This window comes from Oppia nitens, unplaced genomic scaffold, assembly GCF_028296485.1.
Source record: "Oppia nitens isolate AA-2021 unplaced genomic scaffold, nextdenovo-longstitch-racon4-pilon3 scaffold29_pilon_pilon_pilon, whole genome shotgun sequence".
Lineage (NCBI taxonomy): Eukaryota > Metazoa > Arthropoda > Arachnida > Sarcoptiformes > Oppiidae > Oppia > Oppia nitens.
Genome location: NW_026533209.1, coordinates 803,164 through 866,276, shown reverse-complemented (window position 1 = coordinate 866,276; position 63,113 = coordinate 803,164). Strand labels below are relative to the sequence as shown.

Below are 63,113 nucleotides of genomic sequence, written 5' to 3'. Positions count from 1 at the left end.
AAACATGATTTTAATATTGTTAATCTAAAATTAGAGTTTACATTATAACTACCCCTTTTAGCCCCTGTAATGTAGTTTTTATTGCAAGAATATATATTAGTAACGCAAACTTTACAAAAATATAGATAAATTATTTGTATGTCATATTATAAATTGACAAATTTCATAAAATAAATTGAAATTATAAAATTATATTAAATATAATAAAAAATTATATTTTTATCAATAAATAGATGGCATATTAAAATATTTATAAAACAGTTTAATAACGTGTTATAAAACTTGTGTTGTTTTTATTTGCTATTTTTTGTCAATTATTTACAACAATATTATTTCTCAAATATTGTTTGTATACAATCATAACTTAAATTATCATTAATTATTTTTTTTTATCAAATTTACTCTAGATTTGCTACCAATAACTAAGAAAATCGATGGACTATCAATTCAATGTAATGTAAGTAAATTATATATAATTTTACCAAAAAATAAAAATAATTTTTTTAATACAGTATTTTATTTGTTTAATTTTCAGAAATTGCGTAATTGTTAAGGAGGTTAATCATAAACAAGGTATGTAATCAATGATTCAATACTAAAATTTTTTAATTAGTTATTTTTTTAGCAAATCAGGTCAAAAACTCTATATAATTTTTTATACATATTTATTATTATATAAACTCAGGAGCACTGAAATTGAGACTTAAATTAAATCAAATTAAATACAAAAATAAATATTAATAATTTAATTTATTCAAAGCGGTTCGGCATACTGTTGATGAGGGAATCCAGGTATTTTGGGACTTTATTATCCCAAATATCTTGGATTATCCTCTTCCAGTTGTCGATGGAGCGGTCAGCTCTTCTTTCCAACTCATCCTTAATMAATCTCCAGAGATTTTCAATGGGATTGAGGTCGGGTGAGTTGGCTGGCCAGGGTAAGACCTCATACCCGTTTCTCTCTAGCCACTCTTTGGTGCTCCTGGCCGTATGAGGGGTGGCATTATCTTGCTGGAGGACAAACCCTTCTTCATAAAGAGACCAAATAGAGCCCATATGCTCATGGAGGACATCCTGGTATCCCTAAGCGTTGAGATGTCCTCTTATGAAAGATAAAGTTGTCATCCCTCTCGCKCTACTACCTCCCCAAACCATTATTGATGGTCCATGTTTTGGGGTTGGTTTTGAGGGTCGGGTTCTCCCTTGGAAGCTACTCTCATCAGTGAAAGCGACCCGTGACCAATCCCTGTTTCGGTTTTGTCGACACCATTGTACCCGATTAGCTTTTTGTTGTGGGGTTAGGTTTGTGGTCAACTTCGGGTGCCATTTGGTGATCCCGGATTTCTTTAGTGACCGACAAATAGTCCTTGTCCATCTGATAATTTGAGGACTTCCTCTCTTTGCTGCTTCGGCTGCGATGGTAGTGGAACTTCAGAGGTCGTGATTAATGGCCAAATGTTTGATCCTCCAGCGATCACTGGAGTTCAGTTTCGGCACTGCACCCGATCCTGGCTTCCTTTCGAACCCTTTACCCCCTTGATATTGTTGATTACCCTATAAACGGTTGATTTGGCTATCCCGGTCTTGTTGATGATTTCTTTGACACTGTCGATGGTGTTGATCCAGTGCCAGAGGATGGTTTGACGCGCGTTGATTTCCGGACCTACCATTTTTTTAAACACGCGTATATCAAATGTTTGTTTACATTTGATATATCGAGTGATATATCATTTTAAAGGATTTTATTTACTCTATTATTTGGACGTAATATTTGGTAAATATAATATATAAAAAATTATGAGTATTTAAACTTTTTTTAAAATGTCTCAATTTCAGTGCTCATGAGTTTATATTATATAAATACAATAGTTGTCATATAAAAATTGTACATAAATATATTTATTATTATATTTTTGTCTTATATTAATTTAATAAAAATTACATTTTAAAAATACAATAATCATTTATTTATTGCATTATAATAATCATGTTAATTTACTATTATCAAATTTTATCATTATATTTATTTATTTTATATATTACGTTTATTAAAATAAATATATTAATATATAATTTTAAAATGACAAATGTTGACTATATTTAACTTTAAAGCACCAAAAAATGTCAATTTAAATAATGACAAATTGTTGTAATTTCATGCTGGGGATACGAGCAATTAATCAATTTTTTAATAACTAAATTAATTAAATAAATATATTTAATAAAAAATAATTAATACTTACTTATTTATAATTAGATGGTTTGAAAATAATTATATATGGTAGATATGTACCATTTAATTGATAATATTCACCAACAATTGAATCATGATTTAGTTTTAAGTGCATTAAAATTAAATTAAAAGATACTGAAGTATGTTTGCATATTTTGCAACAATACTCTTTCATTATGTAAAACTACAGACCTATCCATGTTAATAATAAAAATTCAATAAATGATTTTTTAAAATAAATATTTAAAATAAGTTTTTTTAAACTTTTGTCCCAATTATAATAATAATAAATAACATACATTTTAAAAATATATTTAAATATAAATGTTTTAATTGTATTTAAAGTTAATTTATTAATATTTTGAACAAAATATCTAACATGTTTTTAGAAATATATTTAAATATAAAATTTTATAAATATTTATCTCTTAATAAAGTACTTTAGTTTTAATTGATTACAAAAAATCATATTTAATTAACAAAAAAGATCTTTACTTGTGAAAATTAAATAAAAATGAAATATGATTTAATTGATTGCTAGGGTTTTAATCCGTATATTAATTTATATTAAAAATCACTGATAAATACAATTATTATTTGTAGATTAGTAATAATAATAATTATTATTAATAAAACTTTTACTGAAATCATATATATAGTATTTTTGCAAAAAATACTATTGAAATTGAATCGAAATAAAATTGTTTGTTTTTATCATTTTTATTATTTTTAAAAAAGTTTTTCATGTAATATCTTGTCTAATGTTTTTTAAACAAAATAAATACTGTATGTTTGTCGAGACATATGAACCATATTTTTACTGTAAAAATCAATTTAATAGTTTAATAGAAAAAAAATAAATTGTATTAATTGATATATCAGTAAATAATAATAAACACGAAAAATAGTCATTTAAAATCAACTATATTATAATTATATCCATTTTTTATCATAAGCACATATAACATATAGTAAAAAATGTTTGCATTTAATTATAATTTACAGTAAGTTTTTTTTAAAATTTTTTACATTAAATTAAAAGAGCAATAATAACAATAACTTATATGTAAATAGTATTAACAAAGCATACATTCATTGCTCAATAATTCAATGTTTATTTGGCTAACATATTGCATATAAACATTACAATAAAGTATAACATTAAAATTGTTATATTATATTCAAAACTAAAACAATAGTAAACTTAGCACAAGCACATAGATTTATCATAGATTACACTTAATATATACATACAAATAAAATAGTGTGTATAATAACTATATAACATTATCGATACTTTGTAAAAATTGTAAAAAAATAATATTAAATTCATATACATACACTATTTTATTTGAATTTCTATTGTTTTGGTTTTGAAAAAAATCGTTTTTAATATATACATAAATAGTTACTCTAATCATATAGACAATATTTGGTACTTTTTATACCTATATGTTATAATATAATATTATCAATTAAATGGTACATATCTACCATATATAATTATTTTCAAACCATCTAATTATAAATAAGTAAGTATTAATTTTTTTTATTAAATATATTTATTTAATTAATTTAGTTATTAAAAAATTGATTAATTGCTCGTATCCCCAGCATGAAATTACAACAACAAATGATTATAAATAAATTGAAAAATCTCGCCAAATGAAATGTCAATATTTAAAATGACATTTCATTTAATAAAATACTTTTGTCATTTAAATAACTGATATCTGTTTAGTTAAACACATACGTGTTTTCTCAGTGAAATGTATGCACATATTATTGCCTTACATTCTAATACACAATGATATACATTGAAAACATATGCCCATACATGACACATATTATTGCTTTACATTCTACTACACATTGATATACATAGAACACATATACCCATACATTTCAGTAGATACCGAAATGTATGGCACATATTAATGCTGTACACTCTAATACATACTGAAATACATTAACAATATTCATACAATTGATTTTATCACATATAACTATAAATATCTCTAAATAATTGTAGTTTAATTTTATTGTCAACACATTTAACTATATTTTATGATACCATTCCCAGTATTAGCATAACTAATGTGAAAGTTATACTAAATATAAAATATGATACGACATTATAAACCTCAGTACAAATATGCTAAAAGTATTTACTATTATAACAATAACTACATTTATTGTTGAAACACATTTACCGACTGTAAAACTAAAATATTGTTACTTTTATCTCAATTAACATAATTGTAAATTATAAACATACCATACAATGAAAATACATTTATCATGAATTTTATATATAAAATTGAGGTCATCTCTGGCATACAATCTTTGAGTGACTCATATATAAGTCCAGTCACTGGACACCCAAAATCAGAGCTTACAGAGGTTTTACTCAATACATTGTGACCACAACTTTCAAAATATTTATCCGATTAAATTACTGTACTTTTATTTTAAACACTTTTTGAAACGATAAATAAAATATTTGTTTAAATCATTTAAACGACTGCATCATTCAATTCATTTTATAAATTAATATAAAAAGTTTTTATTAAAATTTCACCCATCAATCCAAACCCTAACCTCTGTGCTCTCACATATATTATTAATATTAAATATTATTTGTATACTACAGTATATAATATTAAATTTTATACTATAGTATTAGTATTAAGCAATTAAACAATACTTAAGTAATACATTAAAGTCTATAGTTTAGATTAAATTCAGTATATTTTTGTGGTATTTTCAATGTATTGACAGTCCCTCGCAATCAATGTTTACAAACAAACAAAACTTATGATTGAAATGTTTTTATACTTAATTCAAATGACAAACAAATTATTAATGAATTGAATGTCAATTGTATTACAAATTAAAACAATTTATTGAATGAATGTATTGAATGAATGATGACATCAATGGTTGTGACAGTCGATGATATTGTGGATCAATTAATGGCTGAAAACAAACGACTTCTCAATGAGTTATTGTTTGCCAATAAATGTCTCAAAATTTTGGATGAATTGAAAACTGAATTGAATTTGATTTACAAGAAGTTTGAGACACAACTGAACACTGAAGACAAGTTCAATCATTTAAGACATCAATTGAATTATATTTGTGATCAAAGAAGAGATAAAGGATTGCATTTAAATGATGTCAACTTAGATGAAGATAATGAACAAAGATGTAAATCAAAGACAACAATGAATCACATAATTAGTGATGATATGAGTGATACACAAGATTTTGACAATGATTTGGATGAAGACACGGATGAAGATGAAAGACGAGTCAATTCCAATACATATATTAATATAGAGAACAATGAAGTGATGGATAATGGGATCCAATTGAATGATAATATCAGACGTGAAGAAAGTATAGTTGAAATAAATAATACAGAAATTATAGAAAATAAGGCCAAAGATAATCACATATTAAGTAAAGACAAAAATATTGTGAGACATCAGTCAAACAATAAGACATTTAATCTTTCATTGCTTTGTAATAAAAAGGATAATATTATTGAATACAATTGTCTGGACTGTGACAACAAATTTTTGACACGAAATGCTTTAACTGATCACATGTTTTACAGTCATAAAAAACGATTGGTATTTCAAGATAATTGTATTAATCAACAAAACACTGATTTGCAGACAAAGAATGATTTGAAGAAAAACAATTGTCAACTGAAAGAGCTAACAGAAAGAAAAGACAAAAATGAAGATAATTTGAAATCCATTACAAATGACAAGACAGTCAATAGTTCTTCGATAAGTAATATCCAAAAAGATCCGAATCTTGTGTTTCAGTGTATAGACTGTCAGCAGATGTTTACAACACCTAATCTTCTGGCAGATCATGTGTTTTCAGATCACAAGAAAGTTCTGTTATTACAAGTTATTCCCAGTTGTGATCAACAAATATCTATGAAAACGACTGACACAAGTCAACCAATAAGAAGAAATATAAATATAAACTCAATTAATGACAAAAACAATGACCAGTTAGACAAACAACGGGTAATTCGGTCTAAACCGGGAGGATATAAGTGTCTGAATAGTGATTGTCAGCAAACAATGCGAACACTAAAGCAGTATCGTAAACATCTGTCCATTTGTATGATCACTTGTCCTCAATGCCACAAGAAGTACAAAAGTCAAAAATCCTATGACTATCACCAATTGGCAGCACACGGATCCGGTTCCGAAACGATGTACAAATGTGATTACATAGGTTGCAACTATCAGTCGGTTTCACCGAGATCGGTTAAAACGCATAAAAACAGATACCATACTGACAGGACATTTGTTTGTAATATTGACGGCTGCGGTAAGTCATTCAAAACGAACGGTGCTCTCAAATATCATCGGGAGTCACATTCAAAACTTGAGATCTATGTATGCGATGCCGACGGCTGTTCCAAAGCGTTCAAACATAATTCACACTATAAACGTCATTTGGCCGAACACCGATCGGAACCGACACTCAAGTGTCCTGAAAAGGATTGTCGGCGATTTTTTTATACGGATAGAGATATATATAGACATCGTATCGATGATCATAAACGTAAAGTTAAAAAAAATTTGATTAGACCATACAAACGGTGCGATTGGCCCGGTTGTGACTATTATGGTATAGAACTGATACGGCACTCGCGTGTCCACACGGGTGAGAAAAATTTTCATTGTGATTGGCCTGAATGTGGTAAACGATTTTCCGAGAAACAAAAACTCAATCATCACATGAATATTCATAACAATGTTAAACCATATGCTTGTCGTTGGCCGGGATGTGAGTACCGGTGCGCTCATCATTCAAATATTAATAAACATATGAAACAAGTTCACCATCAATAGAGGATAATAATAATAATTATGATTTAATTTTTTTAATTAAAAAATAATAATTAAAAACTAATATTTTTATACTGTAAAAAATATCTCTTAACATTTGTTATTTATTATTGTATTAGTTGTATTAATGCTATCATTAATGATAAATAAATCTAATATGTAATAATTATGATTGAATTTTTTTTATTAATTTTTAAATATAGATATTATTAATATTATATAAGTTTAATATTACTGTATAATAGACTAAACAGTAAATACAATATATTTTTTGTGGTATTTCAATGCATTGACAGTCCCTTACAATCAATGTTTACTAACAAACAAAACATATGATTGAAGTGTTAGTTAACTGACAAACAAATTATTAGTCAATTGAATGTCAATTGTATTACAAATTAAAACAATTTATTGAATGAATATATTGAATGAATGATGACATCAATGGTTGTGACAATTGATGACATTTTGGATCAGTTGTGGAATGAAAACAAACGACTTGTCGATGAATTGTTGTTTGCAAACAAATTGAAGATATTTTTGATGAAATTATTTGACAAATATAAAGAAATCATTGATGGAGAAGACAAACATGAGTTTAAATTATTAGAAGAAGTGCTGAATTGTAGGATCAAATTGAAGTCAGAAGAGGGCAATAACACACATATAGTGGTGACTAAAAGAAATACAAGAAAACAAACAGTAAGTCCACCAATACTTGACGACAATAAGAGAAAAGATGACAACAAAGTGACCAAAAAATATAAGACAAATGATTTGAAAGTAAAGAAAACAAAGAATGTCCAGAATATTGTCGCCAAAGAACTGAAACCATGGTTTAGATCTAATAGATATCACTGTCTGAATAGCGATTGTCAGAAGACATTCACTACAATTCGCAACTATAAGAAACATCAGAAGACATGTATAGTAAAGTGTGGATTGTGTCACAAGAAGTACAGATGTCAACAATCATATGTTTACCATCAGATGAGAGCACATGATATCAAATCAGAGTTTATGTTCAAATGTGATTACGATGGCTGTGACTATCGGTCGCCCAAAGAGTATATGTTACGCAAACATATGGTTAAACACTCGATTGACAGGCCGTTTGTCTGCAATATCGACGGCTGCGGTAAGTCATTCAAAACCAGTCACACTCTTGATATCCATCGACAGATCCATTCGGAACAGCTTTACATATGCAATGTCGACGGCTGTGAGAAACGATTCAAACATAAATCAGCGCACAGTCGTCATTTGGCCGAACATAAGTCGGAACCGACGCTTTGTTGTCCAGAAAAAAATTGTTGGCAACTGTTTTACTCGGATATTGCCATTAAGAGACATCGCATTGATGTCCATAAGCGCAAGTTTGGCATTAGTCGGGAAAAACGATACAAACGATGCGATTGGCCCGGTTGTGACTACTATGGACCGTCAGTGATGCGCCACAAGATTGTCCACACGGGTCAGAAAAATTATCAATGTTTTTGGCCACAGTGTGACAAACGCTTTGCCGAAAAGTGTAAACTTGATGAACATATGAATATCCACAATAATGTTAAACCGTTTGAGTGTCGGTGGCCAGGGTGTGACTACCGAAGCGCCAGTCATTCAAACATTTGGAAACATCAGAAACAAGTGCACCAAAAATAGTGAATAATAATAATAATAATAATAATTGATATGAATTACTGTTTTTTATTTAAAATATTTATTTTACAATTATTGTGTGAATATAATTTTATTAAAATTTTTTTATAACATGTATTATTTTTTTAAATTTAACATCAATTACATTGATTATAAATTTATGTATAAATCATTAATTAATAAATATGATAATATTAATTATTTAACTATTGATTTTTAATGTAAAAGCTATTTTTATCTCTATCTATGTTTTTAATAATTTAAAAGTATTAAAAGTATTTAAAATTAATTATTGTTTTCAATTAAAGCTTTTAATAATTGTACTCTTTTTTTGTAAGATTTTAAATAATTTATTATTTTCAATGCATTAACAGTCCCTCGCAATCAATGTTTACATAACAAACAAAACATATGATTAAAGTGTTATAAATATTAAGATAAATATTGAATTGAATTTGAATTATGTTTACAATCATTGAGTGATTGTATGAATACATTGAATGATGACATCAATAGTTGTGACAATTGATGACATTTTGGATCAATTGTGGAGTGAAAACAAACGACTTCTCAAAGAGTTATTGTTTGCCAACAAATGTCTGAATATTTTGGATGAATTGAAAACTGAATTGAATTTGATTTACAAGAAGTTTGAGAAACAACTCATCACTGAAGACAAGTTCAAACATTTGAGACATCAATTGAATTATATTTGCGATCAAAGACGAGATAAAGGATTGCATTTAAATGATGTCAACTTAGATGAAGATAATGAACAAAGTTATGAATCAAAGACAACAATGAATGACATAATCAGTGATGATATGAGTGATACACAAGATTTTGACAATGATTTGGATGAAGACGTAGATGAAGATGAAAGACAAGACAATTCCAATACATATATTAATATAGAGAACAATGAAGTGATGAATAATAGGATCCAATTTAATGATAATATCAGATGTGAAGAAAATAAAAATATAGTTCAAATAAATCAATCAAATAATACAGAAATTATAGAAAATGAGACCAAAGATGACCACATATTAACTGAAGACAGAGATAAAGATAGTATGAAACATCAGTCAAACAATAAGACAATTAATCTTTCATTGATTTGTAATAAAAAGGATAATATTATTGAATACAAGTGTCTGGACTGTGACAACAAATTTTTGACACGAAATGGTTTAATGGATCACATGTTTTACAGTCATAAGAAACAATTGGTATTTCAAGATAATTGTATTAATCAACAAAACGCTGATTTGCTGACTAAAAATGATTTCAAGAAAAACAAGTGTCAACTGAAAGGCCTAACAGATAGTGAAAAGAAAAACAATGAAATACTAATAAAAACAAAGAGAAAACAACCGAAAAGTCGAAAAAGAAAATCAATTAATGACAAAAACAATGACCAGTTAGACAAACAAAGAGTAATACGGTCTAAACCGGGAGGATATAAGTGTCTGAATAGTGATTGTCAGATGACATTCAAAACGAGTCGGAAGTATAAAAAACATCAGATGACTTGTGTAGTCACTTGTCCTCAATGCGACAAAAAGTACAAATGCCAGAAATCATATGTCTTTCACCAAATGAAAGAACACGGATCAGGTGTGGAATTGCCGTACAAATGTGATTACAATGATTGTAACTATCAGACGGCTTCATTGTATTCATTTAGGTTTCATAAGTTAAGTAAACACACGACAAACAAACAATTTGTTTGTCCGATCGCTGACTGTTCCAAAGCATTCAAATTTAAGACACAATATAACCGTCATTTGGCCGAACATCGATCGGAACCGACACTCAAATGTCGCGAAAAGGATTGTCGGCAACTGTTTTATACGGATAAAGAAATTTATAGACATCGTATCGTTGATCATAAACGTAAAATTAGGAAAAAGCCTAAACCATACAAACAGTGCGATTGGCCGGGTTGTGACTATTATGGACAAGCACTGGCACGCCATAAGTTAGTCCATACGGGTGAGAAAAATTTTCCGTGTCATTGGCCTGAATGTGGTAAACGGTTTACCGGCAAACAAAAACTCATTGAACACATGAATATTCACAACAATGTTAAACCATATGCTTGTCGTTGGCCGGGATGTGAGTACCGGTGCGCTAGTAATTCAAATATTAATAAACATATGAAACAAATCCATCATCAATAGTGGATAATAATTATAATTATAATAATTTTAATTTGATTTATTAATAAAATAAATAATTTAAATCGTTTTTTGAAATTGATATTTACTAAATATATCTAAACATTTATTATTTTATTAGTTGTATTCATACTAGTGGTGTAAGTTGAGCTCAAAATCTCATCTTATCCCGTCTTGTCCTGTCCTGTACTGTTCCTATCTTATAAATAAATTAAATATCAAATAAATCTTCCCGTCCCGTCCTGCAAGATCCTGTTAAATCTTGTCATTGTATATACAGTATTATATAACATATAGCATACATTCAGATCCTATATTCAGATACTTATATTAAAATATTAATATATCATTTATTTTTATAATACAAGATATATAATCGACAATAAATAAATATATATATATATAATATTTAAATTTGAGTGTTTTTTCTATACATAAATAATTGTTGCCATATTTTAGTCCTGACCTGTAGTGTTTAAATTATTTTAATAATATCATATTTTTAATGTATTGACAGTCCCTAGCATTCAATGTTTACATAACAAAACAAAACATATGATTAAAGTGTTAGWTAACTGACAAACAAATTATTAGTCAATTGAATAGCAATTGTATTACAAATTAAAACAATTTATTGAATGAATGTATTGAATGAATGATGACATCAATGGTTGTGACAATTGATGACATTTTGGATCAATTGTGGAGTGAAAACAAACGACTACTCAAAGAGTTATTGTTTGCCAACAAATGTCTGAATATTTTGGATAAATTGAAATCAGAATTGAATTTGATTTACAAGAAGTTTGAGACACAACTGAACACTGAAGACAAGTTCAACCAATTGAGACATCAATTGAATTATATTTGCGATCAAAGACGAGATAAAAATTTTAATCAATTAACTGATTTGTGGCCACAAAATGGGATCCAATTGATAGATAAAGTTTATGAAGAAGACAGTCATGTCGTGGATATTAAAACAGAAGACATTAGTGACAGTAGAGAGCAATTATTTAGTCCGTCGATAGGTTTATGTAATTCAGATGATATTAAAACAGAAGATAACCAAACATTTGGTGATAATTATCATAAAGTTGTTGAAAAAGTAGTATATGAAAGCCTGACATCGACAACAACAACAACAACGACTGCTAAAAGACATAAATGTCCCGAAAATGGTTGTCAAAAGTCATTCAAATATTTCAAATCACTTGTCAAACACCAGTCACGATGCAAAGGCAATGTGACCACCGATGTCGGTAACAATGGCCACCAATTTTCTACCAACGAGWCTTCCACAWCAACAACAACAATAAGTGATGATAAGTTGTTGACACAAAACAGCATTGATGTAACCGCTTTGGATGAGAAACCTATTGCCTGTCTTTACACTGACTGTCTGTTTAGGTGTCAGACAGATGCAGATCTTCGGCAACATTTGGCTGTTWGTCACTTAGCCGATGACGAAGACAAGCCGTTTGTCTGCGATCACATTGGATGCCATCGAGCKTTCAAATCAGAGCCGTCACTACTAAGACACAAATGTAGTCACAAAAACGTTGCAAAGATTGTCTGCAAGTTTGATGATTGTRRYCAACGATTTAAGACACAATTAGCTCTGAAAGTTCATTCGGCAAAACACAAGCAAAATTCGGGTAAAAAATCTCGTACGCAAAAGGCTAACCAAAGTGGTCGACATAATCGGATAGCGGCTGACAATTCCGCACCGAAAGCTAAGAAACAATCGGTTGGCGGACCGAAGAAACGAATCCGTAAATTTGACAAAATCTGCGACTTTGCCGACTGCGACAAAGCCTATCAACTGTACTGCGATCTGAAGAATCATCAGATGGCCATTCACGGCAAAAAGTTTAACAATTCAATCAAATGCGATTACGACGGTTGCGATTTTGAATGTTTCGGTACCAGTCGTCTCAAACAGCACGAGAGGAAGCATTCAGTTGAACGACAATTCATTTGTACACACGATGACTGTCGTCGGGCACTCAAAACAAAACAAGCATTGGATATGCATTTGAGAACACATATCGATACCGGTGTTGTCGTTTGCGATGTCTGTCACCGACCGTTCAAAGATCCCCGATCATTGAAACGACATATTGCTCAACACAAAAGTGAACCTACACTCCGGTGTCCAGTCAAACGGTGTACCGAAAAGTTCTATACGAACAGCGAGATTGTCAAACACCGTATCGATGTCCATAATTACAAACGTGTCTACAATCGGGTACAGGTCGGGTGCGATTGGCCCGGTTGCGAGTGGATTGGCATACATTTCAAACTGCATCGGAGCACCCATACGGGTGTAAAACCGTTTGCCTGTCATTGGCCACAGTGTAACAAACGGTTTCGTTTGGCGACATTTCTCAAAGATCATCTGAACATTCATAATAACTTGAAGCCGCACGCTTGCCGGTGGCCAGGTTGTGAGTACCGATCAGCAAACAATGCTAATATGATTAAACATATGAAACAAGTGCACCAAAAAGCGGTYCAACCATAAAAAACAAAAAATATTTATAARTAMTTATCGGTATATTTTGTGTTTTTTAAGTGATTTTTTTAATTATTTTTAGTTTACCGGTAATATTTTTTATAATAGTACTTTATATTGTTAAGTATAAAAGTGCTTGTATTATGTATTGCCAATATTTAAAAACTTCATAATTTAATTATAAAAGTAGATATTACCGGTAAATTATATTATTATTTTAAACTTAATAATAACAATTTTTGTAAATTGTATTTTATAATAATGTTGAAATTATAAGCATATGAGCTTTGGATAATAATAAAAATATCAATTTATTTTCCATTTATATATATATATTATTTTCGATTTATTTATATTTTCGAAATTAATTAAATTATTATGAAAAAATTATTATTTAATAACAATAACATTTTGATGACAATATTTTTCATAAATATCAATAAAATTTCTGTTTCTATTATTTTTTAATTTATTTTTAATTATTTTATTTTACTTTTATATAGCAATACTACCAAATTTCTATTTATAAAATCTTATTTAAAATATTTTGTTAATAAAAATGTGTGTTTAATTAATAAAAATACTATTGTGAACTTTTATTATCTATAGAATATAATTTATGATATACTGTTTGATACAGTAGTATAAATTTATATAAATTATCAACTTTAATTATATAATAAATTAACACTTTTTTTAATTGAACGACTCTCCCTGTTTTTATATTATAGATACTATTCCTCTCTATACAGTACACTACAGTGTAGTTACAGTATTATAAATTATGATAAATATATAATAATGTATAAATTTTATGATAAAATTATATTTGTAATCATTACGTTTAGTTACCTTATAAATTAACTTTTCATATCAAATAATATGATACAGTATTATACAATATATATATATATATATATATATATATATATATATAATAGTTTTCTAATAACAAAATTGCTAATCATCTTAATATTACACTTTTTGCACTGACACTTGAAATCAATTTATTTATTTAGYTTTTATTTTATTTATTACTTGTATATGAGTTAATAGTTTTATATTTCACTGTAAATGCTTTATAGTATAATCAATAAAAAAAAATTATAAAAAAATTTATTTACAAATCAAAGTAATATATGATTTAATAAAAAAAAATGAAGTATAGTATATACTATCATATATACAGGTCATTGATAATACAGTATTGTATTTATTGTATTTACATATGTATTAATGTTTGATACGCTTTTTATATGACATTTAAATTGAATAATAATATTTAATATTTAATAATAATAATAAATTTATAATGTTATAATTTTATACATTACAATGTTATCAGGAAAAACGTGAAAATGATTTTATTTATATTATAATTATTAATATTTTTTTATTAATAGTTGTGTTTCAAATCTCTATGACACTATTGATATAAATAAAATAATAAAAAAGTATAACAAAACTTAATCGTTTTTTATCACATAACATATTACAGTATATTATAAATTACCAACAAATTTATATTGTATTATATATTTGTTAACAACTATTATTAGTATTATTTTTATTATCAATTATTTTTTATTTAATTAAATAAGTGCTTAATTGTCGGTATTTATAATTGTGAAAATTATTATATAACTATAGAGAGTATATTTAAATTGTTTTGTGTGATACAAGTGTTCAAAAAAACCTCCAGTTCCCCTTACAAACAGTATTAGAGTAATAATATATGTAAGGAAATGGAAAGTCCRTCAGCACTGAGGTTGATAGCCGATGATAGCCTACAAAATGATAATACAGTGGACACTAATGATGGTAATTGATATTGAAATTTTTATATGACTCATCTGATATGTAATTTTTAAATCTGATTAATTTCATAYTAGTTATTTAATTCTAAAAAATTACCTAGTATATTATTATTATTATTTAATTAGATATTATCTAKGATTTTGTACATGGTGATTTGTAAAGTATAATAAACGCAGTTGATTTTTTTTTAAACCTTATAATAATAATAATAATAATCATAATCRTAAAAACATTAACTATTAGCTTCTGGATAAATCTTRGACTGAATATTTGAAATATAAATAATTATATRAATATAATTTTTTAATAACCCTTTAATTATAATTTTTTAATTTTTTTATCACAGCTGCCGCTGACCGCAAGCGCCGTCGGATGCAAATTAAAAGTTTCAAAGATTTGTTTGACGGTATGGATTAGTTAGCAATTTTAAAACAAAAAAATAATAATAAAAAAAGAAATTTTATAATAATAATTAATCAATCAATTAATAGCCAATACACCGACCGAGGATTTAATAGCTCAGCTAACTGTGCGCACTGTACTCCATAAGGTACGGTCAGTGGACAAGTTTTATGCCCGACGATATCATATAGATTTGAATAATATGAGACTGTTTTACGAGCCATCAATTAAGGCCTACTTGTGCCGGGAAGTGCCGTACAGTTAGTTATTTAATATATTATTCAATCATTTATTATGTTTTCAATCTATACTCAACAACAAAAACAACAACAAAAATTGTTGATATATTTCCAGTCGATTTGTGCGATCTGTCCGAAGTRCGTAARGGTTGGCTATCGGATCGTTTCAATATAATTGAGTCCCGTTTTCGGCGCAAACTGCACGCCTCAATYGGGCCGAAAGATTTGCCCGAATTGACAGCTGATAACTGCTTTTCGCTGGTCTTCGACAGCGGTGCCGAAACCGAAGACCTGGTGGCGCCAAACACCGAAGTCAGGGACTTGTGGGTCAAAGGTCTTAGCTATTTGATTGCTACCTACAAGAACCAGACCCGTGAAAATGAGGACGAAGTGTATGACAAATTGAAAAAAATATATTTTTTAATTTAAACAACAATAATAAAAAAAATCAAACATTTATATTTATTGGACAGTTGGYTACGGCAACAGTTCCGAGAGGCCGATCGCAACTCTAATGGAAACTTGAGTTTCGATGAAGTCTACGATCTGGTGAATCATATGAATATATCGATGAATAGGAAACACGCAAAAGCCTTATTTAATGTAATTAATTAATTATTTATATTTTTTTTGTTTCTAATTTTTTATATTTTTTTTGTTTCTAATTTTTTATATTTTTTTTGTTTCTAATTTTTATTATAATATATTCATTTTATTTGTTGATTGATTTTTTTTAAATAAATAGATGACACATAAGAAAAAACTAAATTTACGCGAAATGAAAGGCGACGACAATCTAAATATGGATGAATTTTTCAAATTTTATGAACTAATCAATGAGAGACCAGAATTGGACACAATATTTAAAAAGTATGGATTTATTTATTTATTTATTGCTGTAAAAAAATTTCATTACAATTTATATATTATAAAAAATGTGATAAATCTAGATATTCAGTAAATAATACCTGTATTATGGGTCCCGAAGAGTTACAGTATTTTTTGAAAACCGAGCAAAAGATGACCAACGCTACCATCGAAGACTGTGAGGCTTATATCAAACGATATGAACCGCAAGCAACTGAAAACCCGGGCTATATGTCCATCAAAGGTAATCATATATATAAAAAACAAAATTATATTTTTTGATATATTTTTATATCATTTAAAWCTTWATTWTTTTTGTTGTTTGGTATCCAATAATAGGTTTCAAAAACTTGTTTAATTCAATTGATTTCGATATATTCAATAGAAGTCATCGTATCGTATGTATGGATATGTCTCAACCATTGTCTCATTATTATATCGCCACATCTCATAACACGTATATATAAATTATATAAAAAATTGTTTTACTATTAAACTAATTAGTCAACTAATATAATATATAAATACGATATTACTTAATCTATAGTTATTTAATGATGGGACAGTTGACTGGCGCCAGCAGTATTGAAGCCTATAGGCTGGCACTGGAAAGAGGCTGTCGATGCGTTGAAYTGGATGTCTGGGACGGCGATGATGGCGAACCTATCATCTATCACGGCTATACATTGACCACCAAAATACTTTTACGGGATGTACTGAAAACAATACACAGATATGCGTTCAAAAAGTCACAGTTTCCATTGATATTATCAATGGAAAATCATTGCAGTGTTGAACAACAGGTGGTTATGGCTAAGCTGTTTGAAGATATATTAGGAGGTATATGTCATCAACAAAAATGTTAGTTATTTTTATATATTAATAAATTCATAGATTATTTGTGTACAAAACGACTGGACGATTATGATAAACATTGGCCATCACCTGAACAGTTGGTCCGTAAGATTATAGTTAAGGGCAAAAAATTGCCCACAGCTAACAAAACAAAGAAGTTGTCACTCAAAACCAAATTAATCAATGATACTATTGCTGAAAGACAAACGGAAAGTGAAGATAACGGCGATGAGGARGAGGAGGAGGAGACACAAGTTATTGATGAAATACTGGAGTCGGCGTCTTCTGATAATGAGGACAGTGATGATGACGATGATGGTGCTGATGAGGAAGTGGTTAAAAATGGAAATGAYAACGAATCTGATGATAGYGACAACGATCCCGTCGATGAAGTCGACGATGAGTTGACAAAAAAACGTGTCAACAACGGTATGATCAGAAATAATACGTACGCCGGCAAAGAAAACAAGAATAACGATCAATCGCTGGCCACCAAATCGGGACACAAAGCGCTGGCTATGTCCTACTCGACACCGGCGCCACAAATGCCTGATTATATGGCCATTTCTAAAAAAGTTAGTTTTTTAAAATTATAAATATAAATAATTTTGGTTATAAAAAATCAGTTACAATAAAAACTTAATTAATTAATTAATATTTTTTAGATTAAATTAGCCAAAGAATTCTCAGATTTGGTTGTCTATTGTGTGGCAAAAAAGTTTACGGAATTTACCAAATGTTTCAAAAATTGTAATTTAAAAAAAAATAAATATTTTTCCAAAATATATAAAAAAAAATTTAACTATAATTTTTGTTATATATATTTTTAGGGAAATTCTGGGAAATGGTATCATTTGTTGAGACAAAGTCATTGGGTTTTACAAAAATTAAGAAACTAAGCGAAGATTACGTGCGGTTTAATAAAAATCATTTGAGTCGTATATACCCGAAAGGTATCCGAACCGACTCAAGCAACTATGACCCGATTGTACACTGGAATATGGGMGCACAGTTGGTTGCACTCAACTACCAGACCTGCGACCGGTCGATGCTGTTTAACGACGCATTGTTCGCAATGAACGGCCGGTGCGGTTATGTACTGAAATCGGAATACTTGCGCCGGGGTCACCAATACGGTAATACTAGTGTACGCAGTTCGGTACGGAACGGACCAAATGGTAAACTGAAAAAAGTAGTCATACAGATAATCAGTGGACAGCACATACCGAAACCGGGTAAGGGATTCGAGGGCGAGATTATMGATCCATATGTTAAGCTCAGAGTCTATGGACATTCGGCCGATAAGTTTGTCTACAAAACACAACCGGTTAARAATAATGGTATGAAATTAAATGATAGACACATATACAGAATAATGACTAACATACCGGTGCTTATGATATCCAAAAAAATAATAGGCTTTAATCCGATTTGGGACGAAAGTTGTAATTTTTTGCTACGYTTACCGGAGATGGCGTTCATACACTTCCAGGTGATCGACGAGTCCAAGACCGGCAAGAATGCACTACTCGGCCAATATATGCTTACYTTTGCCGCYATTATGGAAGGTATGCTGAACTCCGAGTATTGAACATTGGTTTTATAATTTTTTTTATTATTAGGCTATCGTGTAATACGTTTGGTCGATGAGCACAACCAGCCGATAATATCGGCCACTCTGTTCGTTAAGATTGCCTACGAAGACGTTGCCGACTATTGGAGTCCCGAATAAACTACCGGTTTATGTATTRAATCATTTTTTTCAAAAATAATATAATCATATCATCAGTAAATATTAAAATAATTTATTTTGTTTATCAAGTCATACATTAATTATCAATTTATTTATAATAATTTGTGTTTCAAAACAAATAACTTTAAAAAATATTTTATGAAAATATTAATAATTATACGAACATATCATATATATATATATATAATAGATTCAAAAATTCAGTACAACTAAATTAATATATAGTTATTGATTAATTARTTATAACTTTAACGATAATAATGAAGAAAAAAAAACAATAATAATTATGAATTTTAATTATTATTTTCTGGAGAAAAAAGCATTTAATGTTAACTGTCTTCCCTTTGATGCCGTTGTTGTTGACTTGTTTTCGGGAGTTTTCTTCTGTTTACTATCACTTTTAGWCTCAGACTTTGGTTCGGCTTTAGTTTTATTCTTCTTTCCATTTAATTGTTCACTTGTTTTTGTTGGACTCTTTTGCGGTGACTTCTTGTATCCGTTCGATGCCTTTTTATTTGTCTCTTTTGTCGTCTCTTTCGATGCCTTTTTATTTGTCTCTTTTGTCGTCTCTTTCGATGCCTTTTTATTTGTCTCTATTGTCGTCTCTTTCAATGTCTTTTTATTTGTTTCTTTTGTCATTTCTTTTGTCGTCTCTTTTGATTTCTTTTTATTTGTTTCTTTTGTTACCTTTTCCGGTGATTTTATAACTGTCTTTTTAGGCGACTCTCGGSTTATCTTTTTCGGCGATTGTTTTGATGACTTTATAGGCGATGACTTTTTCAATGGTTTTTTAGGTGATTTTATCCGAGACTTTATCGGTGTTTTAACTGGCGATTCAACTTTCACTTCATTTTTCTTATCTTTACTTATGGACTCATTTTTCTGTTTTCTTTTCCCTTCTTTATCATTGGTCTCCGATTTCTTTGTTTTATTTGGTTTTGTTTTAGTCTCTTTTCCCGTCGCTTTCTTCGTCTTCTTTGCCTTAATCATGGCATCGGCAGCGACATCATCATTATCATCATCTTCATCGCCATCATCAGCAGTGCCATCATCTTCATTACCTTCCATTTCATTATTCAAATCAACAGCTGATTTACCTTTCTTTCCTTTTGTTGTCGTTCCCAAAGAGTATGGCAAACAAAAGCCCTCCTTATTGTAGGCACGAGTGAGCGCTGCCTTCACTTTACTATCCACTCGACTCATGGGATCCTTTTGATTGTTCCAAAGGGTTAACTCAATCATCGATTCAATGTCTTCGCGTCTCAAACAATAGGTTTCCAACTTTTCAATACTGTTCGGTACTCCTCCGGTGCCATTAGTTACCAACGGTTCGATAATTGAATCTCTTAACGGTTCCAAATAATCGAGATTCAGTGCAGTCTTACTGCCGCTAATCTTCAAATTCATATGCATTTTCAACTCTTGGAGCAAACGATTTCGTTTGTTAGTTGTCGACAGTTTGCCCATAAAACTCGGAAAGTTTATTTGGCCGCCCATATGGCCGTTCATGTAAGCGCCGGGCATAACACTGGCAAAGGCTGCCTGCAGTGGCAACAGACTCCAGTTATTTGAACCGCGAATCTGTTTCTCAATAATATCGCCAAAAGCCAGAGCTTCTATCGTTTTTGACGCCATTTTTAGTTTTTGACTATCAGTTCTTTTGATTCAAGAAAATAAAAACCAATTATTTGCCAATTGAAACAATAAAAAAAACTAATAACTAATAAAATAATTATTGATAAAAAATAATAATACTTTGCATTCGTTGGATTCACGAGACAGTAGTTCTCAAAGTTAAACAAAGGCATCAGCGAATAGTCACAGAAAAATAGATCCGATTTATCAGCAAAACTCATTTGTCTATAATCATCGCCGGCGGTAAACACTTTGCGTACGGCTTCAAAAGGTCCCTAAAATATTTTGAAAATTAAAAAAATATATACAATATATATATATATATAAATAATAGATAATATATATTCAATCATATCAATGAAAATAAATACCAGTTTAACATCTTTAACAGACTTTTCGGACATTAGATTTTGAATACGTTTGGTTCCGGTGCCCAACAGCGACAAGTTGTGCAATACTTGACGAATGTCTTGGTTGGAGCTGACAATGAGTTCATGCAAAACGTTTGGCGCAATCTGTATGCCTTCCTTATAGGCGATGGACATCATCGGCCCTTTGATCTGTTCGATGCGTGGCTTAGAAAATCGTAAATCAAAACAATAGCTGACAAGTGATCGCATCTTCGGATGTGATCTATCGTTGCAAATACAAATGATGGGCACTTTAGTCGATTTAATCAATTGGATCAGTTCAGCAACGCCTCCTCTGTCCTCATTGCCGGCCATACCGTCAACTTCGTCCATAATGACCACATGTTTGGCRGTAACCGTGTGTTTGGTCGCCGATTTGGTGAARAAATTAGTGAGTGTTGTRTTTTGCAACAACTCTTTGACCACTACGTCGAGCGTACGCTTACTTCGCGAATCGGATGCATTCAATTCGACAAAGTCGTAGCCAAGCTCTTTGCAGAYCAACTGAGCCGACGTAGTCTTGCCGACACCGGGCGGACCGCTAAGCAGTGCCGCACGAAATCCTTGGCCATCATCCGAGCCAAACCTGCTGTTGAAGGCCGGCTTCTTATCCAAATTGTTTTGCCAATTGGACAACCATTTGATCAGTTTGTTGACACAACTTTTGTCGCCCTGTTGGCCAATCACCAGTTTGGTCGACTCGGGCCGGTATTTGTCGACCCAAAGGCTGTCCAACGGCGCCGACAATCGACTTCTTTTGTCTTCGTTTGSTTTGTTCGGCGACGGGTTCTTCCGTTTGCGRTTCATATCGCTGGCCATTGAAGTCATTGTCAATCAAYAAATGTTATGATATTATTATATACTAAACAATAATATTGTTGTTTACAAACAAACAAACAAAACAATTGAATCAATTAATTCAAAATTACATTTGAATTCAATATAAATTGCAAAACAAATTAAATAAATAAATTCAATATTTTTTTGTATTTATTATTTATATTTTATAACAACACTATATTAAAAACAATATATAATAATGCGATTATAATATATAAAAATCATTAATTAATTAATTAATTTTGAATATTAATTAATTGATTACATAAACAGTTTATTTAGTATTGCATGCAAACAATGTAAACACATATTTATTACAATATTTTTTTGGCGCAAATAATATACAGTCAATAGTCAATAGCCTATAGACTGTACATACAAATAACGTTTGTGTTTATAATAAATGTAAAATTTTTKTGTTRCCTTATAATACACACTACTTTATTATTATTATTATGAGAAAATTTGTTTTTTTAAWAAAAATCTAAWCATGGTTAATTTTATGTTAAGCTAGCTAATAATATTATTAATATAGCTTATTTAAACAGGGTAGTATATTATTTAAATAGTATATATTGTTATATGTATAATGTCTAGGGCCATATCACGCTGAAAGCACCGGTTCTCGTTCGATCACCGAAGTTAAGCAGCGTCGAGCCCGGTTAGTACTTGGGAGGGAGACCACCTGGGAATACCGGGTGTCCTAGACAYTTTTTTTGGGGGATTTTTAATTTTTTTTAAATAAATTTATTTTTCCAATATATTCTATGTAATATACAGTAATAATAAAAAACATCTTTTTTTAGAAAAATAAAAATTAGTTATACACTACTAGGTGTTGATAATAATAAATAAATTGATGTYTAAATGATTTTATTTTTTAAATATTATTAAATATTGAATAGCATTTATTAAATTTTTATTGATATTATTTTTAAGTTGAATTTTCATTGTATTAATAAGTTATTTATTAAGTTTGAYATTTAAGTCTATTTAATAAAAAAATAAATATTTTAAAAACTTTTTTTTATCAATTAATTTGCATTTATATAGCATTGCATTGATTGCATGTAGTTATACATTACGCGACTAACAATATMTCAATAACCAGTTGTGACCACAAATTGAAATTTAAAATTTTCAAAGAATAAAATGTCACCAAAAAAGTTGTCCGTAAGATATCGTACAACTGTTTACGCCAAACAACAACTGAGACAGATATCAGATATCGGCGGCTCTCAAGACAACTATGCTATCAATAGAGTAGTCAAAGTGATCAATGGATCCATTGATGATGTTCTCCATTTGATTGGCTATTCATTTATGCAATTGAAACAAATCAATGAACACTTGTCTATAAGAAATAATGTCAGCGACAGTGATAGCGATGACGAGTCTGAATATGAATTGTCGTTTACTTTGGATCAGATCAACAAAATCAATAATATTGTCAATGAAAGACCAGTCAGAGCTTATGTGGTCAACTGTAAGGACAATCTGTACGGTGTGATTGTCGACAAAAGTGTGGCCAGAATTTGTGGTCAAATCTCAACAGTTTTGCCAAAGTATGTGCCAAACAGTCAACTATCTTCTGTATGTCAGAGAGGCATCAAAATTGGTAAAAGTGGTAAACTTGAGAAACTGGTCGACAATAATGAAGTCAAACAGTATATCARTGKTGGCTATCATTTGATTATTGTTGGCGAAAAAGGATCTCTTTTTGTTGTTCCCGATGATGTCAACGATGACAACGGCCATAGWTATGACAATAATCTAACTCTAGTATTAGGTATACATAGATATAACCAAACATTATGAATATTTTGATRATATTTATGTCTTTTTAAGGACACGGATTTGTTGTCATCGACAGCAAATCATCCATTGAATGGATCCGAACTAAACAACACTTAAGAGATAACAGAAGAGAATCGACCGAATTATTGCCAAACGAATCAATTGTTGTCTCGTTTGCCGGYATTTGTATTAACGGTGATAATGCCGTCAAAATCTATGGCACCGGTAGTGTCATCAATATTGGAGACATTCAAAAGTTTGTTGAATTTTAGTAATACATTATTATTATTATGTATTTTTACGGATTATTTTTTTATGGATATAAAAAACTATTATAAATTCTGTATACTAAAAAAATTTTTTTGTATTAGTAGTATTTTATATTTTAAAATAAATCAATTAATTTAAACAAAAAAAAATATTTAYACATTTTCTTTATTGTAGTAAATAATAATATTTTATTAGTAGTTTTGTAAAAATAATTGAATTATATTTCAGTTAATTTATGCAAATTTTCAAGTTTTCTKTATTTTAAATTTTAATATTTTTGGTTTAATCAAACATACTGTAAAAAATATAAAGTTTACTATATATAWATATATATCTGATCTATTTTTTTATTATATCTTAATTGGTCATGGTCAAAATAATTTTGTTGTTGTTGTAAAAAACTGTTTTCTAAATGTTTCGATAAATAAAACTGTATTATCAATAAAGTAAAATAAAATGAAATAAAATGAAAAATAATGAAAAATAATTAAAATTAAATAAACAGTAATTATTTTAATTTTTAGTCATAAACAAAATTCGATGAATATTCCCAGACAGGAAAGTTTCCTAAAAAAATCCCTTAAAATTTTTCCAGAAAATATTCTATTTTCTCTCACTTTTATAGGAAATATATATATATTTAWTATTATTACAATAAATAGTAAAAAAAACTTAAATATTTTATAACAACAACAAAAATATTTATAAAAATTTAAAAATAAATTCAATAAATTTATTAATACTATTTGACAATAACACTCAAAAGTTTACAGTTTAATACAACATTTAGTATTSAAATCTTAGTATACATAAGTTTAGAGTTTAATAGGTAATAGAATAAGAGAAAATAGATTCCCTAGGAATTCCAAGGGGAGTATAACAGGGAATATAAGGAATTTTTGGAAAGAGGGAGAGAATYTCATCTAAGACTAGTCGTGAATAATTATTTTTATTATCAACAATAGACATCCAATGGGAAACTTATTTTATACCCTCTTCCCTATCATTATATATATATATATCTTTCTCTCTCTCTCTCTCTCTCTCTCTCTCTCTCTCTCTCTCTATCTATCTATCTATCTATATATATATATAAATATTATAAATACTGAATATAGTGAATAGACCGACTTGAAGGTCACTTACATAACTGTCCAAAAAAAAGCACTCATATTAATATATTTTAAGTGCATTTATGCAGTAAAAACATTATTGTATTGACATTGTAGAGTACAAATTTTATCAGTGTAAATTTTTTAATTTAATTTGATATACAATATATATTTTTTAATCACTATATGATTAAATAAGATAATTGTATTTTAGTATAAATACAAATTCTAACAAATCAATACATATATATAAAATATTATTAAAATTAAAATTAATATTTTTTTTATTATTTAATAATTTGTTAGAAATGGGTATTTTTATAAAGTTTTTTGCACTTACAATACTAGTTGCTTTTGGTGCTGTAGTTTATCAGATATTTCTAACACCTGATCCCGAAGTACCAGTTATACCGGAGAAGTGGTTTGGTAGACAACAATTGAAAGGTTTGTATTGATTTAATATATATAATATGTTTAATAAAAATATTGAATTTTATTTTGAATGAATAGCCGGCGAACCCATACCTAAAGATCCATTGACTATCAATAGGTTCACAATCAATGTGTCCGATGAGGTATTGACAGATCTCAAGCATCGTCTAGATTTGGCCCGTTTTGTGGAGCCCCTACCCGGCACTCAATTTAATTACGGTTTTAACGGTAATTATCTGAAACAAGTGGTCGACTACTGGAAAACAAAGTATGATTGGCGTCAACAGGAAAAAGAGTTAAACAAATTCAATCACTTTAAGACACAAATCAATGGAATTGATATACACTTTATTCACGTAAAGCCATCRAAACCGGCAAAAACTGTCGTTCCTATTCTGGTTTGTCATTAAAAAATATTTTTTATATTTTATTTTGTTAATTATTGTAATTTAATAATTAGATAAGTCAYGGATGGCCGGGATCTGTATTGGAGTACTATAAGGCCATACCATTATTGACTGAACCGACAAATGGTGTGGCATTTGAAGTGATCTGTCCATCAATTCCTGGTTATGGTTGGTCTGAAGCACCGCATCAAACGGGTTCGTAGTTTTAGATTTCTATTAAATAGTAATTAAAAATGTTATTAAGTATATGTTTTCTTAATTATTATTAGGCTTTAATGTACCGCAAACGGCCCGTATATATGTAAAACTRATGGAAAGACTTAATCACAAGACATTCTTTGTTCACGGGGGTGACTACGGGTCATTAATTGGCCGAACTATGGCTATACTATATCCGGAACAGTAAGCACTTGTAGTTTATTATTTGTTTTCATAKTTKTTTTTTATTATTTCACTATTTTTACTTTAAAGTATTCGTGGATTACACACAACAATGGCGGGATCAACTAATAAAGGATTATCATTAATAAAATCAATAATCGGCGCATATTTTCCACAACTGGTTTTCGATAATCCGGAGGCAGACTACAAAAAGATGTTTCCGTTTTGGGAAAATATCAGATTTATGGTCCGAGAGTCTGGATATATGCACATTCAGTCCACCCGTCCCGACACAGTGGGTGCRGCCATGTTGGACAGTCCCGTCGGTTTGGCCGCTTATATATTGGAAAAGTTTTCTGTTTGGACTAATCCAGCTTTTTTGGACAAACCTGACGGTGGACTGACCGAAAAGTTTACATTAGACGAGTTATTAACCAATATTATGATATACTGGACGTCCAATAATGTGGCCTCAAGTATGCGATACTATAAGGAAAATGTTCCGCTATTATTTATCGACTTCAATATCCATGAGTTAGTTAACTGAAACTAAAATATTTAAAAAAAAATTGTTTTAACGAAATACTTATTTTTTTTGTTTGTATACAAAAYAAAGATTTCGCATCAAAGCCAGTGTGCCGTCAGCTGTGGCCGACTTTCCCCATGAGTTGATGCGATTTCCATACTCTGTGACCAAACATCAGTACGAAAATCTAATACAATACACATCAATGCCCAGAGGCGGACATTTCGCTGCATTTGAAGAGCCAAAACTGGTGGCCGACGATATCAAAACATTTGTATCGAAAGTATTGAAAAAATAATTTTTTGTATTTAGAGACCAATAAAATTAAAAAAAAATAAAAAAAWATATAAACTAAAAAACATAAGATTCTTATTTTAACTAACTATTATAAGTGTCACTAACATTAACTAAATATTTTATTAGATTTTAAATCAAATTAGTTTTGTTGGTCTTATTTTTATTTTTTTCTAAAGTAAATATCACAWATAAATTAGGTATAATTTGCGGKCAATTATTATTCTATGTATTCATTGACGATAATAATGGAAATATTATTRTTTTTTAATTGATTTATTTATATCTTTAATAATATTTAACATTTTTAAAAATAAAATATTATTTAATAATAATAAAAAATATTACTGCTGGTAAATATACAGCAAAAACAATTGAATCGTTTAAGTAATTAAATAAATACTGTAAATTATTAAATGGATAATTAAAAAAAATATGATTAAATAAATGCAATATTATATTTACTTATACTGAATTTAAAATTAAAATTTTACTATCTAATGTAATTATAATATAAACTTTTTTAATTAATTAATCAATTAATTGATTAATTTGAATATTAATAAATTATCATACAAGAATTTATTAATTTGATTAAAATATTAGTATTTATTATATTGAATTCAAAATKTAGTCAATAGCTATTATCTACAAATAACATACCAACAATGTATATAATGATTATGTCTCGATTAAAAAATAAATAAAGCATATATTATCAACTAATAAAATTTTACATTGCTTATACAGTACAAGACTTTAAAGCCCGTAATTACGGCCCGTTTTAATTAAATTAAATCAAAATTTTTATTATAAATATATTTTAATTCAAGGATAGTATTTATTGAGACAATAGCGACAAATAATTTGAAATATTAGTTTTGAAATGTTATGAAAACTTTGTGAAAGTGTCAGATAATCTTAAACAGCGTCGGCGGCGATGCTATTAATTACAATTATCTGGTGAACAATACGTTGAATTAATAAGTGACCAAGGGCAATGTTGTAGATAAATTTAAAATAAATAAAATTGTAATTGGTCATTTTTTAATTAATTGTATTATATGCTAAATAATTTACAGTCGACTGTTTAAAAAATTTATAAATGATAGTCGACTGCATTTATCTGGCAAATCATACAATTAATTTAAAAATGACCAATTACAATTTTATTTAGTTTAAAATCATCTACAACATTGCCCTTGGTCACTTTTTAATTCAATGTATTGTTGACCATATAATTGTAATTAATAGCATCTCCGCCGCCACTATTTAAGACTCTCTGTAAAAGTGTTGCCTATGTCTCACATATGATATCAATGCTTATAATGTGTTTAAGTGTGTTATGTTTAGTGATGTACCGATTGCAAAATGCGCAATTGCATTGCTCGGAAATTGCGTGAAATTGCCGCAATTGCAAAAAGCTCGATTGCGAAAATCGCAATTGTAAAATAGAACAATTTATAATTTTTAAAAAATTAACAAAATTTAAATGGCAAAGCAATATGAATAAAAACATAAATTAATTATATAAAATTTAATTATTTTATCATAAAATGTTGCCATCTAAAAACCATGTAAAAATAATAATAAATTAGTAAATTCTCTTAATCTATTGTAAACAAAATTTTTAACGTTTTCAAAGTTAATTTTTATACATTCCCTCATGCGCGCAATTTCAAGCAATTTCACGCAATTTTCCGCAATTGCGGCAATCGAAAATTGAATTGCGAAAAATTACCAACACTAGTTATGTTAATACATGTACTGTAGATGTATTGTATTGCTTACTGTAGTTCACAGTCACACACACAGTGCTAGTGCTATACACACAAAGCTACTCCTATATGGGTGTCGTTAATGAGTGTCGTGTACTGTCTTTTATATATATTAATACACACTTAAAGCCACTCCTATGCGGGGGTCGGTAATGGGGGTCGCTTACTGTCCTTTATATATATTAATATACTATATACTGTATAAGCAATGTAAAATTTTATTTGTTGATTATATATGCTTTATAATCTAGACATAATTATTATATGAGAAAAAAAGTTTAAAAAATAAATAAAACTTAATTAAAAGATTAATCAAGCTTTAAATAATTATGTTAAGCTAGCTAATATACAGCTATTTAAACATCATGGGCAGTTTATTGCTTTAAATAATATATATTGTTATATGTATAATGTCTAGGGCCATATCACGCTGAAAGCACCGGTTCTCGTTCGATCACCGAAGTTAAGCAGCGTCGAGCCCGGTTAGTACTTGGGAGGGAGACCACCTGGGAATACCGGGTGTCCTAGACACTTTTTTTGGKTATTTTTTATTTTTTTTAACAAAATTTATTTTTCCAATATATTCTATGTAATACAGTATAMAGTAATAATAAAWWACTATCTTTTTTTAGAAAAATAAAATAAAAATTAGTTATACACTACTAGGTGTTGATAATAATAAATAAATTGATGTTTAAATGATTTTATTTTTTAAATATTATTAAATAGTAAATTTTGAATTCATTTTATCTGAATATCATTTTATTATGATTTTTAATATTTAAAAAAAAATAATTTTATTTTACTTACAGTAATAATAAATTCTACCTTTATGTAATTAATTTGTTTAAATGCTTAATAATTACTCTAAAAAAATTGTTAAATAAATAATTTATATATTAAAGTACAGTAAACTGATAGATATAAAATTATTTATAAAAAAAAATTAAAACTCAGATGTCGTAATGTACAATAGATTAGTAATAATTAATTTTTATGAAAATAAATAAGAAATAAAACCTATTATATTAAAAACTTAGTTTATCCAAAATATATTAACTAAAATATTATAATACTTTTAAAGTTGAATTAAGTGACAAACAAAATTTTTAAAATTATAAAACTATTATTATTTTATATATACTGTATATATATCTACTTAATTCAATAAAATTAATAGACAAAAATAGCTTTATCATAATATTTTTTAAAAAATGCTAAATAATTAGAATTAATAATTTTTAAAWAWATATAAATATTAATAAATATTATTATTTAGTTAAATAAAGACAATAGTAAACAAAAATTAACAAATACTTAATAGATGTGAGAAAATACATTATTAGTGATTTTTTTGTGTAAATAAACATTTTGTAATTAAAACTTAGTTATCCTATAAAATTATGTAATATATTTTTTTAAATTTTAGTGATTAATTATAATAAATATATGGAAAAATTTATAAATTAGTCAGATTATTTTGATTTTAACTCACTATTTAATTATAAATAAATTAAATAGTTTTAAAAAATATATAATTATAGTTAATAGTTAATTGATGACAGAGCATTTATTTAAAAATAACATTATATTGTATATAAAAACATTATATTATATTAAGTTTAAATTTTGTTAATCCAGACAACTATGTAATATATTATTAATTATAATAAAAAATAACATATGAAATAATATTAAAGTAAATATTTTTTATTATTACTAATTTGTTAGAAATGGGTATTTTGAAAAAGTTTTTTATACTGACAATACTTGTTGCTGTCGGTGCTGTAGTTTACCAGATATTGCTAACACCCGATCCTGAAGTACCAGATATACCGGAGCTATGGTTCGGTAAAAAACAATTGAAAAGTTTGTATCGATTTAATAATACAGTATATATATTATAAGAAATTGAATTTTTTTATTTTAATGAATAGCCGGCGAACCCATACCAAAAGATCCGTTGACTATCAATAAGTTCACAATCAATGTGTCCGATGAGGTATTAACAGATCTCAAGCATCGTCTAGATTTGGCCCGTTATGTAGAGCCCATACCTGGCACTCAATTCAACTACGGATTTAATGGCAATTATCTGAAACAAGTGGTCGACTACTGGAAAACAAAGTATGATTGGCGTCAACAGGAAAAAGAGTTAAACAAATTCAATCACTTTAAGACACAAATCAATGGAATTGATATACACTTTATTCACGTAAAACCATCAAAACCGGCAAAAACTGTCGTTCCTATTCTGGTTTGTCATTAAAAAAAAATTAAATTATATTTTATTTTGTTAATTATTGTAATTTAATAATTAGATAAGTCATGGATGGCCGGGATCTGTATTGGAGTACTATAAGGCCATACCATTATTGACTGAACCGACAAATGGTGTGGCATTTGAAGTAATCTGTCCATCAATTCCTGGTTATGGTTGGTCTGAAGCACCGCATCAAACGGGTTCGTAGTTTTAGATTTCTATTAAATAGTAATTAAAAATGTTTTCTTAACTATGTTTAGGCTTCAATGTACCGCAAACGGCCCGTATATATGTAAAACTWATGGAAAGACTCAATCACAAGACATTTTTTGTTCACGGAGGTGACTGGGGGTCAGCCATTGCCCGAACTATGGCTATACTATATCCGGAACAGTAAGCACTTGTAGTTTATGCTTTGCTTTAATAGTTTTTCTAGTATTTTATAATCATTTRCTTTATTTTTACTTTAAAAATTATAAAGTATTCGTGGATTACACATAATGGCGCAATCGTCTAATAAAGGACTGTCACTAATAAAAGCAATAATCGGCGCATATTTTCCACAACTGGTTTTCGATAATCCGGAGGCCGACTACAAAAAGATGTATCCGTTTTGGGAGARAATCAAATTTTTGATCCGAGAATCAGGATATATGCACATTCAGTCCACCCGTCCCGACACAGTAGGTGCAGCCCTGATGGACAGTCCTGTCGGTTTAGCCGCTTATATATTGGAAAAATTTTCCGTTTGGACTAATCCAGCTTTTTTGGACAAACCTGACGGTGGACTGACCGAAAAGTTTACATTAGACGAGTTGTTGACCAATATTATGATATACTGGACGTCCAATAATGTGGCCTCAAGTATGCGATACTATAAGGAAAACTTTCCGCTATTGATGACTGATTTCGATATCCAAAAGTTAGTGTTAACTGAAACTAAATATTATTATTTAAAAAGTTTTTTAAYGAATTATTTATAACTTTTTTTGTTGTTGTATACAAAACAAAGTTTTCGCATCAAAGCCARTGTGCCGTCAGCTGTGTTTGACTTTCCCCATGAGTTGGCCCGATCTCCATATTCGCTGACCAAACATCTGTACGAAAATCTAATACAATACACATCAATGCCCAGAGGCGGACATTTCGCTGCATTTGAAGAGTCAAAACTGATGGCCGACGATATCATAACATTTGTATCGAAAGTATTGAAAAAATAATTTTTTGTATTTAGAGACCAAACAAATTCAAAATGTTTAAAATTCAAAAATAAAATAAAACTTTTTATCCTTTATATTTATTAACTAATAATAAATTACTAAATATATCTAAATATATAAGTTTAGTAATGGTTTGTTATGGTTTTTTACAGAAGTAAATATGATTATCATATTTAAATTAGGTGTAAATTTCGGGCAATTATTACTATACTGTATGTGTTGATGTAATAACCAAAAAAAAAATTAAATTTTTWAAATTATTAATTTATTACTTGAATAACACTTAACACTAACTAACAATCCTCAAAATCTATGGCACCGTTAGTGTCATCAATATTGGGGACATTAAAAAAATTGKTTCAATTTTAGTAATAAAATTATTATTATGTACAGTATTTTTACCGATCATTTAAATCTTAAATTATATAATTTGTTTGTTTGTTTGGTTATTGGTTTAATCAAACATATTTTAAAATAAAAGTTTACCTATAAGTTTGATCTATTGTATTATCATTTGATAACTATTTAATGATTAGTCAAAAAATATTATTTTCTAATATAATATATATACATATCTATATATATATATCTGAATATTCCAATAAATACTTTATACTAGTTTATACCAATACTATTCAAMAAMAAAAAAAATAATAATAAATCAAATGAATAGTAATTATTTGTATTATCCGAACAGCTATTCAACTTATTTCATACCATTCCTTCTCTYTCTATACAGTATAGYGAATAAACCGACTTTTAAGGTCACTTAGCTAACTGACACAAAAGCACTCATCAATAATATTTTAAGTGCATTCGTGGTATTGATATATAGTATATAATATATATATAGTATATAATATATACTATATATATTATATACTGTATATACCAGTGATTAACATTATATATAGGAATTTTTTAATTATTATTATAATTTATGATAAGTACTAGAGAGCGAAAAGTTTCGGACCCGTACCTGACCCGTACCTGATCTGATACCTAAAATCTCGGACTCGGACCTGACCTAACATAGGGTACAAATTTACCTGACCTGACCTGACCTGACTATGTCTGTCCGAAAATAATTTTATCAAAAAACAATTTTATTTATTCTATACCCGCAACAAATTTCTCTAAATTAACTTTAATTACTCGGGATTAACGATAACTGATCGTAGATCTAACTTAGATTCTAATAAAGTTAATATGTTATTATTTATTAGATCAAAACCATCATCTTTTGTAATATTTTATGTTTAATTTATACAAATATTTTATAAATAATAATTTAATAAATTTTGTGTTTGATTGTCATATTTTGTAATAATTGTCGTTTAAATAATGAATAAAAAATTTTCGGACCTGACCTGACCTGACCAAAAAATTTTGGTGTTCGGACCCGTACCTGACCTGACCTGAGCCCTAACTTTTACCTGACCTGACCTGACCTGAAAAATCAGGTCAGTTTTCAGTCTCTAATAAGTACCATGATATCTATGGTTAATATTTATGAATAATTTTATTTATTATAATTTTGAACATTAATAACGTTATTACATTTATCAAAAAAGTTATCATGATACCACTTAATGTTAATCACTGGTATATACTGTATATATTTTAGTTGTAAAATGTATAAATAAAAGTACTGTGTTTTAAGTATTAAGTATAAAATTTTAAAAAAAATAATTACACAGATAATATAATATTATTGAAAAAAATTAATATATATTTTCTTAATTAATTATTTTATTAGAAATTGGTATTTTGAAAAAGTTTTTTGTACTGAATAATACTTGTTGCTGTCGGTGCTGTAGTTTACCAGATATTGCTAACACCCGATCCTCAAGTATTAGATATACCGGAGCTATGGTAATAACAATTGTAAGGTTTGTATCGATTTAATATTAAGACTATATATATATATATTATAAGAAATTGAATTTTTTATTTTAATGAATAGCCGGCGAACCCATACCTAAGGATCCGTTGACTATCAATAGGTTCACAATCAATGTATCGGATGATGTATTGACATATCTCAAGCATCGTCCAGATTTGGCCAGTTATGTAGAGCCCATACCCAGCACTCAATTCAACTACAGTTTTAAAGGTAATTATAATATCTGTATTTTTGAATTATTAATATTATTTTCAATGCATTGACAGTCCCTCGAAGTCAATGTTTACAAACAAACAAAACATATGATTGAAGTGTTTATTATGAATATTAATATAAATATTTGAATTGATTTTTAGTATTCAATTGATGTGAACAATCATTGATGAAATGAATACATTGAATGAATCAATGGTTGTGACAATTGATGACATTTTGGATCAATTGTGGAGTGAAAACAAACGACTTCTCAAAGAGTTATTGTTTGCTAATAAATGTCTAAATATTTTGGATAAATTGAAATCAGAATTGAATTTAATTTACAAGAAGTTTGAGACACAACTGAACACTGAATACAAGTTCAATCATTTGAGACATCAATTGAATTATATTTGCGATCAAAGACGAGATAAAGACTTTGCAGAAACTAATCGGAAAACATGTTATATAAACGATACACACAGCAAGAAAAAAATGATGCGTTTATTCAGTTTTATGCCATTTGAGACATCCTTATACATTTTTTTATAAAATTGTATACAGATATCTACACTTTTTATCTGCACTTTTTTAATAATAAAATGTATGCATATATCTACACTTTTATGTCATACACTTTGTTAATAAACAAATGCATAGATCTACACACTTGCGTAAAACACTTTTCATATATCTACATAAAAAAGTGCAGATATCTGCACAAAATTAAAACCAAAATTACATATTAATGCATAGCCTATAATAAATTTATGTATAATAATGTATTTATTTATTCATATTTATAAATAAAAAAAAGTATTTTTATGTAAAAATTTAATAATAAAATTTATTTTAATGCACTTTTTTATTTATTTTTATACATTTAAAAAATTATAAAAATACCCAAAATTTATAATTATATTAATTATTATACAGTATTTTTTCATATAAATACATTATTTAAATACATATAAATACATAAAATAAAAAGTTATATTCATTATAATACAGTTTTACAGCAATCACCGTTTGTAATCACTAAACCTGTTTTGGACTTCATTTATTCTTTCAATAAACTCTCTTCGGTTCCGTTTTTAGCCGTCAAAGTTTGCGATAAATGTCATCATTTTGCTTAAATCTGTAATAAATTATAAAAAGTTAAAATAAATGCAAACATTTATAAAATAATACATTAATTTACTATTATTTAAAAGAGATGTTTTGTCTATTTTGAGATAATTTTAGCCGATTTTCATATATTATGTGCAATGTTTTTAAAGACATTCCAAAGCGATGTTTAAACATTGCGTTAACCTTAAAACAAAAAATAATTAAATTAAAATGCTTGCATTTTAATAATATTACCTTTCATAAGTATATGAAATAGGATGTGATTTGAGATATCTATGAATCGGTTGCTTATCATATAAAGGAAAATCAATGCCGTTCACTGTCAATGCATTTTTCTCAAATACTCCCAACAATTATCATTTAGACCAAACCATTGGCATATCATTTGATTCATTTTTGTTATCAATTGACTTTTCATTGTTTGTTTCAATTTCGGGTCGACTTTCTATGTCGATATTGTTTTCTTCGTAATCAACAAAAAAAAACAATCATCTGATGATTCATCTGAAGATTGATCAGAAGATATATCAATTATATCATCAAAATGATAAGCCATTGTATTGAGTATATGGCATATGGTATGAAATAATTACATTTAATACAAATGGCTGCAAATGACGAAATAAATAAAAAAATACTGTTCACAAAATAACGTGACAATAAATGCTGGCATTTATTGTCACGTTATTTTGAACATCACAAAAATTTTTAAAAACTGCAGATTTATGAATTTACATAGTAATACATAAAATTGAGCTCATTATGCATTAAAGTGTTTATTTTTTGTGCAGTTTTATGTAAAACAACATTTTTAAATATTCAGTTAAATGAAAATCACTTTTTATACATAAAATTATTTTTTTATTCAGTTTTATGAATCCTAAAATTTTCGATTTTTTGCTGTGCAAATGAAGCAAAAAATTATATAAATGATACACTAATTGTAGATAAGTCTGATTTAGAAGATATACAAGAAGTTGTTGACAATAATCAAGACATTCATAACTACAAAGATGTTACTGTTTCCACACATCAACTGATACACTGATCACTGATAGTATTAGTAGTAGTTGACCAACAAAGTGTTAAACTCTTACCTCCGATGAAACCGCAGCCATCAGTTAGTCGCGATGACCTCACAATTGATGATAAGTGTATAAACAATAAAGTGATTACAAGTAAWGATTGCTTTGACTCGACAACCAATTCATATATTTGTCGGCAAAATAATTGTARCAAATCTATMAAAAATTTGAAGATATTTTTGTCGCACCAAAAGATATGTAAACCCATTGAAAAGATTCAAAAAAAGAAACTGATTTTTGATAAAAATAGTGGAAAATTTAAGTGTCGTTACGATGGCTGCGATAAGAAATTTYATTGGAGAAGTGGTCTGCGAATCCACGAAAGGATATATCACGAAAGKGATACAACAAAGTGGTTGTATTGTCAGTACACTGACTGTCAGTTTCAATGTCTTAGCGATCACCAAATGAAAGTACATCTCAATGGCAAACATTCTGAAGTTAAGTCATTTGTCTGTTCCWACAGTGGATGTACTAAAGCATTCAAAACATTACAAAATTTAAAAAAACATTCACTTAGTCATCAAAATATTGTAATCAAATATAATGGTTGTCAACGAAATTACAGAAATAAATATTCTTTGATGAGAGATATGGACGAACAACACGGCTGTGAACCGACACTCGTATGTCGGGTAAAGGGATGTCTGGAAAAATTTATTACCGATAAAGAGAGACAAAAGCATCATAAGTTAAACCATAATAAAGTAAGGTTTAGGCCAATGAAACGGTGCAATTGGCCCGGCTGTGAATATTTTGGTACTGTAATGTCCAGTCATATGCAGGTTCATACGGGAGAGAAACCGTATGCGTGTGTTTGGCCACAATGTGGCAAACGGTTTAGACATTCGACTAAACTCAACGATCATATGAATATACATAATAATGTTAAGCCGTATGCGTGTCGTTGGCCCGGTTGTGACTACCGGAGCGCTGATCATTCAAATATTAACAAACATATTAAACAAGTGCACCAAAAGAGCAACAATTGATTGCTAAACTATACTATCAGTTTACTAATAATATACTGTATATATAATTATTTTTTTTAAATTAGATAATTTAGTWGCAATTTTTTAACCTTAATTTAGTGCAAATTTTTTTTTTTATAACTATATGACAACAATTTTTTTAAATAAAAATTTCTACATTTATGTTCAATAATAGCATTTATATGTTGACTAATAATAATATTTTATAAGTTAAAATAAAATCTAATTAAAGTTTATAATAATGTTTTTTATATTTATACTGTAATATAATATAATAGATCACAAATAAATTATGTTAATTACATAAAATGCTAATTAGTAAATTGATAATAAAATAATAAATATTACGGTAATGATAATGTACTGTTTAAATACTATTTTATGAGGCAATGATATTTTTGCCGCCAAATTGTAAATTTAAAATACATTACATTATAAATGACATAACATTCCCCACAATTGAACTCTCAATGTTTACATACAAACAAACATAACATTTGATTGATTGAAGTGTTAGTTAAATGACAAACAAATTATTAGTCAATTGAATAGCAATTGTATTACAAATTAAAACAATTTATTGAATGAATGTATTGAATGATGACATCAATGGTTGTGACAATTGATGACATTTTGGATCAATTGTGGAGTGAAAACAAACGACTTCTCAAAGAGTTATTGTTTGCAAACAAATGGATGAATATTTTGGATGAATTGAAATCAGAATTGAATTTGATTTACAAGAAGTTTGAGACACAACTGAACACTGAAGACAAGTTCAACCAATTAAGACATCAATTGAATTATATTTGCGATCAAAGACGAGATAAAGGATTGCATTTAAATGATGTCAACTTAGATGAAGATAATGAACAAAGATTTAAATCAAAGACAACAATGAATGACATAAGTAGTGATAATATGAATTATACACAAGATTTTGACATTGATTTGGAAGAAGATATCAATGAAGAAAATAGACGAAACAAAACAAATCAAGTGATGGATAATAGGATCCAATTAAATGATAATATCAGACGTGAAGAAAATGAAAATGTAATTCAAATAAATCAATCAAATAATACAGAAATTATAGAAAATGAGACCAAAGATGACCACATATTAGGAGAACAATTGAATGAAAGAGAARATAGAGATAATAATATTTTGAGACTTCAATCAAACAATAAGACAATTAATCTTTCATTGATTTGTAATAAAAAAGATAATATTATTGAATACAARTGTCTGGACTGTGACAACAAATTTCTGACACGAAATGCTTTAACAAATCACATGTTTAACAGTCATAAAAAACTATTAGTATTTCAAGAAAATTGTATTAATCAACAAAAGGCTGATTTGCTGACAAAGAAGTGTAAAAATATGGACAATAAGGAGACTTGTGTCGTGAATAATAATAAAATCAATGAAAAACGTTTAACTAAACAGACTAACAATAAAGTGAGATCAGCTCGAAATAACCGCAAAGTTATTATAAGTAATGGATTCTTTGACTCGACAACCAATWCATATATTTGTCGACTAAATAATTGTAACAAATCTTWYAAAAATAAGAAGACATTTTTGTCGCACCAAAAGACATGTAAACCCGGAACCGTTAAAAAGATGAAAATGATTTTCGATAAAAATAGTGGAAAATATAAATGTCGTTACGATGGCTGCGATAAGAAATATTCACTGAAAGGCACTCTGAGAGACCACGAGAGAAGAACTCACGAAAGGGATACAACAAAGTGGTTGTATTGTCAGTACACTGACTGTCAGTTTCAATGTTTTAGCGAATTTCAAATGAAACAACATCTCAATGGCAAACATTCGGACGTTAAGACATTTGTCTGTTCCTACAGTGGATGTACTAAAGCATACAAAAGATTACAATATTTACAAAAACATTCGCTTATTCATCAAAATATTGTAATCAGATGTGAAGTCGATGGCTGTCAACGAAAGTTCAGACATAAAACTGATTTAACAAAACATATGGTCGAACACAGCAGTGAACCGACACTCGTATGTCGGGTAAAGGGATGTCTGGAAAAATTTTTTACCATTAATGAGCGTAAAAAGCATCTAAAGTTGATTCATAATATAGCATTTATTAAGCAAATGAAACGATGCGATTGGCCCGGCTGTGAATATTTCGGTAAAATATTGGCCAGTCATATGCAGATTCATACGGGAGAGAAACCATATCCGTGTGTTTGGCCACAATGTGGCAAACGGTTTAGGGATTCGGGTAAACTTAACAATCATATGAATATACATAACAATGTTAAACCGTATGCGTGTCGTTGGCCCGGTTGTGACTACCGGTGCGCTCATCATTCAAATATTAGCAAACATATTAAACAAGTGCACAAAACACAATCATCGGTACAATGATTCTCATGAATTTATATATTAAGTTATTATAATAAATAGATTATTTGAATTTTTTAAAATTGCAATTAAATATTGTAACTAATATATTAAATTATATGTAAAATATATATTTATAGATACATTATATAAATTAATAAATTATAGTTGATTTTTCTGGAATCAGCCAATAATATTAATGTTGTAAAATAATTATTACAATACATTAAAAATGTTTTAATTTTAAATAATAAATGATATAAATGTTAATAATATTGTTGTTTATTATATACAATATATTGCAGTAATACTGTATATACAGTAATATTTGTTTAAATTATAATTATAAATTATATAAAATAAATTTTTGACGAAAATTTTTAAAATACATTACATTATAAATGAGATAACATTCCCCACCAATTGAACTCTCAATGTGTTTATACATACAAACAAACATAACATGAATTCAAGTGTTTATTATTATTAAAATTATTAGTGAATTGAATGTCAATTATATTATAAATTTAAAAAATAATTGAATGAATGTATTGAATGATAACAACAATGGTTGTGACAATTGACGACATTTTGGATCAATTGTGGAGTGAAAACACACGACTACTCAAAGAGTTAGTGTTTGCCAACAAATGTCTGAATATTTTGGATGAATTGAAATCAGAATTGAATTTAATTTACAAGAAGTTTGAGACACAACTGAACACTGAAGACAAGTTCAACCAATTGAGACATCAATTGAATTATATTTGCGATCAAAGACATGATAAAGACTTTGCAGAATCTAAGCGGAAAACATGTGATATAAGCGATACAAATGATACAAAAGTTGTGGATAAATCTGATTCAGAAGATATACAAGAAGTTGTGGACAATAATCAAGTCATTGATAACCACAAAGATGTTACTGTTGTCAACACATCAACTGATACACTGATCACAAGTAGTAGTAGTAGTAGTAGTAGTAGTAATGGTAGTCAACAACAAAGTGGTCAACTTTTACTGCCGATGAAACCACAGCAATCAGTGACCGACAATCGGATTCAAATTAAACGTCGTTTTTTGATAATACGTCCCAATAATGTCGGACACAAAGTGTCTGATTTTAAAGCCAAATCTTCAACACAATTAACTACAACTAAGTTATCATTAATTAGTTTGTCTAACAATACTACTACTACTAATAATAATAATAATAATGTGGTTCAGACCTATTGTCGACAAATGTCTGAAACAAATGATAGTTTATTGCCATCTGATTTAGCGCCGAAAGAATTACCAAATTTAGTGGTCAATAATGGATTACAATTGAAGTGTAAGGAGAATAATGGAGACAATATTATTATGGATAATAATAATAACAATGAAAATAGTTTAACCATTAGATCGATACAGACTATCGGTAAAGTGGGATCAGTTAGAGATGACCGCACAGTTGTTGTCGACGGTATTAAAAATAAAAAGATTTTAACTAAAAGCGATTGCTTTGACTCGACAACCAATTCATATATTTGTCGACTAAATAATTGTAACAAATCTTACAAAAATCTGAAGAGATTTTTAGCACATCGAAAGATATGTAAACCAACGGTTCCCAAGATTCAAAAGAAGAAATTGATTTTAGATAATAATGAAAAATATAAGTGTCGTTACGATGGCTGCGACAAAAACTTTCGCAACAGAAGTGGTCTATCATATCATAAAATTTTGACTCACGAGAGACACACAATAAAGTGGATGAAATGCCAGTACACTGACTGCCAGTATAAGTGTAGAAGAGACTATCAAATGAAGAAACATCTTAATGGTAAACATTCAGACATTAAGACATTTATCTGTTCCATCAGTGGATGTTTTAAAGCATTCAAAACATCGAATAGTTTACAAAAACATTCACTTATTCATCAAAATGTTGTATTCAGATGTGATGTCGATGGATGTCAACGAAAGTTCAGACATAAAACTGCTTTAACGAGACATTTGATTGAACACAGCAATGAACCGATGCTCGTCTGTTCGGTAAATGGATGTCCGGATAAGTTTTTTACCGATAAAGAGCGTAAAAAACATCTAAAGTTAATTCATAATAAATCGTATAAAAGGAAATGGCCGATGAAACGGTGCGAATGGCCCGGTTGTGAATATTTCGGTAAACGAGTGGCCAGACATATGGAAGTTCATACGGGAGAGAAACGGTATCCGTGTGTTTGGCCACAATGTGACAAACGGTTTAGGGATTTGGGAAAACTTAACGATCATATGAATATACATAACAATGTTAAGCCGTATGCGTGTCGTTGGCCCGGTTGTGACTACCGGTGCGCTAACAATACAAATATTTGGATACATATGAGACAAGTGCACAAAACAAAATCATCGACAAAATCATGATTATCATAAATTTAAAGTTAAATAAATTATTTGAATTTAATATTTTAGCTTGATATTCATAATTAAGTTTACAATATAATTTTTACTCAATTAATTTTATTATATTAAAATTATAACTTTTTTATATTTGTTTTTGTATGGAAATATATTATTTTATAATATTTATTTATTTATTATTTTATAATAAATGCGAAAAATAATTAGAAGAAATAAAATTTTAAAGTTTTACAATAAAATGTTATGATATATTTAATTATTATTATTTATAGGTTTAGTTATTTTTTAACCACAAATAAAGTTGATAATTACTAATGAAATAAAATAATGACTATAATAGTAAAATGTTTTATTTTATTAAATAATAAATTATATTAAATAATATTTTCAATGTATAATATATGAGGCAATAATATTTTTTCCGCCAAATTGTAAATTTAAAATACATTACATTATAAATGACATAACATTCCCCACAATTGAACTCTCAATGTTTACATACAAACAAACATAACATTTGATTGATTGAAGTGTTAGTTAAATGACAAACAAATTATTAGTCAATTGAATAGCAATTGTATTACAAATTAAAACAATTTATTGAATGAATGATGACATCAATGGTTGTGACAATTGATGACATTTTGGATCAATTGTGGAGTGAAAACAAACGACTCGTCAATGAGTTATTGTTTGCCAACAAATTGAAGATATTTTTGACGAAATTGTTTGATAAATATGAAGAACTTGTCGATGAAGAAGACAAACATGAGTTTAAACTATTACAAGAAGTGATAGATAATAGGATCCAATTGAGAGATAATGAGTATGAAGAGGAAGACAGTCATGTCGTCGACAGAAAGATTGTTTGCAATAGACGTTCATCGGTTAGATCTACAGATAGTATCGGTAAAGTAGGATCAGATGAGACAGATATTTATAAAACAATCGGACAAGAAGTGTATCAATCGGAACAAGTGATGAATAATAAGTTTAAAGACAATGCATCTGTTGTTTCTGTCATCGATAGCCGTAAATACAATAATAAAACTAATCGCCGATCGAAAAGATCGGCGGTTTTATTAAGAAAACAAACCAAAGTTAAGAACAAAAACAACAACAAAGTGAAACTTATGGATCAATTTGCCGAAGAAGAGTATATAAAACCAATGGATGAATGCTATGACCCGTCAACAGACAAATACATTTGTCCACTTTGTGGACGATATCTAAGAGGCAAACACTACTTCCTGAGACACCGAAAGTTATGTAACCAGAGGTTGATTACCAGCGATACAGTCTATTGTTGTCAATATCCGGATTGCGGTAAAAAGTATCCATTGAAACACAAGTTATCCTATCATCAGATCACTTGTCACACCGAACCCATCAACGATCACTACCAATGCGATTACATCGGTTGCAACTTTCGGTTCATAACATACAAACAGTTTTCCGAACATCTGACCGTACACTCTGAAGATCGACCGTTTGTTTGTCCAATCATTGGCTGTCACAAGAAATTCAAAGAAAATCATGTACTCAACCGACACAAATTGATTCACTCGGAACCAACTGTCCAATGTATGGCCGATGGCTGTACGCGTATGTTTAACACTCGATCGCAAATGAAACGACATTTTGCCGAACACTTATCGGAGCCGACAATCAAATGTTCGGTAGCCGGTTGTGGACAACTGTTTCATTCGGACTGCGAACTGCAAAAACATAAATATAGTTATCATAAGATACCTTATAGGAAGACACCGCGTAAAAGAATCTATCATCGATGCGATTGGCCCGGTTGTGACTACTATGGACCGACATTGTATCGGCACAAGAGTGTCCATACGGGTACGAAAAAATACCCGTGTATTTGGCCACAATGTGGCAAACGATTTGCCGATAAAACTAAATTAACTGAACACATGAATATCCATAACAATGTTAAACCGCATTTGTGTCGTTGGCCCGGTTGTGACTACCGTAGTGCTGGCCATTCAAACATTAACAAACATATGAAACAAGTTCACCAAACAATATGGAAAAATCATTGAATCAATCAATCAATGCTATGATAACTATAATATAATGGTTTTAAAAAAAATTGTGGGATTTATAAAGTTATAAAATCATAACATTTTTTGTTTATTGAGATCTTTTTGTTGTTGTTATTGTTGTTAATAATATTTATTATAATAATAATGTATAAAATGTTAATAAAATAATTTGTTTTTAAATTTATTTATTTATTTTGTTGTTGTTTTTGCTATTATTACAGTAATTTTATCAATCATTAAGTTCTTATAAATTATATTAATTAATTTATTAATAATAATAATGATTTTTTTATGTATAAAATTTATTTTGTATATTATCTTAATTAATAATTATTTAAAAAAAAACATTAAATAATATTTTTAAATATTATTAAATATTTTTTATATTTAAAGTAAATGTCAGTATTTGAGTTTTTTTTGTATATTATTTAATGTTCCCTACAATTGAAGTCAATGTTTACAAACAAACAAAATATTAGTCAATTGAATGTCAATTGTATTACAAATTAAAACAATTTATTGAATGAATGTATTGAATGAATGATGACATCAATGGTTGTGACAATTGATGACATTTTGGATCAATTAATGGCTGAAAACAAACGACTACTCAAAGAGTTATTGTTTGCCACTAAATGTTTGAATATTTTAAATGAATTGAAAATTGAATTGAATTTGATTTACAAGAAGTTTGAGACACAACTGAACACTGAAGACAAGTTCAACCAATTGAGACATCAATTGAATCTGATTTCCAGACAAACATACGATAAAACATTTGCTGAAAATAATTGCAAACTTTTAAGATGTGACACAATTGATGTAATTAATAATGGGATCCAATGTATGGATAGTGAGTATGAAGAAGACATACATGTTGTCGACAATAGTAAAAGTCAAGACATTATCGATGAAAATGATGGACAAAATWATCGGTCATTGAGTTCATCTGATTTGATTGAAAATAAGACCAAAAGGATTGTCGTACAAAAAATTAAATGTCGTTACGATGGCTGTAATAAAACGTTTGCCGGAATAAGTGGTAGATGTTATCACGAGAAGTCGTACCACAAGAAGTTGTATTGCAAGAAGAAGGAGAAGAAGAACACAAAGACAACAACACAAACATTGAGTTGTCGTTACGACAATTGCGACAAACAGTTTAAAACTACTGCTATCAGAGACTATCACGAAAAAGCCAAACAMCGATCACATGAAACACTGTCACCAATTCGTGTATCGGATTTGAAATCCATAATCAAAACAAAACTAACGGTAAAATAATTTTGTCACAAAATAATCAATCATTGATTTCATCTGATTTTTTTTYGTTGTCGAAAATAAGACCAAAAGGATTATTGAACAAAATCTAAAGTGTCGTTACGATGGTTGCAATAAAACATTTGCCGGAAAAAATGGTAGATGTTATCACGAGAAGTCGTACCACAAGAAGTTATATTGCAAGAAGAAGGACGCAAAGACGACAACAGAAACATTGAGTTCATCTGATTTAGTCGAAGATAWAACCAAAAAGATTAATAAACTCAAGTGTCGTTACGATGGCTGTTACAAAATGTTTGCCGGAGGAAGTGGTAGATATTATCACGAAAAGTCGTACCACAAGAAGAAGGACTCGAACATCACTCAGACATCCAGATGTCGTTACGACAATTGCGATAAACAGTTTAAAACTACTGCTTTCAGAGATTTTCACGAAAAAGYCAAACACGGATCAAACCAAACACTTTCATCATTTTGTGTATCGGATTTGAAATCCATAATCAAATCGAAACTAACGGCTAATAATTCAATTATGACGACAACAACGGAAGATCATTCAGACGACGGCGAGTTTTTATGTCGTATCGATGGTTGTATCAAATCATTTAAGACATACAAATCAATTGTTCGACATAAACAAGTGGATCATAAAAATCATAAACCATTGAAATGTGATTATGACAATTGTGGCAAAACATTTAAACAGTTGAAAAGTTTACATAATCACCAATTAGTGCACAGACCGGCCATTTTCAATTCACAGCCATTTCAATGTACTTACATTGATTGTAATAAAACATTTACTACCACTTCATCTTATACTAGACATATACGCCGACGACATCTACTTCTCAGAAAATTTAAATGTTTCTACGATGGATGCTTGCAATTGTTTGACACTGAAAACAGTTACCAATTGCATCGATTGTCTCACAAAGATGAACTGTTTAGCTGTGACATTGATGGCTGCAAAAGTAAATTCATGAACAAATCATCGATGAAGACACACTTGGCTACCATACACACGAGTGAGCCGACAATCAAGTGTACAGTTCAGGGATGTACCGAAATGTTYTACAATTATCGCCAGATTAGAAAACATCGGCAATCCGATCACGATATACTACCCGAAACGTTTCGGTGTCAATGGCCCGGCTGTGACTATGTGGTCAATGTTAAGGTACGAATGCAAGAGCACAGRTCAAGTCATTTGGGTGTCCGACCATTTGAGTGTCATTGGCCACAATGCGAGCGAAAGTTTATCCGAAAAGAGGAACTCAAACAACATATGAATATCCATACAAATGTTAAGCCCTATGCGTGCAGTTGGCCCGGATGTGACTACAGGGCTGCACATCACTCGGGTGTTGCACATCATATGAAAAATAAACATAAAAAACCATTAACTCAGTAAAATCAATATATCTCGACTACCATTGATTGCAATTGATTTTTTGATTGTTATGAAAGTTATTGTAGTTTTTTTTTTTATAAATAAAGCCTCTATTTTTTATTAATCTAATATTTTAATTACATTATGTAAAAACATCTGTATAAACAATAAAACAAATGATTTAAAATAAAATAAATGAATACTAATTTACTGAAAAACATACATTAGTTATCCATAAATAAAAAAAATATTTATTTATTTTGAATTGATATAAAAAAAATCACAATTATTTCTTTATACAATCGGATTGTATGATAATAATTGTTTTGTAACTATTTTATCATTTAAAAAAATTATATGTGATTTACACTAAAATAAAAAATTATTGCTATAATTATTGTTTTTTAAGTTTTGTATGAAAATTTTAGTGATAACCAAATGGACAGTTAGCATAAAACAGGTCAAACCTATTGGATGACCATTTGCCCGAATTTGAAAAAAAWTTAATTTAAGTTAATTAGCAAAGATGTTAATATATAATTTATAGATTAATAATAAAAAGTATAATTAMAAAAATTCAAGTATTTTATGTTATTATGTAATGATATTTTGTGCCYAAATAAAAAAATTAATCATACATTTTGTACTATTAAGTACTTATAYTTAAGTATTGATAATGTTTTTYATTATACAGTATATTAAATAATAAATCTTAAATTTGTGACAATTTGTTATATACTTAAAGGATATTGATAACACTTAATGTAATTGTGTGCAATTTTTTTTTTGATAATAAATGTTATTTTTTGCATGAGTATAACATATGAAATAATACCTGTAGATTATTTTATATAAATTTTGAAAAATTATAAATATTAAATAACTTATTTTTAAATATTACATAATAAATAAATAAATTTATATATATTTATTTTCTCTATTATTATGTTATTAAATAAAACAAACTATATATTAATATAATAATTTATCATTAAGTTTTAGGCTAATACATACTGTACTATTAGCATTCATTTTAAACTTATATATCAATATATTTTATAATAAATAAWACTATATTATTGCGATTTTACTATAYATATAMTAAACATYACATATATTTAGGGTTAGACAAGATTCCCTACTTTGTATTATTATACCAAAAGTTCCTTATCTTCCCTGTTTCCTGGAAATTCATAGGGAATATTTAAGTTTTAATACTATTTATTGTAATAATATGTAAAATATATTTTCCCCTTTCTAACGATCAATGGAGGGATAACAAAAATATTTTCCCTATTTTCCGGGAAAATTGGAGAGATTTTTATTTAAAGAACTCATATTAATTTTAAAAAAAATTAATTAAACTTTAAAATATAATTATATATGTCTAAATGGTTTATTAAGTGCAAAATMTATAACTCATTTATACAATATATTATTATATATGTACTGTAGTTTATATAAAGTTTTTGAACTATTGTCACCAATTGGTGATAAACTAGCAATTATACAGTACATTGTGATGTTAAGTAATTTTATATTATTAATTATATCAAGTAAGTACTATAYACTATATTACATATATATCTATTTCTATAAAATAATATATATATTTTTAGGCACATTTAATCATCTATTGATAATAAATGTAATTATTAATAAATATTATTTTATACTATAGGCACAATAATATATGACAGTGATATAGAGTATATTATTTATTTTATATAAATAGTATAAAATGATATACAATTATTAAATAATTAAWATTGTCATTAAATTATTTAGAAATATCAATTACTTGCATAAAATTTTCTATTAAGTTTSCAAAAAAAATAAATTATACAACTAATTTGAAAATTCATATACTAGTATAGAATCTATACTATAGATGATATATATATATATTACACGCAAAAAATTGCGAGATTTTATAAAAATTAAAATATTTAAAAATTAATTATTAAATTAAATTAAATCAACGATTTATTTGAAATAAATATGTATTGTTTGAAATTTACCGAAAAAGTTTTGTTTTGGATCTCTTATTTTAATAAACAAGTTTGATATCTAATKAAATAATTTAGAAAAATTTATTTAAATTTTGTTTTTATTTACGTAAATAAACTGCATATTTTTATAAACTTTATAGTTATTATCATATAATTTACTAATTAGTTAATAAAACAAAAATGACAATAAAAAAGTTTGTTATTAACAAAGACAACAAAAATATCAAAATAACAATAGCCAGTGATAATGATACTGATGCTGATWATAATAATACCGGTGCTCGCAAACATGGACTCAGYCTGTTTACAGCTGTAGTTTTTATTGCTGGTGAATTGGCCGGAAGCGGTATACTGGCCTACCCGAATGGCATGTCCAACACTGGTAAATAAATTAAAAATATTTATTAMTTTAAAGAATAAAMAATTTTTCCTACTATTTATTTTTTTAATTAATAATTTTATTTTTCAATCATAAATAGGTTGGTACGGTATGATTATAYTAYTGTGCAACGGTATGTTTGCCTGTCTATCCGGTGTATGTTTGGCCCAATGTTGGAATATACTGGAGGAACGTTACCCGGAGTATAGATCGCCACAGAGAAATCCATTTCCGCTGATCGGCTACCGGGCCAATGGTAAATGGATGAGGTATRTATAAACTTGTTAAAAAAAGATCTGAAACAAATTATTAGTTAACTAACTGTTCCTAATTGYCTATCGGTTCGCAATCTATATATCCAGTTACGTGTGTTCAGCTGTAATGGACATTACGTTTTTTGGTGCACCTGTAGTTTTTCTGTTAATATGCTCGGAACAAATGGAATCTCTTACACAAACCTACTTAAGACATGTGACTTTTTGCGATTGGATACTCATATTAGGTGTTGCTTTGCTGCCGTTTACACTATTCGGTTCGCCGGCCGATGTTTGGCCAGTGGCCGTTGCGGCAATCGGTACCACTGTATTGGGACTTATATTTCTGATGGTCAACATTGGTTTGGACGCGACCACCGCCAATGAGACAGCCAAGACGGTCGTACACGACTCTCCTAATGTTAAGAGTTTTTTCTTGGGTTTCGGTATCATTACATTTGGTTTCGGCGGTGCCGCCGCTTTTCCCGGCATTCAGACCGACATGAAAGACAAGTCTCAGTTCCCGAAGGCTGTCGTCATTGCATTTTGTGGTAAAAAAACATTTGTTCCTTAATAGAGATAAACAAAACAAAATTGTTTGGACAGTTATCTAATTTTTTTGTTTGTATGTTTGGTTTCAATAGTTGTCATGTTTTTGTTTTACATACCGGTCAGTGTTGCCGGTTATACTGTATACGGCACCGGTGTCAGTGCCAACATATTRAACTCACTGTCCAACGGTTGGATCAAAACAACGGCTACCGTATTCTTTACTGTACACCTGTTGATGGCCATTGTTATGCTATTGAATCCGGTGGCCCAGGAGTTTGAAAATTGTCTGAATATACCGAAACGTAAGGACACATCATAACTGATATAATAATCAGTAAAGAAAATTTATTAAAGTTTTTTTTGTTACCAAAGATTTTACATACAAACGAATAATCACTCGATCAGTCCTAATGGCGGCCGTCATGTTTACGGCCCTATCGGTACCCAAATTCGGCAAAATATTGGAYCTGTTGGGCGCCTCAACTATAACGTTGATGGCATTGATTTTGCCGCCGGTTTTYTACTTGAGTCTTCTACGACAACAGGACGACAACCCGATTTGGCCTAAAAGGTATGTCCATATGATTTACAAACAATTCATATATTAGTTTACAATAATTTTTTAATCAAATTTAGACAAATAGACATAAAACTCAAGATAATTATGTTGATACCTATTGCCATTGGACTGGTAGCCGGTATAGCCAGTACCTATTTTGCACTGTACGAGTTGGTCAATCCCGATGCCTTTACCTATCCGTGCTATTTACAATGTCATGCATTTTATAAATAATTAGATGTATATTTTTAATCAATATATTTTTATATGTAAAAAAAATTTTTAAATGTATTATAATTTACTGTCAATACTGTTTTATAGTACTTAAATTTGTAGTTATTTACAAATTATTATCAGAAATAATGTAAATAATAATTATTGTTTATACATATTATATTACTTAAATATAATAGTAATAATAAATTTTTAAATATATAAATATAATTTACCATTAAGTTAGCAAAAAATAATAATAAATAATATATTTATACATTTCAATTATACAGATATATTMATTTTATACGCTAACAATTACTTATTTGCGAGACTATAAAAAATTAATATATATTTTTTTGAAACTAACTATAAATATTAAATTAATTGAATAAACAGTTAATTTTAGAAATTATTTACTGTTTTGTTTTGTAACATTTGATTTGTAATTTACTGGAAAAAAAAGTTTTGTGTGTTTTGAATGTCTAATGACAACAAAGCCAGTAGTGGTGATACTGATTCTGGTGTTGATAATACCGGTGCTCGCAAACATAGACTCAGCCTGTWTACAGCTGTAGTGTTTATTGCAGCCGAACTGGCCGGTTGCGGTATACTAGCCTATCCMTATGCTATGGCCAAAACAGGTAAATAATATTAATTAATTAGATAAACATTTTTTAGTTTAGTTTAATTTTTTGTTATTAATAATTTTTWGGGGAATAAATCTATATTATAGACAGCCAGTAGAAAATTATTTGCTCCAACCAACCACTTCCTAACCTCACACTCACCCCAAAYTAACCTAACTAATTAATAATTAAGTAATTAAACTAACATTTTATATATGAATAACTGCATAAAAACAATACTTTTTTGCTGGCTGTCTATAATATAGATTTAAGCCTTTTTTGGTATTGTTTTATTTGTCTACTATCATAAATAGGTTGGTACGGTATGATAATACTATTGGGCAACGGTATGCTTGCCTGCTATTCGGGTGTCTGTCTGKCCCRTTGTTGGAATATACTTGAGGAACGTTATCCAGAGTATAGATCGCCACAGAGATCGCCATTTCCACTGATCGGCTATCGGGCCAATGGTAAATGGATGAGGTAAATGAAACTTGTTAAATAAATCTACRAAATTAWTAGTTAACTAACTGTCCCTCATTGCTATCGGTGTCTCCAATCTATRAYCAGTTATGTGTGTTCGGCCGTAATGGACATTACATTTTTCGGCACACCTGTAGTTTTTCTGTTGATATGTTCGGATCAAATGGGATCTCTTACTGAAGTTTGCTTAAGTCATATAACATATTGCGATTGGATACTCATTTTAGSTGTCGTTTTGTTGCCGTTTACGCTATTCGGTTCGCCGGCCGATGTTTGGCCAGTGGCCGTYGYGTCAATYGGTACCACTGTTTTGGGACTCTTATTTCTGATGATMAACATMATTGTGGACGCAGTTGGTAATGGTTCGGCGTATGCGGTCACACACGACGGACCTAATTTAAAAAGTTTTTTCTCTGGCTTCAGTATCATTACATTTGGTTACGGAGGAGCCGCCGCTTTTCCCAGCATTCAAACCGACATGAAAGACAAGACACAGTTCCCGAAGGCTGTTGTCATTGCATTTTGTGGTAATAATGAGTTCCTTAATAGTGATAATTAGAGAACAGTTAGTCTAATGTTTGTTTTTTGTTTGTGTATATACTTTCCTCAGTTGTCATATTTTTGTTTTACATACCGATCAGTGTTGCCGGCTATGCCGTCTACGGTACCGATGTTAATGTCAACATATTGAACTCACTGTCCAACGGTTCACTCGAAAAAACGGCTACCCTATTCTTTACTGTACACGTATTGATGGCCATTGTTATGCTACTGAATCCGGTGGCCCAGGAGCTTGAAAACTGTYTGAAYATACCYAAGCGTATGGATAGGACATTACGATTGTTATTATTCAYACAAAATAATTTAATAAAAGTTTTTTCAATTGTTTTTKTTGTGYTACTCAAGATTTTACATACAAACGACTGATCACTCGGACAGTACTAATGGCTGYCGTCATGTTTACAGCCCTATCTGTGCCCAGATTTGGCAAAATACTGGACCTATTGGGCGCCTCAACCATAACTTTGATGGCATTGATTTTGCCGCCGGTTTTCTACTTRAGTCTTCTACGGCAACAGTACGACGACCCGGTTTGGCCTAAAAGGTATGTCCATATGATTTTCAATAATTTATTTAGTTTACAATTAATTGCAATAATTTTTAAAAATTAATTTTTAAGACAAATAGACAGAAAACTCAAAATATTTATGTATATAACAATAGCAATTGGATTGGTAGCCGGCATTGCCAGTACCTATTTTGCACTGTAYCAATTGATCAATCCCKMWGCCTTTACCTACCCSTGCTATTTACAATCTCATGCATTTTATAAATAATTAACATATTAGATGTATAATTTTTAATCCAATATTTATAAATAAAATCTTTTTAAATGTATTTTTAATTAAATATATAAAAAGATATTAATTATTAACAGAAATACTTAAATACTATAAAATAACTGATAATTAAAAACAATTATTAAAGTATTATTACAGATATAATTAATTAGATTTACTTTACATATAWTTAATTCATTGAAAAAATTTAAAAAAATCAATTACTATATGAATAGATTATATTTTCTACAAATATTGTAATTATGACAATAATAACCGACACAATGATGACCACATATTGAGCACTTGTAGCCATTGGCTGCAAAAACAAACCATTAGATTGTGTTGTTTTTGACGAGTCGTCTACCGATACTGTCGAYGACGACAACGACAAACTGGTAGTATTATCTGTAGCTATCGATTGTSGATCAGTACTGTAACACAACAATTCTGKACACTGTTTGTTGTTGTCGTTGATATCGGCTTTGGCTACCAGTCCAACACAGTTGGCCTCATTTGGCGTAAACGACATGTTCAGACAATATCTTTTTATATTATCGTCATATAGTTTTTGCATAAAATTGACTTTTGATTGTATATTAGGACACACCGGTAGCTAATAWATGGAAAAAACATTAAAACCCCAGTTATTATAATATAGAAAAAWTWTATATTTWAAAAAAACAATTAGTTTTACCATTTGTTTGCCGCCACAGAGCAACTGTAGTGATGCACAACACGACTGTTTGTAGGCATTTTCCAGCTCCGGGTTTACCACATCCCTGAACGTAATATTCCAACGGGTATTCCATTTGCTATTAACACAGYCGACCAGTTTGTCGGCAATTGTCGGACAATTGTCGGCCGATCGGCGAACTAAAGGGCGGTCGACTTGTTTGCCGACCGTTGTCGATACAGTTGTTGTTGGCCAACATATAATCAATAGTACGGCAGCCACGGCGGTAACATTGGCTGATAAATTATGGTACATTTGTTGATCACTGAAAGAGGACAGTTAGTTGGTGTGATTGTTGGTTACTGGTTTCAAAAATATGTAATCTTCTAAAAAAAATCAGTTATTGTGAACTATATATAAACAGTATATGTAATATTGGTTTTTTAAAAAAAATACAATTTTATAATTTAAATATTTTTTTTTTTTTGCACGTGTTTGCCGACCAATTTTTTCAAATATAATTTAAATAGTTATCAATTTTATAAATTGTGTTTAATATCAATAAAAAAACTATATAAAATTATATTTGGTTGTTTTTAAAAACAGATTTTTATTTAATTATACATAAAATTTATGATGAAACTAATAGTAGTTAATAAGATTTATACAAATATAATTACAATTACATGAATATAAGTTCGCAAAAATAAATAAATATTTGTCTTATATTTAATAAACTTGAAATCAATTAGACCAAACTAAAAATATAATAATTAAATAATAGAAAATAATTTAATATAAAAACTATTTGAATGAATTATTCAATAACTAATAAATTCAAACAAACAAAAAATTACTTTATTTTTAAAAGTATAGATAATAAGACTTAATGTCTTCTTAAAACTAAAACAAATATAATAATAATAATACAAAAAACTAATTCTAATACTAAAACTAAAACTAATACAAAATTCCAATTTTAGTAATAAAAAAATTATTTTAAAAGAAAATCAAATAATAATAACTTGAAATAAATGAAATCAATCGCTAATATAATAACAAAATAATGAGAAATAAATTTTGGGACTATTATTACTAATGAATTTGTTTGATTGCAATTACAAAACTAACTAAAATAAAAAATAAAACGAAATATTAAAACATTGCAATCGTCGACATTATAGCAATGCCTACAGTGGCCAGTCTTGTGGGCCGATCGGAAGTATAAAGCCCAGTGATAAAACAGTGTTTTTTCAACGAAAAATACTATTTTGGGTCCTAAAAAACATTAAGCGATAAAAATAAAAGTGCGGAAACACCTAAAGCCTACTCAAATCTAACATAACATAACTGACCCCACATACATAAACATAGTGTAAAAAACAAACTTTAATATATAGAAGTTATTAAACATGCATTAAAGCACGAGAATAAAAATTATAATTATTAACAATTATAAAATAATTATAAAAACATTTTCATAATATAATTATATAATAAATAGCTAACATGGTGTTCGTTCTCAACCTAATCTAAATTTCAATGTTAACCTAATCTATACAGTACTGGGGTTACCGAATCAGTGTTTGTCGCGTTACCTAACCTGGTGTTTGATCCGCAACCTTAACCTAATTATAATGGTATTACACAAATGTTAACATAACCTAATCTAATGTATTAGTGTTAGCTCCGTTACCTAACCTGGTGTTCGATCCGCAACCTAACCTTATTTTCAATAGTAACTTTACCTAATCTATATAATACTTGGGGTTTAAAAAAATTATTCTATCGAATAATTAATATTAAAAATATTAATCTCGCGCTTAGTTCTAAAAATAATGTATTATTATTAAGTTTTATCAATAGTAATATTCTCGCGCTTACAATAACAATTAGTTAGATTACAGTAAAATGCACTCAAGTCGGAGCATTTCATCATAAATATATTGTTAAGTCGTAATCATACATATCCTACACATTCACTAACAAAAATTCATACTGTACAAATAAAATGACATAAATTAATCGGTTAGCATCAATATCTTGTGACCACTTGTGACCAAATAATTTTTTAAATGATTTATATGTAATTTTTACCGCTGATTATGAATATGTCAATAAAATTTTTATACATCGAATAGCTTTTAAAATATTCGACTTTAAAGTCGAAATATTTTAAGTAACGTAATTTATGAATATAATACATAATTTCTATGTAATTTTTAACGCTAATTACAAATGTGTTAATAAAATTTTTATACATCGAATAGCCTTTGAAATATTCGACTTTAAAGTCGAAAGTCGAAATATTTTAAGTAACGTAATTTATAAATATAATACATCTTTTCTATGCAATTTTTAACGCTGATTACAAATATATAAATAAATTTTAACTACATGAAATAGTTTTTGAAATATTCAGAAAATTTATACATTTTTTAGTTTTTTAATTGATACTTTACATATATTACAATATTGTAATATTTAAAAAATTAAAATCTAAATAATTATTGTAGAATTTGATAAGAAATTGTATTCTTTGCATACACAAAGGTATTAGTAAATACTATTTTTATAAATAGGATACTTGGATTGAGCGCACTCGTCTTTCCATTCCAAAAGTTGTTAGAGTAACAATTTGTTTTATAATAAAAATGCCTGCAATGCCGGGAAGTTATTTCACGAAGTTTCTAATATCTTACACCCAGCTGGTAGTGATGGACATAATGTTGAAGTAAAACATATTTAATAGTAATTTATATAACTATTTTGTAAAATTTATTTACATATTTGTAATCAGCGTTGAAAATTACATAGAAATGATGTATTATATTCATAAATTACGTTATTTAAAATATTTCGACTTTAAAATCGAATATTTCAAAATTTATATGATGTATAAAAATTTTATTAACATATTCGTAATCAGCGGTAAAAATTACATATAAATCATTTAAAAATTTATTTGGTCACAAGTGGTCACAAGATATTGATGCTAACCGTAATTTTAAAATATTTGACTTGTATTACGATAAAACAATATATTTCTGTATGAACGTGTGAGGATAGTATGGTCTTATTCTCTATAGCATTAACAGTATAAATTTTGTAGATCATGCGCACCGAGTTAGCTGGATTTTACTGTACTGTAATAATAATGTTATGCTATGTATGTCAGGTCAGGTATGTTAGGCCAGTTTTTAGTAGGTTTTAGGTGTTTCCGCACTTTTATTTTTATCGGAATATGTTATTTAGGACCAAAACAAGCATTTTCCGTTGAAAAAACACTATTTTATAACTGGGCTTTAAACTTCCGATTAACCGTCTTGTGACAGTCAGGCTCTGAGGACGGGTAGCAGCCGTTGAACTAACCGTTGAATTGCTGGTCGGTTGTGCTGGAGCTTCGTTAGCACCACTACCGCCACTACTACCGCCACTACTACCGCCACCACCACCACCACCACTACCGCCACTACTACCGCCACCACCACTACCGCCACCATTACCGCCACCACTACCGCTACCACTACCGCTACCGCTACCACTACCGCCACCACTACCGCTACCACTACCGCCACCACTACCGCCCTCACCAGAACTCTGACTGTCGTAACACAAATATTTGTTACACATTTCCGATACACCGGCAGTGGGTGTGGTCTCCAATGGTCTACACATTTGATCGGTCGGTTGGATACCTTTTTGTCGGCAATTGTCTACCATTTTCTTGGTATTCTGTATATTGGAGTCTAGTTTATCATGTGTGCACACTTTGTCATCCAACTGGTCATATCAGTCAATCACATCACATGAGTCAACCCACCAAAAAAAAGACAAACAAACAAATAATTCATTAGTAATTTAAAACACTTTCAATACACAGTTGTTTTTTTTAAGTCAAATTACTGACCAGTTTGTTAAATGAACAGTAAAACTGTAGCGATTGACAACACAATTTGTCAGTGGGTGCTGGAAAGTTGTCTTTATATAGGTTTAGCCCCCGAGAGTTTTGTGGCCATTTATCCGCAATACACTTGGTTACAGCGAAATTTATTGTATTGCATTGAGCGTCGGCATCCTCTCGTCGAACCAGTCTATGCTGAGTTTGATGTCCACTTGTGTTGTTGGTGGTGGTGGTGATGGTGGTCACCACTGATGATAATGATGACAACGATGACGTTGATTGCAAACCCGGCAAACACTGGACAACAACAACAGTAGAGCCGACCAGACATAAGACTAGTAATTGTTTGATAAGACAGAAATGCATTTGTCTCTCTTTGCAATTTGTTTGACACAATTTGCTATCGCCTGAACTGAACTATCACTTTAATTGGTCTCAAAAAAACAAACAAACAAAAAAAATGGTTACTTAAAAATAACGAATATTTTTTTGCAGATTTTGACAGTTTTTGTGAATAAGTATTGAAATTTGAATTTTACAAAATAATTGTCGTTTAGTTTACTCTATATTATTGTTAATAATCTCGTGATATCAATATATTATATAATATAATTCTATAATATCACTATTGATACTAAAATTTCTATAATAAGTGATTGGTATGACTTATAAATTATAAGTTATAATAATATTGTAGTTATTGAAAAATAAAACTAAAATTATAATTGACAGTCTATTGTATGAAAATTTATAATTAAAATTTTTGTTTAAAAATTGTTACTTAATTTCTAAAATGTGAAAAATGAAAAATGAAATTTAAATATTTCACTTACACTATAAGTAGGTATGATTTTTTGTTGTTGATTAATTTGAGTTGAAATTAAAATTAATTAAAAAATGATTAATAAATAAATTATATTTGGTTGTTWATTAACAGATTTTTATTTAATTATACATAAAGTTAATGMTAAAACTAATAGTAGTCAATAAGTTTTTTACAAATATAATTACAATTACATAAATACAAGTTAGCAAAAAAAATATTATTTGTTTTATAAGCTTGAAATCTATTAAACCAAACTAAAAATATAATAATAGAAAATAATTTGATATAAAAAACGATTTGAATGAAATAATCAAAAACTAATAAATTCAAACAAACAAAAAATTACTTTATTTTTAAAAGTATAGATAATAAGACTTAATGTCTTCTTAAAACTAAAACAAATATAATAATAATAATATAAAACAAAACAATTTTAGTAACAAAAAAAATATTTCAAAAGAAAATTCAAATAATAATAACTTTAAATAAATGAAATCAATAATCAATGGCTAATATAATAACAAAATAATGAGATATAAATTTTGGGACTATTATTACTAATGAATTTGTTTGATTGCAATTACAAAACTAACTAAAATAAAACAATAAAACGAAATATTAAAACATTGCAATAGTAACAATCGTCGACATCATAGCAATGCCTACAGTGGCCAGTCTTGTGATAGTCAGACTCTGAGGACTGGTAGCAGCCGTTGAACTAACCGTTGAATTGCTGGACGGTTGTGCTGGAGCTTCGTTATTACCGCCACCAGAACTCGGGCTGTCGTAACACAAATACTTGTTACACACTTCCGATACACCGGCAGTGGGTGTGATCTCCAATGGTTTACACATTTGATCGGTCGGTTGGATACCTTTTTGTCGGCAATTGTCTATCATTTCCTTGTCTTTCTGTATCAGTGGATCTAGTTTTTCATGTGTACACACTTTGTCATCCAACTGGTCGTGACCAAGTGAGATATCAGTCAATCACAACACCAGAGCCCACCCACCATAAAAAAAATAGGACAGACAAACATACAATTCATTAGTTATTTAAAACACTTTCAATAAACAGTTGTTTTTTATGTCAAATTACTGACCATTTTGTTAAATGAACAGAAATACTGTAGCGATAGACAACACAATTTGTTAGTCGGTACTGGTGGTACTGGAGGGCTGTCGGTATAAAGGGTTGGTGCCCCCGAGGGTTTAGAGGATTGCCCCCATTTATTCGCAATACACGCCTCTACATCCAAATTTGTTTGGTTGCATTGAGTGTCGGCATCTTGTCGTCGAACCAGTCTATGCTGGGGTTGATGTCCACTTGTGTTGTTGGTGATGGTGGTAGTGGTGGTCACCACTGATGATAATGATGACAACAATGACGTTGATTGCGAAGCCGGCAAACACTGGACAACAACAACAGTAGCGCCGACCAGACATAGGACTAGTAATTGTTTGATAAGACAGAAATGCATTGTCTTTTTTGTTTAATTGTTGTTGTTTTTGAATATTTGTTTGTCTCTCTTTGCAATTTGTTTGACACAATTTGCTGTCACTTTAATTGGTCTCAAAAAAAACAAACAAAACAAATGATTACTTAAAAATAACAAATATTTTTTTGCAGTTTTTGACAGTTTTTTGAATAAGTATTGAAATTTGAATTAAACAAAATAATTGTCGTTTAGTTTACTCTATATTATTGTTAATAATCTCGTGATATCAATATATTATATAATATTATATAATATAAATTATTTCTATAATATCACTATTGATACTAAAGTTTCTATAATAATAAACTTATAATATTATTATAGTATTATAATATTAATAGTTTATATAGTTATTGAAAAATAAAACTAAAATTATAATTGACAGTCTATTGTATGAAAATTTATAATTAAAATTTTTGTTTAATAATTGATACTTAATTTCTAAAATGTATTTTACTAATATGAAATTTATATATTTCAGTTACACTATAAGTATATGTATGAATTTTTGTTGTTGATTAATTTGAGTTGAAATTAAAATTAATTAAAAAATGATAATAAATAAATTATATAATAAATTTTAACTTATTTTATAACTTAAAGATTTGATGTGTTAGAGTATCGTTTCCAACAAACAGTAGTAATGAACCAGTAGTGACATTACTAGACAATAGTAATGTAACAAATGTTAAGACAAATGGTGTTATCAAATATACCGTCAAAAATACAAAGTTACTCAATAATGGCTATTTATATAATAATTATATTGTATAAATTGTAATACTATTACTGTAAGTATGTATGTATGTGTGTTTGTGTATGTATGTGTGTATGTATGTGTGTGTGTGTGTGTGTGTGTGTGTGCGTGAGAGAGAGAGAGAGAGAGAGAGAGAGAGAGAGTGGTTGTATGTATGTGTGTCTGTATGTGTAATACTATTAAATATATAAATTATATTTAATAGCCCATCCAAAAACACAACTGTCAAAACCCGATGTTATTTCCAAAAATATATATATATATTACTCTCATTTACAATACAATATCAAAGATGTTATCCTATTTAGTCCCGTTCCCCACCAATTGACCAAATATGTTATAATAGTGAACAGACATAAAAAAATGATGTCATATTTATCTATATTTGGACTAATAGTATAATGAGTTTCGATGAATGCAAACAATTTGGGTGTTTGTATCCAAAATTCATCGACGATATACCCGACAATCTCTGGCCACTGGTCGACGGTATTGTCGACTATGGTATCGCCGATTACGGTAACAACTGTTCCGGTCATATATTGTTCGACACCATTGAACCAAACGCTGTCACCGAAAGTAATAACTGTTTTATTATTAGTTTTTTGTATTTCATATTTGTTTGTTTTTTTTCTTCAATAATTGTATTTTTTAGTGCAAATCCAAAGACAGTCTCAAACCGTATGCCATTAACTGTCAAAATATTTGGATCCAAACAACACAAACCCATTCAACCCTAAGCCCGACAACTGACTCGACCAACAAAAAAAGGTTATATGCCTTACATTATAGCAGTGATTGTCGTCATAGTTATCGTCATTTGTCTAATAATTTGTTACTCAAAAAAATCAAAACTCAAAAATGATAAAAATGTAGAGAAAAATAAATTTCTTTTTTTTAAACAATTTATTGATAAAATCAATTAAATTTGTAAAACAAAACAAAATTGTTTATATTATAGGCTAAGACATTGAAACGTAAGAGCAATGACAGCTCAGTGGTTACCATCTAATCACTGGATGGACAGCACTTAAAACAACAACAGGAGATGGAGAGTGAAAAGTAGGCCTAAATATTGACGACACTATTGGGGGTTGACTTTCAAAATGAAATGCCAACAAAAACTTCTGTTTATTTTTTTTTAGTTGAAATTAGTTTTGAAAACAAACTAATATTTTCTATCTATTTATTTAAATTTTTAATATTTTTTTTAATAACTAAATTCTAATTTAATTTAAAATAACCACAAAAAACAAAATTGATTAGAAAAACTATTATATAAAATTGCATAAACTATGTTTGTGTTGATATATATATATACTAATTAATAATAAGTTTTTTTAAGATCTAAAAGTAAATATGAAATTTTTCGAGATTTATGTTTAAACTAGATATCAATTACTGAAAAATAACTAAATTGTTTG

The 63,113-nt window shown here is 28.7% G+C and overlaps 18 protein-coding genes and 2 non-coding genes across 20 annotated transcripts; 16 read left to right on the top strand and 4 right to left on the bottom strand.

The window, feature by feature from the left end:
- The first annotated feature begins 5,830 nt into the window (after positions 1–5,830).
- Positions 5,831–8,871, top strand: LOC128954741 (zinc finger protein 91-like). The gene is made up of 2 exons (XM_054300337.1): positions 5,831–7,117; positions 7,556–8,871. The coding sequence occupies exons 1-2, from the start codon at positions 5,845–5,847 to the stop codon at positions 8,776–8,778; spliced, it is 2,496 nt and encodes an 831-aa protein (XP_054156312.1). The 5' UTR covers positions 5,831–5,844; the 3' UTR covers positions 8,779–8,871.
- An 890-nt stretch (positions 8,872–9,761) lies between these two features.
- Positions 9,762–10,961, top strand: LOC128954740 (zinc finger protein 184-like). Its single transcript, XM_054300336.1, has one exon. It carries the CDS (start codon positions 9,852–9,854, stop codon positions 10,959–10,961), a length of 1,110 nt encoding a protein of 369 aa, XP_054156311.1. The 5' UTR covers positions 9,762–9,851.
- A 558-nt stretch (positions 10,962–11,519) lies between these two features.
- On the top strand, positions 11,520–13,511 carry LOC128954797 (zinc finger protein 62-like). Its single transcript, XM_054300397.1, has one exon. It carries the CDS (start codon positions 11,614–11,616, stop codon positions 13,483–13,485), a length of 1,872 nt encoding a protein of 623 aa, XP_054156372.1. The 5' UTR covers positions 11,520–11,613; the 3' UTR covers positions 13,486–13,511.
- Positions 13,512–15,141: 1,630 nt separating this feature from the next.
- On the top strand, positions 15,142–19,389 carry LOC128954739 (1-phosphatidylinositol 4,5-bisphosphate phosphodiesterase delta-4-like). The gene is made up of 14 exons (XM_054300335.1): positions 15,142–15,297; positions 15,641–15,700; positions 15,786–15,956; positions 16,051–16,327; positions 16,409–16,538; positions 16,681–16,805; positions 16,886–17,046; positions 17,142–17,259; positions 17,350–17,642; positions 17,697–18,232; positions 18,323–18,407; positions 18,488–18,997; positions 19,076–19,225; positions 19,280–19,389. The coding sequence occupies exons 1-14, from the start codon at positions 15,222–15,224 to the stop codon at positions 19,387–19,389; spliced, it is 2,802 nt and encodes a 933-aa protein (XP_054156310.1). The 5' UTR covers positions 15,142–15,221.
- A 321-nt stretch (positions 19,390–19,710) lies between these two features.
- LOC128954738 (replication factor C subunit 1-like) lies at positions 19,711–22,331 on the bottom strand. Its single transcript, XM_054300334.1, has 3 exons — positions 21,417–22,331; positions 21,166–21,320; positions 19,711–21,067 (listed from the first exon to the last, which is right to left on the bottom strand). Exons 1-3 carry the CDS (start codon positions 22,281–22,283, stop codon positions 19,711–19,713), a joined length of 2,379 nt encoding a protein of 792 aa, XP_054156309.1. The 5' UTR covers positions 22,284–22,331.
- Positions 22,332–22,886: 555 nt separating this feature from the next.
- LOC128954861 (5S ribosomal RNA) lies at positions 22,887–23,005 on the top strand. The gene has a single exon (XR_008484492.1). It is a non-coding gene; the product is annotated as a 5S ribosomal RNA (ribosomal RNA).
- Positions 23,006–23,381: 376 nt separating this feature from the next.
- LOC128954795 (uncharacterized) lies at positions 23,382–24,371 on the top strand. Its single transcript, XM_054300395.1, has 2 exons — positions 23,382–24,084; positions 24,144–24,371. The coding sequence occupies exons 1-2, from the start codon at positions 23,448–23,450 to the stop codon at positions 24,362–24,364; spliced, it is 858 nt and encodes a 285-aa protein (XP_054156370.1). The 5' UTR covers positions 23,382–23,447; the 3' UTR covers positions 24,365–24,371.
- Positions 24,372–25,769: 1,398 nt separating this feature from the next.
- On the top strand, positions 25,770–27,536 carry LOC128954773 (epoxide hydrolase 1-like). Its single transcript, XM_054300372.1, has 6 exons — positions 25,770–25,918; positions 25,985–26,304; positions 26,367–26,508; positions 26,583–26,715; positions 26,785–27,228; positions 27,311–27,536. Exons 1-6 carry the CDS (start codon positions 25,783–25,785, stop codon positions 27,516–27,518), a joined length of 1,383 nt encoding a protein of 460 aa, XP_054156347.1. The 5' UTR covers positions 25,770–25,782; the 3' UTR covers positions 27,519–27,536.
- A 2,168-nt stretch (positions 27,537–29,704) lies between these two features.
- On the top strand, positions 29,705–29,823 carry LOC128954860 (5S ribosomal RNA). The gene has a single exon (XR_008484491.1). It is a non-coding gene; the product is annotated as a 5S ribosomal RNA (ribosomal RNA).
- Positions 29,824–30,920: 1,097 nt separating this feature from the next.
- LOC128954836 (epoxide hydrolase 1-like) lies at positions 30,921–32,789 on the top strand. Its single transcript, XM_054300439.1, has 7 exons — positions 30,921–30,941; positions 31,024–31,161; positions 31,230–31,549; positions 31,614–31,755; positions 31,816–31,948; positions 32,037–32,477; positions 32,568–32,789. The coding sequence occupies exons 2-7, from the start codon at positions 31,026–31,028 to the stop codon at positions 32,773–32,775; spliced, it is 1,380 nt and encodes a 459-aa protein (XP_054156414.1). The 5' UTR covers positions 30,921–30,941; positions 31,024–31,025; the 3' UTR covers positions 32,776–32,789.
- A 4,201-nt stretch (positions 32,790–36,990) lies between these two features.
- LOC128954737 (zinc finger protein 143-like) lies at positions 36,991–38,084 on the top strand. Its single transcript, XM_054300332.1, has one exon. It carries the CDS (start codon positions 37,110–37,112, stop codon positions 38,082–38,084), a length of 975 nt encoding a protein of 324 aa, XP_054156307.1. The 5' UTR covers positions 36,991–37,109.
- A 600-nt stretch (positions 38,085–38,684) lies between these two features.
- LOC128954736 (zinc finger protein 429-like) lies at positions 38,685–40,490 on the top strand. The gene has a single exon (XM_054300331.1). The coding sequence runs from the start codon at positions 38,685–38,687 to the stop codon at positions 40,488–40,490; it is 1,806 nt and encodes a 601-aa protein (XP_054156306.1).
- A 543-nt stretch (positions 40,491–41,033) lies between these two features.
- On the top strand, positions 41,034–42,875 carry LOC128954735 (zinc finger protein 143-like). The gene has a single exon (XM_054300330.1). It carries the CDS (start codon positions 41,034–41,036, stop codon positions 42,873–42,875), a length of 1,842 nt encoding a protein of 613 aa, XP_054156305.1.
- Positions 42,876–43,397: 522 nt separating this feature from the next.
- On the top strand, positions 43,398–44,981 carry LOC128954790 (zinc finger protein 675-like). Its single transcript, XM_054300389.1, has one exon. The coding sequence runs from the start codon at positions 43,481–43,483 to the stop codon at positions 44,927–44,929; it is 1,449 nt and encodes a 482-aa protein (XP_054156364.1). The 5' UTR covers positions 43,398–43,480; the 3' UTR covers positions 44,930–44,981.
- A 477-nt stretch (positions 44,982–45,458) lies between these two features.
- LOC128954732 (zinc finger protein 62 homolog) lies at positions 45,459–47,627 on the top strand. The gene is made up of 2 exons (XM_054300329.1): positions 45,459–46,207; positions 46,278–47,627. The coding sequence occupies exons 1-2, from the start codon at positions 45,473–45,475 to the stop codon at positions 47,625–47,627; spliced, it is 2,085 nt and encodes a 694-aa protein (XP_054156304.1). The 5' UTR covers positions 45,459–45,472.
- Positions 47,628–48,044: 417 nt separating this feature from the next.
- Positions 48,045–51,596, top strand: LOC128954731 (uncharacterized). The gene is made up of 7 exons (XM_054300328.1): positions 48,045–48,051; positions 49,857–50,000; positions 50,098–50,266; positions 50,360–50,802; positions 50,896–51,105; positions 51,176–51,374; positions 51,440–51,596. Exons 1-7 carry the CDS (start codon positions 48,045–48,047, stop codon positions 51,594–51,596), a joined length of 1,329 nt encoding a protein of 442 aa, XP_054156303.1.
- A 395-nt stretch (positions 51,597–51,991) lies between these two features.
- LOC128954730 (uncharacterized) lies at positions 51,992–54,024 on the top strand. Its single transcript, XM_054300327.1, has 6 exons — positions 51,992–52,219; positions 52,519–52,687; positions 52,775–53,214; positions 53,298–53,507; positions 53,594–53,792; positions 53,868–54,024. Exons 1-6 carry the CDS (start codon positions 52,057–52,059, stop codon positions 54,022–54,024), a joined length of 1,338 nt encoding a protein of 445 aa, XP_054156302.1. The 5' UTR covers positions 51,992–52,056.
- Positions 54,025–54,192: 168 nt separating this feature from the next.
- On the bottom strand, positions 54,193–55,053 carry LOC128954729 (uncharacterized). Its single transcript, XM_054300326.1, has 3 exons — positions 54,725–55,053; positions 54,309–54,643; positions 54,193–54,205 (listed from the first exon to the last, which is right to left on the bottom strand). The coding sequence occupies exons 1-3, from the start codon at positions 55,016–55,018 to the stop codon at positions 54,193–54,195; spliced, it is 642 nt and encodes a 213-aa protein (XP_054156301.1). The 5' UTR covers positions 55,019–55,053.
- Positions 55,054–57,635: 2,582 nt separating this feature from the next.
- LOC128954794 (keratin, type II cytoskeletal 1-like) lies at positions 57,636–59,124 on the bottom strand. Its single transcript, XM_054300394.1, has 2 exons — positions 58,614–59,124; positions 57,636–58,486 (listed from the first exon to the last, which is right to left on the bottom strand). The coding sequence occupies exons 1-2, from the start codon at positions 58,971–58,973 to the stop codon at positions 57,938–57,940; spliced, it is 909 nt and encodes a 302-aa protein (XP_054156369.1). The 5' UTR covers positions 58,974–59,124; the 3' UTR covers positions 57,636–57,937.
- Positions 59,125–59,968: 844 nt separating this feature from the next.
- On the bottom strand, positions 59,969–61,084 carry LOC128954850 (uncharacterized). Its single transcript, XM_054300452.1, has 2 exons — positions 60,537–61,084; positions 59,969–60,393 (listed from the first exon to the last, which is right to left on the bottom strand). Exons 1-2 carry the CDS (start codon positions 60,912–60,914, stop codon positions 60,052–60,054), a joined length of 720 nt encoding a protein of 239 aa, XP_054156427.1. The 5' UTR covers positions 60,915–61,084; the 3' UTR covers positions 59,969–60,051.
- Between the last annotated feature and the right edge of the window lie 2,029 nt (positions 61,085–63,113).

What these genes read in the sequence shown, in the direction of transcription:
- LOC128954790 (XM_054300389.1), top strand. Translation starts at nt 43,481, where the DNA reads ATGATGACATCAATGGTTGTGACAATTGATGACATTTTGGATCAATTG.
- LOC128954794 (XM_054300394.1), bottom strand. Translation starts at nt 58,973, where the DNA reads ATGCATTTCTGTCTTATCAAACAATTACTAGTCTTATGTCTGGTCGGC. An exon ending in ACTGTTCATTTAACAAACTG is followed by an intron (nt 58,487 to 58,613) that starts GTCAGTAATTTG and finishes TGATATGACCAG; the next exon opens with TTGGATGACAAAGTGTGCAC.
- LOC128954735 (XM_054300330.1), top strand. Translation starts at nt 41,034, where the DNA reads ATGGTTGTGACAATTGACGACATTTTGGATCAATTGTGGAGTGAAAAC.
- LOC128954740 (XM_054300336.1), top strand. Translation starts at nt 9,852, where the DNA reads ATGAAACATCAGTCAAACAATAAGACAATTAATCTTTCATTGATTTGT.
- LOC128954741 (XM_054300337.1), top strand. Translation starts at nt 5,845, where the DNA reads ATGTTTTACAGTCATAAAAAACGATTGGTATTTCAAGATAATTGTATT. An exon ending in GAAACAAGTTCACCATCAAT is followed by an intron (nt 7,118 to 7,555) that starts AGAGGATAATAA and finishes AATGAATGATGA; the next exon opens with CATCAATGGTTGTGACAATT.
- LOC128954850 (XM_054300452.1), bottom strand. Translation starts at nt 60,914, where the DNA reads ATGCATTTCTGTCTTATCAAACAATTACTAGTCCTATGTCTGGTCGGC. An exon ending in TCTGTTCATTTAACAAAATG is followed by an intron (nt 60,394 to 60,536) that starts GTCAGTAATTTG and finishes GGTCACGACCAG; the next exon opens with TTGGATGACAAAGTGTGTAC.